Genomic DNA, 72,089 nt, shown 5'->3' on the forward strand with positions numbered 1-72,089 from the left:
AGCGCTTTCCGGTTCGCGAACCGGGTCGCGAAACGGGAATTCGCCATTTTGTGTTTCGTTTTATTTAAATTAAACTCCCACTTTCCCTTCGGAAAGCAAACAACCTCTTGGCTTTCAGGAAGGAGTTGAAGACTCTGCTCTTCACCAAGTAACCCGCGATTACTGTAGTGTGTCTGCCTTGGTTTTCTCTGTTTTTAGGGGCCTCTTTGCTAAAGCGCCGGGACACCCTTTGGGGTAGCCGTGCGCTCTAAAAGTGTGGCTTACATTAACATTAACATTAAATTACAAGATGGAGGAAAAACTATGTGTGAAATGGGTATAAGGGGGTACGGGAGACGTATCCTGACCCCCTATGTTTTTGAGGGTGGCTGAGGAGGCTCATATATGTTGATACTTGTCTTCCAGCGGCTGCGTGTGAGCGTTTATTTTATTTTTTTTGCTGCGTGACGTCTGTTAACGTTCGATTAGAAGGAAATCAGGAAGTGTTGACCGCCATTTTGACACTGCGAGTAAATATATTGTTAAAAATAATTGTTATAAATTAATCCGTATTGATAAACATTGTCTGGGCCATCTTGCTTTTTTTCCAATGCCACACTTTTGTCGTGCACGGCAGCCATTTTAGATGCCTTGACCAGACCCACTCTCTGCACGCCGCCGATCGTGATGTCTGTTAACGTTCGATTCGAAGGAAATCAGGAAGTGTTGACCGCCATTTTGTCACTGCGAGTAAATATATTGTTAAAAATAATTGTTATAAATTAATTCGTATTGATAAACATTGTCTGCGCCATCTTGCTTTTTTTCCAATGTCACACTTTTGTCGTGCACGGCAGCCATTTTAGATGCCTTGACCAGACCCACTCTCTGCACGCTGCCGATCGTGATGTCTGTTAACGTTCGATTCGAAGGAAATCAGGAAGTGTTGACCGCCATTTTGTCACTGCGAGTAAATATATTGTTAAAAATAATTGTTATAAATTAATTCGTATTGATAAACATTGTCTGCGCCATCTTGCTTTTTTTCCAATTTCACACTTTTGTCGTGCACGGCAGCCATTTTAGATGCCTTGACCAGACCCACTCTCTGCACGCTGCCGATCCTCAGCATGGCTCCCCACCCTCGCAAGCATCTCCCCCACGCACTGGTCACCCCCGCTCTCTGTCTTATGCATGGGCCATAAACCTTCCCCCATCTGCACTGCTCTTCCCTGAGAATCACACCCTGTGCCCGCCCGACACCACCCTTTCACCCTATTCACTACCGCACCCTCTGACATTCCTCTTCCTTTGTGTCTGATTGTCCAGGCCGGTCCCAGGCTATCACGTAGCCCTGCGGATGTAGTTTATGGCCTCAACTGTAAAGAATCACCCCTCTTCAAAGGAGTTACAGTAGATCAAGGCCCCCACCCGATGAGATCCGTCACACCACACGCGTTCCTACTATCTGATAACCATTCTGTATTGTGATTGGGGAGGGGGATTCTCACTGTGAGGGTGTGTGGGACCGAGCCTGAAGCGGAAGATTCCAGGGATGCCTTTTTGTACATCAAAGTCTTCACAATTATGTGTCACATTAAAAATATATAGCACTCCAACAAAGTAGTAGGATTATAACACTTTAATAACTTATAAATATATACATCGCAACAAAAACAGTAAACACCTTAATATCCTGGGCGGGTGATGGAACTGGGATTGTTAATGGAAAAACATCTACAGAGAAAACTATTGGTGAATTATACTTCTCCGGAAATTTAAAACTCACAAATGTTTCATTTGTGTAATCGTTTCATAAACATGTACATTAAAAAACTAAATACGCTCCACTGTTTTAGAAAATCTTTACAGCTTGCTAGATCACCCTTTAAAGTTACAACTACGAAAACCTACTTACTTAAGCTGTTGAATTCGGCTTCAAATGTAAAGCATAAGTTCAAGCTAGCATATCATATGTTTAAAAGGTTAAACATAATTGATATGCAAATTTAAATACTACCCTTTCTTAATGGTGACACCTTATCTCTCCTATATCCCACAATTTCCATGAGCAAAGCAAAAGAAATTCTGAGGCCCTGAAGAAATAAGGCTTACTGTGGGGTTCAACTCAATCTGGTGTTTGGGCGCTTCCATGTTTTGGCGTGATATTCTGTGACAGGGTGCAGGCACCAGAAGAATTTTAGCCTAGTTCATCACATTGGAGAATGAGGGTCTGGGTAAATATCTAATCTGGTGAAGAACCATCCCTTCTTTAAACCACATGGTGACCAACTATAGTTTATTCTCTATTTCGTTCCCTTGCCATAACAAAATAAAAGTCTTGGGTTATTTATGGAAGGGAAGACTTTTTGTTTCTTCCAAATTTTTTTTAAAAACAAAGGTTTAAGGAAAGGCAACCCTTAATGTGCATGTTTTCCACAGAAATTTGCCTTTGAAAACTAGAGGCAATAAATAAGGCCGAAATCTGTATTTTGTTTTTGGATACACATGTTACTTGTGTCTGTGTATTCATTTTTATGCATGACTTTATATGGAATGGTTAAAATAACTTATGATGCAACTTAACAGGAAAGATCACAAACATTCCAATGAGTGCTATGTCCCAGGTTTTACATAAAGTAGTGTTCACCTAGAGTGGTGCTGTGTAGGACACTCTGAATGGAAATTAACCAGAACTATAACCATCTACTTCCAATAATATAACTTTTATGCCCAAATTACGCAAAGATTTAGCTAATCTGCTAAAGGGGGGAGTCGCCATTTCTTTTGATAATGTATTCACCCATCCGTAGCCTCTCTAATCTCCATTACAATGTGTTTGTTGCTGTCGCTAGCTGATGAAAAAACTAAAGTGACAACTTCCTCATCCTTAATTTGTCTTTCTTTGTTCCTTTAGATGTCATCTGTGTCAACCTCTTCCGAGAATGCAGATGCGTTAGGGATTTCCTTGTGTTTCTTAATAGCATTGGTGTCTGCACACTTCTTTGTCAATTTGTCAACGCAGGTCCAGAATATAGTCAAAATGTCTCCAGCAACCAGCGGTCGGAATACAACCCCTTTCAGCAGTCCAAAAAGTTCTGTTAAATGACAAGAGAAGGGACAGGCAACAAGAACCTTCAGTCAAAGAGGGGAGGGCAAGTTCTTCTCTACCGGGTCACGTTGGGGCTCCACCGGAACTGATCGAATTGGTAGTCTACAGTGTTTCTGGATGTTTCAGATTGAAGCTGGCGTCAGCATGAGAGCACCCAATTCTAAAACAGTAAATGCTTGGATAACAATCAATCAAATGTAGAGGGAAGCAGGCACGACGGGTTACAACGGGGGCAAAGGCTTACGTTACCTACCCTTCACTATCTGCAAAGAGAGAATACTCCTAAATGAAAAGATTAGGGGGGGGGGGGCAGCGTTCAAAGCACATCAGCGTGTATAAATGCGAAAATGTTTTTACCTACCACGTACTTGACATTTTACAGCTTTTCATATTTGCTATTAAAAACCATTGAAATTCACTGAAAAAACCATAGGTTATAGACCATATATAGTTAGGAATTAGCATTTACAAAACCTTAATTTACTCGCACAAAACCATTGAAATTCGCATACATAGTTAGTTGCACTAACTATATATCGCGCACCCGCAAACCACTGCTGATGATGTCGCATATTACATCATTCATGACATGGTCAGTGACATCACTGATGACATCACTGATGACATCTCAAATGACATCACTGATGACATTACTGATGACATCATCCAGTGACTGTGTTTCTGTAAAGTTTAAATATGTTTTAAATATTGAAGAATGAGTGGATGTATAAGTGTCTGGATGAAGGATTTAGTAGGTGCGTGACTGACTGTATGAGTGAGTGATTAAATGCATCTTACTGAATGCATGGGTTAGTGACTAAACTCTCTGTATGTTGGCATCATTATGTCTGTTGTTGTGCAAGCTGCTGCATGTGTTGATTATTAGCTATATGAGTGGCTATATGGGTTATTGATTTGTTGCCCAAGTATTTGTATGGGAGACTGAGTGTGTGTGTAAGTGCTTGAAAGTTGAGAGACTCTCAGATCAACGTGTACTTGTATCAGTGATTGTATAAGAGAGTAAGTATGTGTTAGTATATGTTTGAATAAGTAAGGTGTTGTGTGTATAACTGTATAGTTGAAGAAATGGAAGTGTGATTAATTCTTTGCATATCTGACTAGATGTGTGAGTAACTCCATGGATGAGTGGCAGAGTGTGAGTGTCTGTATAGGTGTATGAGTGCATATGATAGTGTTGTATTGATGAGTGACTGTATGTATGAGTGATTCTATGGGTGAATGAGTGACTGAGTGTGTAGACCTAGGAATTAGTGTGTGCGTATGTAGTAACTGGTATTGGTGTGTCAATGGTTTCAAGAATGGTAGTCTGTATTTAACACTGGGTGTTTCTTAGGTTATATTAGAGTGTAAAGACGTGCATCGTATTATCACATGAATGATATCGTCAGTGATGTGATCAGTGATGTCAATTGAGATGTCATCAGTGATGTCATCAGTGATGTCATTTGAGATGTCATCAATGATGTCATCAGTGATGTCACTGACCATGTCATGAATGATGTAATATGTGACATCATCAGCAGTGGATTGCGGGTGCACGATATATAGTTAGTGCAACTAACTATATATGCGAATTTCAATGGTTTTGTGTGAGTAAAATAAGGTTTTGTAAATGCTAATTTCTAACTATATATGGTCTATAACCTATGGTTTTTTCAGTGAATTTTCAAGGTTTTGTGAATGCTAATTCCTAACTATATATGGTCTATAACCTATGGTTTTTTCAGTGAATTTCAATGTTTTTTTAATAGCAAATATCAAAAGCTGTAAAATGTATTCTTCTTTTAAAGGAAAAATATATTTTATTTGTTTTTAATATACTTTTTTTATGTATATAATTTTTTTTATTTATTTTTTTTGTTTCGCTACCGGTCCGCGCACCGGGTAGCTTCCCATTAGCTCAATTTGGTTCCGCGACCCGGTCCGCACACCGGGAAACGTTCCGTTAGCGCAACTGCCGCGTTCAAAAACAACATCGTGACGCGTCGCGTAAGCGCGACGTATCGCGTTGCTGCGTAATGCGTCTTATGACGCGCCGCGTTAGCGCACCCGGAAGTGCTCCGGAGCCCGAACCGAGGCGCGAAGCGCAGCACCCCGGAAGCGCTCCGGGTGCGTAGCGGGACGCGTAACGTAAGCGTAAAAGGTCATGTGACCTGAAAATAACACTTTTCATTGGTTTAGAACATTTTTTTCCCAAATGATGAAAGCCCCCACCTTTTTTCTCACTCTGACTTTCAACTTTGTGAGAGGAAGACCTGTTTCTCATTATTCAGTGATGGCTTCAGTAGTAGCTGCAGCTGGTGGACCCCCACCACCACCACAACCTCCTAGGAAGGAAGGACCACCTACACAGTTCCTTCCCAACCCTGAGGAAGAGGAGGAAGAAGAGGAAGAGGAGGTACAGCAGAGACAATTCCTGCCTGGACAGCCCCGGAAATCCCACCACAAAGACAATTTTATTTGGCAATTTTTTTCTTTCCCTCAAGGCCAAAAAAAGGTCAATGCCCGACATGTGACATGCCTCATTTGCAAAGGAGTTCTGTCCCGAGGCACAGATAAAAAGTATAGTTTCGGAAACTATACTGTGCACCGCCACATGCAGAGATGGCATCCAATTAATTACAGCGTGGCTGAGGTGCGTCACCTCCAAGAAAATCCACCAACTCAAAACGCCCCAAAAAGTAAATGTTTTTTTTTTGCTCCTGTTGAGCCTTTTCTAATGCCTGTTTTTCATTGTTCCCCCTCAAAAAAAACAATTTTTTTAAATTGTTCAAAAAATACAAAAAAAAATGTTCAGAAAAATAATAAAAAAAATATAAAACAACAAAAATAATAAAAAAAAGTTATTTTAAGAACTACCTCCCATTTATAAAAAATTGCTAAAATGTTTAGCACTCTGGCAATCTCTTTTACAGACCTCTCATGTTTACAAGTTCACACAACAATGTTTCAACTGAACTCTGAACTCTCAGTACACCTGCTTATCCAGTGCAATGTTTCTTAAAATGATTTTTTCTTAACCATTCGAATTACATCTTTCAAATAACACACCCATGCACCCTAACTTTCTGTTTTCAGCAATCAATATATATATATATATCAGAATCAGACATGGCATGCGATCCCAAAAGCAAAGAAAGAATATGGGCTCCATTGTTAAGGTGGAGAGAGAATGAAACGTGAGTCCTATGATTATGCCGCCTATACTGTCGGCTACGGTAAATCCTATCCTTGGGTAATCTCGATCGTTAAGGAGATGGGAGTGGAAACAGTAATACTTTTGCGGGTCAATACCTGTCCCATTTCTGAAAAGTCAACGGTCTGGCTCCCCTCTTGTGTAAGACCTAGAGGGTGCAGAGGTTAACCAGGCAAGAATTATGGCTAAATGAGGACAAAAAAAAGGTCAAAGTTAGAAATATAAATGAGGCAGGCCAGCTTAAAAATCTTGTCTTTAAGACCTGCAATATTCCAGCTCAGAAGAGTAAAGGGACAAGATGTATTTTTACACAAGGGTCCCATCTTTGTGGTCGCATTTTCCAAAGTGCCGTCAGCAAAAATGGCAATGGCTGCCTCAACCAAAAGTCAGTCTAGGCTGGAGAGGGCTTCATACCGAATTGCCGAAGGAAATAGGACTTGATCTCCTTGTTTGAAGTGAGAGCTAGAGGACCTGGGGGTCTGCCCTGTCATTAACGGAACTAGGTGTAAAGAAAGTGTCTGGGTTGTCAGTTCCTCATTTTGCTGTTTGACCTGACTACTGAGGAATCGAAGAGGTGAACATTAGTCTGCAGCTAAAATGCAGTGGGTTTATGTTCAATGCCATACTTGCTTTTATGAAAAAAGAAGTACCTACAAACACAAAATGCAACACAGCACACCACAAACACATTCTAGGCCCGATTCACAAACATACTTGTAGTAAAATTACGAGTGAACAGTTTCAACTCTTGTGGCAGAATCTTCACTCAGCACACTGCAGACAGTGCGGCATGTGGAGATTCTGCTACGAGTGCAGAAATTTCACCCTGAGTGCAGAGATTCTGCCCTGAGTGCAGAAAATCTGAACTTGTATCTTTATTACATGAAAGTATATTTGTGAATCGGGCCCACAGTCTTCCTAAGCCATTACAAACTAATGGGGTAACCCAGAAAAGGCCAAAGGACCTGGGTACAATCTAATACATGCAACAAATTGCCCTATTGGCAAAGGACAAAAGCACAGTGTTCAATACCGTATTTACATCAACATTAATTGATACATAGGGAAAAAGGAGAGAGAGAGAGAAAGACAATAATTCCAATGTTCATGAAATCAATTCAAAAATTCCTTTATATATTTACTGTACAAAGGGAAAACATACACTCAATAATTATTTTTCGGTTGCTCCATAGAGTGTATAAGAAAAGTGCTCATAAGTGTGCGCAAGAGTAGAATTCATAGGAAAAGGACAGAAAAAATAAGCATTTGCAAAGCAATCGGTCTCGCCTTTGGTACCTTGGATGTATTTAGCTATGCAGCACAATAGCCTGGGTGCTGAAACATCTACTGTTCTTTAACATGGAGGAAAAGTAAGCGTCAAACTGCGTGACACACCAGGTATGGGAACACATGGAGAGAAATATTGCATTTCAGCAGGAAATGGTATAGTCCAAATCTCTGTTTTTAATTTAAAAGCAGGGCCTTTGGTGGTCATATCACTGAAAATACAAGATTTGAAAAAAGTATTATTGTCTACGGGTGCTTGTGGAAGACAATGTCTATGGACAGGAATCTATAGAATACTAAAGTGATTCTGGTATTTTACTGACCTCTGCTGGTCGTTTTCTATCAAGACAGTTAAATAGAGGCAGTTGAACAGAAAAAAAGTGCCTAAGTGGAAGCAGGCAATTCCTAGGGCTGTTCTTCAGAGCACACAAAGTAGATACACAGATAAGTATATACTAAAGTAAATATACTAAAGTATATACAAGAGGTCTCGAATGCTAGACCTATTGAATCCAAACTTTACAGAATACCACTAAAGACAGAGGCGAAGAATGGGTTACTGCGATAAGTCTGTCAGAAAAATCATCTCTCAAGAAATCATGGTACATCCATATAAAGACAGGTGGCTGATGAACCGAAACACATCTGTCATTAGGATAATCAGAAACGAATCCAGGCTTTTTTATATTCCTCGCCATTTTGACCCATAAGATGACTATGGCAACTTTTGACCTAAAAGGTGGGTCTTAATCAGACGTGCATTATAAAGAAAAAGGGGGCAACTTAAAACAGAAAAATTGTATCTACATTTAAGAACAAGAATGCGATAATTGAAAAGAATCGCTCTATAGTTGATGGAAAACACCAACCTCATGTTGTGTCGTGGGATTCTGCACTAGGATGGATGAAAAACAGGGAGCAAAAGGCTTCTTGATCAAACATAAAGGTAGAAGGGCAATGTAGTCACAATTTGGAAGGTCCTTGTGAAATAAAAGAAAACTAGGTCACTTTTATGTATAAAACCTCAGATACTTATCTCTAGATACTCATGGAAAAAACAAAAACAAGACTCACCCTGAACACTGCAAATTGGTACCAAGAATTGGTGAGTAGGGGCCCTGAATCAAAAGTATGAGTCACTGAAATGTAAAAAATGAGGGTACAATTAGAAACCTTCAGAGCTAAGAAAAAATCAAGAAACCAAGGAGCATTTCACAAGCCCCTATCGCCACCACAACGTCACTTTTTCCGACGTTGTGGTGACGATAGGGGTTTAGCCTTATTTACAAGGCAGCGTTAAGAAACATAACATGTCTTAACACTGCCCTGTAAATAAGGCCCCCTTTCACGCTATGGTTAGTGTGAAAGGGGTGGGCAGTGGGTTTTTCTGTGGGTTCTCGAACGCAACACCCTTTGATTTTGATGATGCCCCCTATGTACAAGGGCAGTGTACTTAGGAGGCAGCGTCAAAATTAAAACCAGGGAAATCCTTGTCTTAAATTGGCGAAACAAGAAGAAATGCATATTTCTCCTTGTTTTTACTTTTTAAATGTGTGCTGCCTTGTGTAGCACACATGGATTCCGCTTTCTGCTTGGCAGCTTCAAGTTTCTTCCTGGGGCCACTTGGCCTGTCTTGGCCAGGTTCACACTACAACCCCGTTATCAAACAGTCACAATAGCTGAGTTTAGATTACTTCATGCCTCCATTGTTGGGGTACATAGAGCTTTAGTGCAATATGTTTCCCGCAGCATTCAGGTAGAGGCACCTGGTGCTGCGGCGCAACCAGTTGGACCGGCCGGGATGAAATCAGCCCCATCATGGTTAATTCGGTTATGGGCAAGCGCCCCCAGGATAAGGGCAAAAAGCCTTTTTGGTTTGACCAACTGGAAGCAGTATTTCCTAATACGACTCCAGTGGAGAAACACAGGATTCTAACCATTAGTTTGCAGAAAGACTTGGTGCCTGAGGCAACCGATTGTGAGACCTGGGGTAGAGTATTTGCGGCGGTCTATGCGAAGTACTTTGGCACGCCGTCTATGACTATCCTGACCTCCGTGATCAAGCGTGTTAAGGATCAACACGGTCCGGAGGTGGCTGTCGAGTTGGGAATGAGACTTGTCGGAGTGTTTGACTTAGTTTCCGATCTCACCCTTGCTAATGTTAAGGGAGATGCGGTTAACTTCCAGGTGTCTAATGCTTTGCGGGCTGTCCCCGATGCGATAAAACCCAGCAGTTGCCAAAAAATATTTGTGGAGGCGTATAAGACCATTGGCAGCGATAGTTTGGTGTTAAGCCTTTTGCTAAACTAGCAGCTCAACCGCAAACTCAGATGGTAAAGTCTGATAAAGACGACCGTTCCAATTTTCCAAAGCAGAGTTGGAAAAATAAGAAACAGGGTAAGCAGCAACAGAAACAAGGGTCACGTCCAGTTTCACCAATACCGCGCGAGAATTACGTTTCCTGATAGATTTCAGGTGCCTGATCAACGTACTCCTCGTTCTTGGCAGGAAACATCGGTCTCAAAAACTGGTGGAGGAGAAAGCGGCAGAGGCCGGGGTACCCCACAAGGATGTGAGCAGCCCCGCTCGGCTGACGGTAAAGGCAAGCAGGACGACTTTCAACGTCAACGCCCTCAGTTTCAGAAAAAGAAGGTTACTGCTTTAACAGCAAGCTAAGCCACGGATAGTGAGAACACAGCTTTAGAACCTGACATGGGCGTTAACGCTGCTAGATAGCGCAGCGGATGTTACAGTAGTGGGCCAAGAACTGCAACTGTATCTGAAGGTGACAGCGACTGAAACGTTCATCACCGTAGAGGCAGCTGACACTAGAGTGCTTCCCCTGACAGACTATATGAAATAGTCCTTTTAATTGAAGGTGACATACAACGTAAAATAAAAAGGATTTTTGGGAAAATCTGACCTCTACATATGACATTTTGTTAACTGAGGTAGACTGGGCCCCACTTTTCATTTTGGCCGCTCCGCGCGGGGAGGAGGCAATCCTCCCTAGTTTTGCACACACTGTGGCGAAGAAGCAGGTGCAAACTTTTGAAGAAGATTGGGCTCAGGTGCTTGCACCAGCTTTGTACCGTACTCATTGTGAATGGGACAAACTTTCACCCAGACATGAGATTCCATTGCGGTCTATGCCACAGCCTCAACCCCAGTATCCCATGTGCCATGAAGTGAAAGCTTCTGTTGCAGACATCCTTGAACAAATGGAATATCATGATGTAATTGAGACATGTGTCACCCATGAATAATCCTCTTTTTACTGTAACCAAACCTGATGGGTCGTACCCCCTAGTTTTGGATTATCGGCATTTGAACTCTCATTGTCGGACATGGGCGGTACAATCAATCAATCAATCAATCAAAGCATTTATATAGCGCACTACTAACCCGGAGGGTCTCAAGGCGCTAGGGGAGGGGGGGGTGGGTCCGCTACTGCTCGAACAGCCAGGTCTTGAGCTGCTTCCTGAAGGCAAGGTGGTCCTGGGTCAGGTGGAGGTGGGTCGGGAGGGAGTTCCAAGTCTTGGCGGCCAGGTAGGAGAAGGACCTTCCTCCTGTGGTGGCTCTTCGGATGCGGGGGACGGCGGCGAGGGCGTGGCCGGTCGATCGAAGCTGGCGTGTGGGAGCGTAGAAGTTGAGGCGGCTGTTGAGGTATCCTGGTCCTTGGTTGTGTAGGGCTTTGTGTGCGTGGGTGAGGAGACGGAAGGTGATTCTCTTGTTGGCCGGGAGCCAGTGCAGATGTCTCAGGTGTCCGGAGGGTGAACAGACAAAATATCGACTCCAAAATATCGACTGGACATTATATCGAGTTTTAAATATAGACTGGACAAAATATCGACTGGACATAATATCGACTACAAAAATATCGTTTTTCAGGTAAGTGAAGTAATATCGACTGTTTAAAATATAGATAGCAAAAATATCGAATTTTTAATAATATATAATATTTTATAGTGTATTTTTATGTAATAATATGTGTGAAAAGTGTGTATTAATGTTATAAAATATTTTATTAAATGGAATTTGTTTTTTTAATAATTGCGTTATGTAATTCTGTAGCGGGTTGTGGGTTTATAGGGGAATAGGGTGGGAAGTAATTTAATAATAATTAATTAATTAATATATGTTTGTACATATTTATAATTAATAATTAATTGATAATTAATAATAATTAGTTAATTAATTAATATAATTTTGTACATATTTTGAATTAGTAATTAATTGGTAATTGATTAATTGTAATTAGTTAATTACATTAATTAGAGTACATTTTAATATATATAATTTTGTGTTATTCTTAAGTAATTAATTGGGAAAAAATAATATTAATTATTAAAATAATTACAGCTAATGTGCTAATATATTTACTTTATTGTTATTGTTAATTAATAATTAATTGGTAATTAAATAATATTGATAAATTTTGGGTAAAGGAGTATTTTTAGGGTTCAGGGTCAGTTTTCAGTTTTTGGGTAAAGGGGTATTTTTAGGGTTCAGGGTCAGTTTTCAGTTTTTGGGTAAAGGGGCATTTTTAGGGTTCAGGGTCAGTTTTCAGTTTTTGGGTAAAGGGGTATTTTTAGGGTTCAGGGTCAGTTTTCAGTTTTTGGGTAAAGGGGCATTTTTAGGGTTCAGGGTCAGTTTTCAGTTTTATGGGTAAAGGGGCATTTTTAGGGTTCAGGGTCAGTTTTCAGTTTTTGGGTAAAGGGGCATTTTTAGGGTTCAGGGTCAGTTTTCAGTTTTTGGGTAAAGGGGCATTTTTAGGGTTCAGGGTCAGTTTTTAGTTTTTGGGTAAAGGGGTATTTTTAGGGTTCAGGGTCAGTTTTGGGTTTTTGGGTAAAGGGGTATATTTTAGGGTTCAGGGTCAACAAATAAGATTGTAATTTTTTTTTTATTATTTTCATTTATTATTTAATTATTATAATTTAATTTAAGTATTTTTAAGTATATTTTAGTCATTTAAATTTAATATTAATTTAATTTAACACTGTTTTTAATAAAGTCGATATTTTTTACATCTATATTATTGTTAACGATATTTTGTACTCGATATTTTTGTACTTACCTGTTTGTAGATAGAAAGTCGATATTTTGTCTGTCGATATTTTGGCAACGATATTTTTGCAGGTCGATATTTTGGCAGTCTATATTATTTCAGTGATCCGTCCGGAGATGTGGCTGCGATGGGGGATGTCCAGGATGAGTCGTGCTGAGGCGTTCTGAATTCGCTGGAGTCTCTTCTGGAGTTTGGCTGTGGTCCCGGTGTAGAGGGAGTTGCCGTAGTCCAGACGGCTGGTGACGAGGGCCTGGGTGACCGTCTTCCTGGTCTCGGTGGGGATCCACCGGAAGATCTTACGTAGCATGCGCAGGATATTGAAGCACGATGAGGAGACGGCGTTGACTTGTCTGGTCATGGAGAGGGAGGAGTCCAGGATGAAGCCCAGGTTGCGTGCGTGGTCTGTTGGTTTGGGTGCGCTGCCCAGGGCGGGGGGCCACCAGGAGTCATCCCAGGCGGAGGGTGAAGATCCCAGGATGAGGACATCCGTTTTGTCCGAGTTCAGAATACTCACAGTTCTGCCCTGGTTGATAGTCTCATGAGAAAAAGGTTTAAGACCACACTTGACATTTCCAATGACTTTTTCAGTCATAACCTGTCCTCTATTAGTAGTCAATGGACACCTTTTACTTCTGGCGGCAAACAAAAACAGTTCAAAAGATTAGCCATGGGCTACAAAAACAGCCCCGGTGTCTTTCCCGTACGTGTTGTCTCCCTGTTGGAGAGCATCGACCCTGATGCGTACTCGTATGTTGATGATATTTATCTTACGGATGACATATTATGGCTGCATCTGTGTTGCGTTGACCACTTCATTGTTATGTTTGCAGACTTCGAACATAAATTTAACTTTGCAAAATCGCGTATTGCAGAGTACACAGTGTTGTTCCTGGACTATGAGTTCAACAATGAAGGTCAAGGTTTAGCACCTCACTTTCTAGAGAAATGCGCACAGTTGCGCGCACCTACAACTCTGAAAAAATTACAATCTTTACTGTTTTTTAAAAAAAATTTCAGGCAAACTTACATTCCCGATTATGGCCAGCGTATGCCTTGATACAACCTACTTTTACCAAATCTTGCTGGCTGCCAGAACATTCTGCAATACTGCAATCTTTGCAGTCTGATCTTCTTGAATCTAATATTTACTGAAACATGACAACCACACAAACCTGGTAATAATAATTGTGCCAGGATCAGTGGGTTTCACGTACTTGATGTTTCATGAAGGAGACACAGTTCCTATTGCTTCCAAGTCACAGTTGCACACTTCAGCTGGAATGCGCTTTTCTACTGTCGAAAAAGTTTTGAATGCAGTGCAGATGGCGATTCTAAAAGAGAGAGCGCTGTCACAGGGGAAAAGCATGTTGGTTGTTACACCGTACCCTGCCCTTGAGGCGGTGACGAGAGCCAATGTACCAAATTCTAAAGCGTTGCATCCACGTTGGATACAATGGGCCATGTCCTTGACTTCTCCGGATGTCACGTTTATTTTTGACTCCTCATTGCAAACTCAGGAGTACTTACAGTATGAATTTGTTCATCCTGCTCCTTTGTCCTTGCACCCGTTTGAGGATTACCATTGTATCATTTACACTGACGGTTCGGCGCATCCGGCAACAGTATCTAAGCATGCTTATTCTGCACAATAGTGGTGGGTACCATGGTGAATGGCAAATTCAAGTCTGATGTTCTGCACACGCAGACATTAGGGGACTTTACCGCCCAGTTGGCAGAGCTATGTGCTCGTGGTGCTTGCATGGGAGTTTGCTGATCCTCGTGTAACTACTCTAATTGTAAGTGACTCTTACTACTGTGTTCAGTCTTTCAATGTCAATTTATTCTTTTGGACTCAGAATGAGTATCATGATTCCAAAGGAAGCACAAACAAACACAAAATGCTTTGGGTTCGAGTCACAGAACTAAAAGAACGTCTGCCTCTCGTGAATGTAATTTATACTCTTGGTCACCAGCATGTAGGAGTACATACTGTTGGTAATAGTCTTGCTGATGAAGCAGCGAAGACAGCAGTGGCAACTTATGTAGTAGCAGCAGTTACACGTTTCAAAAGTAATATTGATGATGACATCTTGGCAGCCATTGCTGCAACAGAGAAGGGGGGAATTACCCTAGAGGATTCCTTTCTAAATAAGTGACAGATTGATTCCCAGCGCGGACTGCAGGCAAACCTTGATAACAGCTGCTCACGAGGGCATGGCCTCGGCTCATGCCGGCATTTCAGTGACTGTTTCTTTCTTACAGCAACGTTACTGGTGGCGCGGTTTGTACAAACAGACTTGTGAATATGTCCTTACTTGTGACATTTGCCAACAGATTAAACCTTCAACTGCTTTGCGTCCACCACAAACACAGCTGTACATATCTGAAAAACCACTTGGGTGTGTTTATTTCGTTCACTGTGGTCCTTTCTCTGCTGATACTGCGTATAAGTTTACCTTACTTGCAGTGGATTCATGCACGCACTTTTTATGGGTCTGGCCACAATGCAGCACTGATGCTCGAACTGTCATTAGGGATTTGCATGTCTTTGTGGGTATTTTTGCATGTGGTACCCTCCATTCGGACCAGGGTCCGGGTTTCTCCTCTAAGGCGTACAAGGAAGCCATGAGGTCTTTGGGGGTGCAGGTCAAATTTTCGTCTCCATACAGGCCTGAGGCCAATTTGGTTGTGGAGCGAATGAACCATGACTTAAAGCAATCCTTGCCAGCTAGGGTTTTAGGTACTGCCAGAAACTGGTTGGCCCATCTGTATAGCATTTAACGCACACTTAATATTCTCCCTTGAAGGTCTCTGGGTGGCTGGACCCCATACGAAATGCTTTTTGGCATTAAAATATTTGTCCCGGACCTTGATGGTCTAGATATGGTGGCGTCGGCCGCACCCTTTAACATAGATGATCATTCTGCTGTATTACAGAACCTACAAGAGACTCGAGACAGTCTTGCAAAGGAACATTTGCCCTCCACAACTGATGCTACGCTTCAGATTCTGGTAGTTGGCTGGCTACCCCGGGTCGGTGACCTGGTCTGTGAGAAGGTGGAGAACAAGAAGGAGTTCGGCTCCTCATATCATGCACAAGTTCCTGTGCTTGGAGTGCAAGGTACAGGAACAGTCATTTTACCTCCACTTCCTGGTTGCAAGGATAACGGGTACATCTCCATTGACAGTGTCAAATTACAGTGAGTGACCTTTATGAATTGCGGTCCCTAATTACAATTTCCTCCTTTAATATTTCCAGATTGGATCGCAAAGGTTGGTTATTATGGCAGAAAAGTTCAGATTGATGCCAACATCGTTTTCTGGGTCTTGTCCCTGGCTATACACAGGTTAGGATGGATCCCCGTTTTGAAAATGCCCTTTCTGTTACTACCTATTCAGTAGGCAAATTATGTCAGAACTGGCTTAAACATTCCACTTTAGCGTGAGTTAAACTTCTTTTGTCCTGATTGACTGCCAACGAAGTCTGGAAATTGTCCCAAATTGAAGCTGCTTCTAGATTAAGAGAAATTGATCAAGCTAATTTAGAAAAAGTGCTTGCTATCGTCGACAATAGCATTCATACACTGTCTTCCAGGATTTATACTTTAGATAACATTGTTTCATCTGTTGTGGAAATTGTGCAGGATGAAATGTCTGCTTTGTTCCATGGTCAAAATCAATTGCATTCCATAATGCAGTTTGCTTGGACTTTACAAACTTTAAAATCTGGGAAAGTGCATTGGGGCTACAAGAATACCTCTTCTCTATTTTTACCATTTAATTTAACTGAAAAATAACAGTTCATGTCCATGAAGGATGCTGCAAATTCGCTTTTCCATATTGAAAAATTGGAACCTTTACCATTTTCTGCTGCTGAATCTAATTCAGGTGTATGGCTCATTCATGGGTTAATAACATTGCCCTTCCCCTTTTTTAAATTCAGTTTGTGTATGAAACACTATGCCATAGGCAGATATGAACCATTGGTAAGTGCCTATCTCCATGAAGTCTGGTCTCTGCCATTCACATATAGGTGTCTGAGAGAAGGTAAAGAAGTTTATTTAAAGGGAGAGGAATGCTCTTCCACACCTGATCACTCACTGGTTCGTAAGAATGTACAATTGCACGTCTCATGTAAAATGCAAGCTCCAAATTTAGCCTGCATTTTAAAAGGAAATCTAGTGCCAGCAATAACACCTACTTTCACGTTGCTAGCTAACGGTAGCTAATTACATTTAAATAATGAAGATCGCTGCGGTATGCTGGCAGGGATTCCATACATTGTGACCGTCTCCCAACATGTAGTTTGCTTTTCCCTCCTCCGCATGGGACACTCGATGTGTCCATCTGGCCTTCCCTTCCGACCTTGAAAACAGAGTACAATCAGATGAGTATAATAAGGGCTTTATTGTCCAGAACGAAGTCACCCTTACTTCTTCCCATGACACATTTGTCCTTCACTTGGCTAACACCCTCACCGAGGTGCATGCACTTTTAAATACTGATCTCCCACTTCATATCAGCGCTTTGATTCATACAATATTTAATGCCTCGTCAACAACTGGCTTGGCACATTTTTTTAAAGTAGTAAGCTCTGGCCTTGTGACTTCATTCTAAAGCATATTTGGTGTGATACCGGCATTTTTCATTCTATTTTTTCCAGCATCTTCAGCGGGTTGCCATTAATTCTCACCTTGGCTGCTGGTGTGCTACTGTTGATTTGCTCGCTCAGAAATGGCTGCACAATCTGTGTCACAAGATGGCCTGCCCCGGCTGCTCCAGCTTTGCAACCAGACATTTGATTACTACGGGACACTATCCCTGGCCACATTGAGTGTGGCATATGGATTGTCCTTCCGGTTTTCCTACTTTACATGCGTGCAACCTGTTTTCCACTGCCTGGATTGCTGTTTTGAATGGGCTCTGGAGAGTGTCTCTGCAATACGGTGTCTCCTGACCCGAGTTTTGATCGACTGATGAGTCCCTTAGTAGCTCATGAGTTGGACTGTTCTGGTATCGGGATTATGGCCTGTGCGGCAGCGCATGGAGTCCTAAGAAATTGGAATATATGTGCAGCTGCACATGACTTCCTGGTACGCAGTTATCTCGAAGAACACACAAGTTGTCCTCTGATGGTGCTAGTGGCTCCACTTGTCGAAGAACATGTATGTTCCTTCACTTTAATAAATTGGATGGCTGAATTGTTTTCTGATGATAACAACGACTTCCTTTTAGAGGCTGTTGCGACATACTGTGCCTATACACTAATGGATTGAATTGACATTTGTCCATCTTCAAAGCGTACAGTACTCAATTAAATTTTACTGTTTTTTATTCCATCTCCATTAAGGGCGTATACCGCCCTTTCGTGGTTTTGTACTTTTTTCTTACTGCTTCAAACTTAACACTCCAAATTATACAGTTTGGCACAATTTTAACTTGGTTCTGTCTCACTCGAACTTGAAATCTGCGTTCCTAAAATTGCTTACCTTCTTGTACATGGTCCAATCAGGGGGGTGTAGTGAAGACAGGGCCCTGCCTGCACACATTATTATGTTAGCATAGGCTTATTAGAAGATTAAACGCCATTTTGCCACTTTGCTGATTTTGCACACAACACTACATGTAACTCTTGTTGTAAGTTAGACTGTTTGGGTTCCTCGCATGAGAATGGTTTGTTTTTCACATCCCTAGACTTACATCATGAACTCAGTCGATACACTATGTGCAGAAGCCTTCATTGTCACCATAACAATGTAAGCTGTTTTTCAGGTTGATGGGCCCTCGCTCTAGCTGCCTAGTGCCTTTGATATTGCACTGCATGCATGATTTGGACACTTGGAGAAAAACATTTTCCAGGGACAGAGAGCTTTGCTGATCTTGAGATGTGATTCACCTTTGTTGATCTTGGAGGTATGGTGTTCCCCATTCAAGCCCAAGATATCTTCTATTATCATAGAACTTGGTTCCTAGCAGGGGAGGGTGGTTCACAAGGCACTATATGACCTGTTTCCACTATCATTATAAGATGATTTCTCCCTTTGTGTTTTATGGAATTGTAACAATGCTGATTGTTTTATTTCTAATCACATGCCTGCTTATGTTAGCCAAAATACTGCATCCTAGAGGCACGTCGTTAGAAATAAACATTTTAAACTGTTCCGTGTCTCTGATTACTAATGTTGTGCACTGGTATGAGAATAAAAACGAAAGCGTGTTCTTGATTCCCAACCTTCCTGAGAGTACCCTAGGTCGAATGTTCTGGGTTGTCTAATCATTGGTAGCTTCGCTGTAGGACGGAGAGCTAATGAGACACTGATGCAAGTCAGATAGGGGTTCTGGGTAATGAGGTGAGTTTCTGGTACACCACAAGTCTCTGAGGTCTTGGTTTCCTGCGTACAGTTCTGTGCCCACACAGAATCCCCGCAACAATATAGGCGACCAGAATAGCTTAAGGAACGATGCCCTGAATTCAAAATATACAAAAGCGTGATTTGAATTTATAACCAAAACGAACTAGGTACAGATGAACAATGGGCTCCCTGTATATTTGATAGATTAAGTACATAAAGAAACAATATGAGACATGATATTAAATCAATTTTAGGAAAATGGGTTTTCTTCTTCATACAAGTGAAAATCACAGGGACACACACATTGCAGGTAAAGTCACAAATGCTTAAGCATATAAAGATTAACCATTATTGAGAATGGACGACTGAGTTGATAATACTTCATATTTATTCAGCTCCCTGGCCACTGTGTCTATGTTGTGTATCAATTTACACTCATACAAACTTAAAGCATTTGCAAAATTCCCACCTCTAGCGTTGGTTGTCACTTTTTCAATGACCAGCCACCTCAGGCTGTCTGGTGAATGTTCAAAAGTTTGTAAATGTTCCACCAGGGGTGCCACTGGACCTTGCACCATATTCTGCTACAGTGTTGCAAGATACATGCCTTCAGCCTTTGTCATGTTTGACCTACGTATGCAAAATGATATGGGCAAATGTTCAAATATATGACTTCCATGCTATTGCAATTAGGATGCTCTTTTAGCGTATATGAATGGCTTTCATGCTCAAAGGTTTTTGTCTCTATGGTAAGTGCGCAAGCTTTGCAGCTGCCTCATTTGAAATGGCCTGTGATCTAGGACATATTCCACGGTATTAACAGGTTTGTTTTTTGTGGTCTCTCTAGAAGGGAACTCACCACATACAGCCAGATTCATGAAGCTTAATTGCGCTGGCAAAGGGCCAGATTCTGAGAATCTGGCCCTTTGCGAGCACAATTTTTGCATTTGGGATTCCTCATCCCAAATGCAAAAATCGGTAAATGCGATTTCGCTAAATTGCGAGTAATTACATTTAAGGAATCTCTATTTGAGATTCCTTAAATGCAATTCATTAACCATTTATAAATTGCGAATTCGCAATTTCTGGCCGCTATTTACCGCGAGGTCAAACCTCGTGGTAATTAGCGAAAACTTAGAAAAATGCTTTTAAATGCATTTTTCTAAGTTGCATGTTGCACACACACATGTCCTTTGGACATGTGTGTGCGCAACACCAATGTAGATTACATTTCAGGGGTGTTACAGGGTGTCCTTTGGACACCCCTAGCACCCTTGAAATCGCATCCTTATTTGCGATTAGCAAATTGCTAATCGCAAATAAGGAATAACTCCCCGTTCATTCCTACGGGCCTTTAGGCCCATAGGAGTGAATGGGGAGTATTCCTTATTTGCGATTAGCAATTTGCTAATTGCAAATAAGGAATGTGTAGGAATCGCATTTTATTTTGTGATTCCTACATGAATCCCGTTTTGCGAGTCTGTAATAGCGATTCCTTATGAATCGCTATTAAAGACTTGCAAAACGGGTCTTTGATGAATTTGGCAGATAGTCTTTAATGCTTTTCGGTTTCTTGAATGCATGCATGGGCAAGGACGTGCTCTCAACTCCATCCGTGACCAAAGACCAGTGCTTGTTTATAATCTTTCTGATCTCAGCACTACGTGTGCAGAAAGTGGTGACGCAAATCATCCTGTCATGTGGACTGCTCCCCCGTTGTTTTTGTTCCAGTAGATCCTCCCTGGGGCAGAACCATGCTCTCTTATGAGTTTTTTTTGTTAGACTTTTTGGATAACCTCTGTCTGGAAGACATGAATTCAGGGCATCCGATTCCAGAAAGTAATCAGGGTTTTTTTTTAGCAGTTTCTGCTTAGTCTCATATATTCTACATAGGGAAAATTATCCCCAAAATTCCTGGGATGGTGGCTGAAGTATCGCAAGAGCATTCCTCTCACTGCTCTTCCTGTACAATGCAGAATAGAGGTGCCCTTCACTTGCCTTAATCCTAATGTGCACAAGTTTATGACCGTGTTATTAAATTCAAGTGAGAATCTAATGTCCGGAGACCTCTCATTCAGCCAATCATGAACAGCATGATAATCATGTTCATTGACTGTCCATATCATAAGAATATCATCTATTTAATGTTTCTGAAAACTGATGTTCCCACAATATGGATCTTCTCAGTAAATACATGAAGCTGTTCATATTTTTCCATGTATAGGATGGCTAGGTTCGGAGGGGAACCCTGCTCCCATGGACACCCCTTTCATTTGGATATAGTAGTTGCCTTCAAAGAGAAATTAATTCTTAGTCATAGCAATCTCCAAAAGACCAAGGGTGAACTGAGCCCGGACCTGTGTGGGTTGTGCTCTCTTCTCCAGGACTTGTCTCATAACATCTAAAGCTGATATCTGAGGGATGTTGGTATAAAGTGTGGTAATGCTCATGGTGACAAGTAACTGTTTCTCAGAGATGAAAGTCAAATTATCGAATAATTTAATGGTTTCCATAGTCTCCTTCAAATATGAGGTGGTAGATATCACACTAGGCTTCAAAAATAAGTCTATATATGTACAAAGGGGTTCTAAAATGGACCCACAACCTGAAACTATGGGTCTACCAGGTGGTTTCTCCATGGTATTAATTATTTTATGAAAAGTGTAGATAGTGGGCAAATATGGTTGCTTTTTATTTAAAAAGTCATGTTCTAAATCACTGGAAAACTACCCTTCAACCCACCATTTGTCACTCTATTTACCATCTCAGATACCTCTTTTGTAGGGTCACTTTTCAATTTCTTGTAATTAGCCTCATCCCCCAACTGTGAAAGGATTTTATTCTTGTAATCAGCTGTGTTCTGTACTACAATAGCTACAATAGCTCCACCCGCGGCCCGTGCAGGTAAGAGCGGTGGGGCATAAGGACCAGTATTTTGACAGATGACCACAAGGGAAAATTAATTATTTATTTAATTTTCCCTCGTGGTCGTTTGTCGAAAATCCCCTCCACCAGGCCCTATCACCCCACCGCTCTTACGGGTCGTGGCTGAATAGCTTCTCCCTTATCAGCCGATGTTATCACTATGTCTTTGTTTCGTTTAAGTGATTCAAGTGCCTCACGTTCCAACTTTGTGATGTTGCATTTAGAATATTTTTTTTAGATAGAACCTTCATCACATTCCTCATAACTACCTGTTCAAAAGCTAGAATCTCGTGAGACATAAGATGAGACGGTTTTTGTCCTTTGCCACTAGGACCATTTGTTGCTTGTAACACAGTCTTTCTATGGTAGGTACACTGGCATTATCCGGATCAGCTCTTAAGCCTTACTTTCCATTTAAAGATTGTGGTTATTCCCCATTCACTTTCAGGGTAGACCCCATTAGGGAGTTCAAATCCTAGAAGTTGTACGATGGGTTTACAAAAAAATCAAAAAAATCAAAGTGTTCCTGCGCTAGTGCACGTTAGTCAGAGCGGGTTCCCCCACGGCTCCGTTTTCTGGTAACCAGCCTCACCCCGGGTATGTGTCTCTGGCCAGCAAGGATCAGTGGAGGGGATGCTGCTGTCACAGTGACAGATGTCAAAGGCGTTCCTAGGATAATGTGCTAAATCTTTCTGTGTGTCTGGCGGCAGGTCTCGGGTGCTCCCGGACTTGGTGAGTTGACTTATTGCTTTTTCCTTCATGGTTCATGACCTACTTTTCTTTTATGGCTGCAAGCTGTATGGCCCTTACACTTCACCACATCACAGGCTGACAACTTCTTCCAGGCTACAGTGCTACCTAGGGTGAAAGCTCTTCTCGAACAAGCGCTGCAACAGGGTGATGGCCCTCATTCTTCACTACAGCCCCCACCTGGTATGTGCATGGCAGCGACCCTTGTCTCAAAGCAGCATGACACCAAGGGCAATGACCCTTGTTCTTCACCATGGCCCACACCTGGAAAAGGAGGGGGGTGCACAAATTCTGCCCACAGATAGATAAGCCAATCGATCCGATGGTCATGATGGACCCGAATCTCACACTCCGCTTATGGGATCTTCTTGCCAAGATCCCCACTTGACTTCGCTCTCTCCAAGCGATTTCCTTCTCGTCACAGGGTTCTCTGGTCTTGGGTCAGGCAGAAGCTGGTGTTTCAGGCAGGTGTTCTTGTTTCTTCCTGGGTGATGTTCCCTTACCCTGGTTGGGAGACTTGCAGACCTTCAGTCTACTGTCCTGGTCACATGGGGCAGGAGCTCTTCCATACTGATATACAGCTTCAGTTTGATACTTTTGGTGTCTTACTCTCCCATTATAATATTCTATTTCCAGACACAAATTTAATTTATCTCTGTCTTTAAAATTTGTGTTCTGGATGCTGCTCATTTTTAAATGGCCACTCCTCTGTGGGGCTCTTGTTCCAGAGAACAGTCAATCATAACAGTATTGTCTCTACCCTTGATCATAGGCCTGGGCAGAATTTATGGCAGAATGTTCTTACTTTGCAAATCATATCTTCCAGTAATAATAAGTTCAGGGCTTACCTCCATGTTTACATCAAGCACCTTTGACAAGCTTTTACTTACATCCTCCCAAAAGTTTCTGTTATTTGGACATTGGACAAACATGTGTAGATCGTCTACGTTGATATTTCTGCATTTAGGGCATTCCACCATACCTCCAGCCTTGAACTTCGAAAGCCTTCGAGGAGTCCAGTAAGCTCTGTGAATAGTGAACAAAAGATTTCTCCTTAAATTCGCAGATTTGACTATTTTATACAACATAGCCATCGTTACTTGCTATTGTTCTTCTGTAGCGATGTCTGGCAAGCAGTCTCCCCACAGAGCCTCTGGAATCTGGAACACACCGTCTTCAGTTTCCAACATTGCCCAATACCATAAAGCAACTTCTTTCTTGTATGCTTGACTGGAGAAAAGTTTATCTTCCAAATCATTTTGCCGGCCAATATCAACTTCCAGTTTACTTGCCCAGCTTTGTATCTGGAGGTACTTGAATTTTGAAAATCCCTTCCCCCATGTAGCCTCGCCCTGGCCCCATTCAATCAATTTTCCGCCCGGAAATAGATCTCCCCAACAGACTAGCCCTGCTGCTCTAAGTGGTGTAGCCAAGGCATCCTGAGACCAGAGTGGAGAGCCTGGGGCTTCCCATATTGATGCCCTATGTCCATAATAGGAGATCCTCATAGTTCTCCTGACCTTATACCACAATTCCGCTGCTTCCCGCAAAATTTTCAACCTTACTTTCTTAAAGAATTTGGGGTCAGAAAATTTACACATTAAGCCCTCCTTGTTATAGTTACTTTTTTCAAGCATAACATAAAACATGATTCCAACATCTGTATCCTTTGGAACTCCTAGTAAGATCCTAAAGTTCTTTAACTGAAAATCCACCTTTACATAGTCTCCTCTTGAGTTTTTTTCCAGGATAAGCGAGACCCTTTCATTGCCCAAATAAATGAACAAACCTCACTTTGGAGCCTCTTGATCCAGACCGTGTTAAATAGCAAAGGTATTGTCTGAAACAAGAAGGTCATCTTTGGAAGAATCATCATCTTTACGAAATTGGTACATCCGTATATAGTAAGTGGCAGATGACCCCAGCTACGCAAAGTGGAGCTTATTTCTTTTTGTATCTTCTTAAAGCTGTTTTTAGTCAGATCTGCTATGTCGTGAGTGATCCTTACCCCCAAGTAGCGCTTGTCTTTTTTTACTATTATGTCTTCTGTGTCCAGATTCCAAGACATAATTTCATTCTTATCCTGATTAAGTTCATATCCAGACACCTGACCAAACTCTTTAGTAATTCTGTATAAGCTCGGCAGTGAATAATGCAGGTTGGGGGTATAAATAATAATGTCGTCTGCATACAGACCTTTTTTTTTCTCCCAGCCTCCTACTACAAATGGTGATATGCTGTCTGAATTCCTAATCCTAGAAGCAAGAGGCTCGATATAAAATTAAATAGTAGTGGGGATAGGGGACACCCTTGCCGTGTACCACGCTGTACCTTAATAGATTTTGTTAAGGTACCATTTACCAGAACCCTAGATGTGGGGGAACAGTAAAAAGATAATATAGTGTTAGTAAAACTTGTGCCTAAATCAAGGTGCCCCAAAAGAATGTTCAAAAAAGACCAGTTAACACGATCAAAGGCTTTGGCAGCATCAAGAGCAATTACTGCCAATGGGAGCCTATAGGTTGTTGCAATATCTATAGGACCAATCAATTGAAATGTGAGATCTTTTAAAAATCTACCCCTGATAAAGCCCTTCTGGTCCTCATGAACTATCTGTGTTATGACTAAACTTAGCCTATCCGCCAGTATTTTAGCAAAGAGTTTATAATCACAGTTGAGCAGTGATATTGGTCTTTATGATTCTAAATTTTTAGGAGATTTACCAGGTTTAGGAATCAAGACTATAACCGCCTCATTCCAAGAATCTGGCATTGTTGTTTTTCCTTGAAAAATATTGTTAAATAGCTGATGCAATATTGGAGCAATTAACCTTGTCAATGATTTATATACTTCCGATGGAAGGCCGTCAGGGCCAGGCGCTTTCCCTTACTTACAGAGCCTTAAAGATCTCTCAACCTCCGTCAAAGATATCTCAGAATTCAAAATCTCTTTACAATGGGGTGGAAGTGGGTCTACCAGTTGCACCCACTCTCTGGCAACCCGGAGGTCCGGTTCTAGATCTTCTTGATAGACCTTTGAAAAATACTCAAAAAAAGCTTCTGTAATCCTTGTACCAACTGAAATTGTAGTATCTAAATCACCTTTTTCAATTTCCTTAATAAAGTTGCGGACTAGATTCTTTTTTGCCTTCCAAGACAGTAATTTGCTGCATCCCTCCCCATAACTAAAGTGTGCCAAGTTACTAGCATCCCATTTCTCTTTGATTCTATGTGCCAGCACAGCCACCAAGTCAGATTTCAAAACAGCCAATTCCTGTACCTCCTGCTCTCTTTTCATTAAATCTCTCTCCTCCAGGACCTTCCCTTCTATTTGCTGAATCTTCTCTTCCAAGTCTGCCACCTTATTGTAGTATTGTCTACGTTTTCCTGCACCCAGGGCACCTAACTTACCCTTTAAAAAGGCCTTACAGGCTTCCCAAACTATCTCAGGCTTAGCCGATCCCTTCTTTGCTTCCAAAAAGACTTCTAATTCCTCCATTATAACCTTCAAATACCCCTCATCTAGAAGAAGAGTTCGGTCAAGCCTCCAGACTGTGTCCACCCTGTCTTTTTTAAATCCCAAAGTTAATGTTATAGCCGAATGGTCCGAAATATGAACTCCTACGTGGTTGATGTTTATTAACTGATCAATTAATCTCAGGTCCAAGAGAAAGTAATCTATTCGAGATTTATGTTTATATTTTTGATTGTAATATGTATAACCAAGCTGTTGACCAAATTTTTTGCGCCAAATATCACACAAACCAAACTGGGACTGGGATTAACCCTATTTGACATCTTCACATTACCCTGTCCTCTCTTCCCAGAACGGTCCAAATTACCACCCATTACTGTATTGAAATCCCCTGCTATAATAACCTTCCCTGAAAAATTTAATAATTCGCAAGCCAGGGTATCCAAAGGTCCGACATCATCCTGGTTTGGTCCATAGTATCCAATAATAGTCAAATTTTCTCCTGCCAGTTTAGCCTGCAGAATCAACCACCTTCCTCTGGAATCAGCAACCATGGATTCAAAACAAAAATGTACACCTTGCCTTACCAAAATCGCCACTCCCTTAGTTACAATTGATTGGGATGTATAGAAAGAGTATGCAACCCAACGTTGTTTTCCAAATAAGTCTTTAGACTCGGTGGCAGTTAAATGTGTCTCCTGTAAGATAAGTATATGGGCCAGTGAATCTTCTAAATATTTCAAAATTAACTGTCTCCTGGACTTTACACGCAATCCATTGATGTTCCATGACAAGACTTTTATTTCCAATATACTAGCCCCACTCATTGGTTAGCTCACCAAATACAAAAATCAGACAGGCGACTATTTGGCTTTTGAGGATCATTTTCAATTTCTCCACCCTCCCCTCCCTCCCCCAACCCAACCCATTCCCACCACCCCCTTTCCCATTGTGCCCCCCCAACCCTCCCTTGGAAAACCCCACCATCCTACCCATGGCCTAGGCCCTTCGAGTGCGGTTGGCGATGGTGCCCACCTTTCTTATCATCAGATTATTTACATACTTTTATTCAGGTCTATTTGCTAGCCTAGATTAAGTTTGGAGCTAGGGTTTAAACAGCTGCCTCTCTCGATAACTCTCGACATTGCTCAATAAATATGTCAGCCTCTTCAACAGTGCGAATAGAGTACATTTTATTTCTCCACATTATTTTCAGAAATGCCGGAAATTTAAGTTGGACTGTTGCTCCCAGTTCTCTAAGTGGGTCTATCCGCTTCCCTAGCTCCCACTGCCTATTAGCTGTTACGGGGGACACGTCAGACCTGACTTCAACTTTTATTACGTCAACAGTTATGCTTTTCTTCCATAAAGCAGCTGACAGGATTTTCTCCTTTAAATTATATGTAAGAAAATTAATTAATATTTTCCTAGGCTTAGTTCTGTTTACATTTAACCTGAAGGGATCCCGATGCACCCGCTGAATATCTATGAAGATCTGCTCCTCCTCCTCTTCCAGTTCTAACCCTGTCTTCAATAGATGAGCCACATATTTTTTGATATCAGCACCTTCATTACCTTCGGGCAATTTCAAAATTTTTATGTTATTCCGTCTCTGCATATTTTCCAATCTCTCCACTCTATCTTCCTGGAGCCTCTCTCTGAATTTAATTTCCTCAATCTCTTTACGATTTTCTGTTACCGTCTCTCTAAGCTGTTTTGTCTCGTTTTCTAAGACTTCTGTGCGAGAGCTTAGCTCACTAAACTTAGCCTCTAACATGTTACAAGAAGCGCGAAGAATTTGTGGAGTTCTACTGTGCGGAACTCTGCGAAGTGCCAGAAAACTCTACCACACTCCGAGTCTGTTAAGTCATGCTGCTCACATTGATTTTTAGCGCAGGGTGTTTGTCCCGTGCTGTGCAATCAACACAAACTGCACAACCTCTCACACCAGAGGGCGCTGCTGATTTCTGCCTCTCAAGTAGACAGTCTGCTCGAGCGGCAGCATCTTCAATGCCAGCAGCAGCTTTCTGAATGGGAATGGTTGCGACCTGCCGTGACTGCCAAAGTTCAGAGATATCACTGGGTGGAGGCCTAATGTGTGCGCTCGGGAGAAAATACTCCGCTTCGTGTCACTTCGCAGAGTTTTGCGGGGGCAAAACTCTGAGAACTCTGCCAGCGGAGTGGAATTATGTGCTCATCCCTACTTGGTAGCCCCCAAAACAGGCCCTGGGAATAACTGAAGGATCACATCTGAATGTCAGCCTGAATGATAAGTGCATCAAAAGGCTACAAAGGCCCCAGCGTAACTCTTTATGATTTCTGTGTCAGCCCATCTCCTTCCTGAGATGTGTCAAGGCCCCTTTGACCAGAGACCTCTCCTTGCTTCAGAATCAAAGAAGTACTCAAAGAGTACTCCTGGTCCCTCTCTGCCCTCCTTTGGATAGCCCCCTCCAGGCAGCAGTAAGATATTTCTTCTGAGACTGATTTATGTCCCACCACCCCAATCATTTCCTCTTTCTTTCCCCTCTACTTCACTGATTTTAAACAAGTGTAGTTCAATTAAACTAGGTGGGTAATTTCTGGATTGGGAAGTTTCTATTAGTAAACAATGATCCTAAAACATCTTTGGAAGTCCCCCAACCTTCCCAAGACTCGTCCTCTTCAGTGCCCCTTTCTACATTAATTTCCAAGTGTTCAAACAATTTCAAGGATTCTTGAGTCTTCTGTCAAACAAAATTTGGTATGAGAGGGTTATATGTTAGGTCCATGAACTCACTTCCAAGGGCCCAGTACTGGATTAGCACCACTGGACAGTCACCAGTAAGATATTTCTTCGGAAACTGAGTGATGCCCCACCACCCCAATCATTTCCTCTTTCTTTTCCCTCTACTTCACTGATTTTAAATTGTAGTCCAATTAAACTAGGTGGGTCATTTCTGGGTTGGTAAGTTTCCATTAGTAAACAATGATCCTAAAACATCTTTGGCTGTCCCGCAACCTTCCCAGTACTCGTCCTCTTCAGTGTCCCTTGCTAGGTTCATTTCCAAGTGTTCATACAATTTCTAGGATCCTGCGGTCTTTCTGTCAGACAAAATCAGGGATGAGAGGGATATATTTTGGGTCCATGAGTGATGCGCTGGCTCCGAGGTGCAGCTGTTCTGGAGATGATGCAGCGGTCCCAAGGGTGATGCGTTGATCTGGTTCCCACAATTGCAGTGATGCTTTGGTTCTGATCGGCACAAAGAGGTTGATACATGACAGCTACAGACCTTTGAGCTCACTTCCAAGGGCCCAGGACTGGATTGGCACCACTTGACAGAACAGGACTCACAGCAGACAAAATCCAGGTACTGCTTGCAGGTTACACAGAGAAGTCCTTGATATCCCTGAGACTTCTGAAACAGGAGGAAGGCTAAAAGCCCTTAGAGATACTTTGGTTCTGGTATTCAGAGATGCAGGTCCAGTCCTTCTCACTTCCAGGCCAGAAGCAGTAGACAGCAGGCCAACAAAGCAAAGCAATTCAGCAAAGTGGCAGTCCCTCCAGCAGCACAACAGTGCTTCTTCCTGATTGTTCCAGAAGTGTTCTGAGTTCATGGTGTCAGAGGTCCAGTACTTATGCCCAGTTAGACTTTGAAGTGGGAGCAACTTCAAGAGATGCTGTGAAGTGCACAGAGTCCCTTTTTCCTGCTCTGACTCCAGACACATTACAGAGGCTATGCAACACTTTGTGTTGGGATAGGACACAGCTCTTTCAGGGGTAAGTGTCAGCTCCTCCCTCCCATCCTGCTCAGGATGGCCCAATAGCATGCAGATAGCTACTCAGTCACACCTACCCTTCCTTTGCGTGTGGCTGTAGAGGGTCTGCAGGAAGCCATCTGTCACCGACCCCAGATATGTATTCTAGAGACAGGCAGAGGGGATCAAACGGTTACAGTAAGAAAAGGCCAGCTTACTAATAGTGTAATTTTCAGAATTGGATCCCAGGTCTAATAGTGTGTGTGTGTATATATACTATACTATAGAACTACTATAGATCTCCTTACTGAAATGCACTATTTTTCCCAGCAGGCAATACAAGTTTACTCACCACTTAAGGAGAACTTTATGCAGGGAAATATGCCTTTCAGCACACTGCGAACATCGTGGCAGCCTGTGAACAAGAAGCCATGCTCTGAAACGCGTCAGGCCAGATGAAACATCCATGAATAAAAAGCTGGCTGATCTGAACTAATCTGCTGTGGAGTGCGTTTTCAAAATGAGGGCGTTTTGGTTGAATATAAAATTAGCGGCAGCACAGCTGTGAGAACTGCACCACCCCGAGATGCTGAATGGTGGCCACAAGATCCTGACAATCCAGAACTTAATTGTGGAACAGCAGAGTAGATTAATTACTGCTTTTTACTAGTTGGATGCCCCCTAAGGGTAATGTACTATTGCTTATTGCACGATGTTGCGCAGACTCTTCTATAGAACTACTTATTGAAATGCACTATTTTTCCCAGAAGGCAACATAAGTTTACTCACCTTGAACCTACTTAAGGATAACTTTATGCAGGGGCATATGCCTTTCAGCACACTGTGAACATTGTGGCAGCCCGTTCTCTTTCTCGTTAGCTGGCCTGGCCGGAGTTTGTGCTGGAGCTTGTGCCTGAGCCTGGGCCTGAGCCCCCTCCACCGCGGAAGCAACCCGGCGTTCTTGGGACCGGGAGTTGCTGGCGGCGTGCAGTGTGCAACGAGTGGTGTGCGGCTGAGTCTCCGGGAGGACTCGTGGAGCAGCGCTTGAGCCCCCTCCCCGCCACGGAGAGCAGCCTGGGACCAGGAGCAGCGGAGTGCGGCTCGCGGAGAGTTCGTGGAGCAGAGTTCGGACCCACAGAACCTGGAGGCGGTTCGGAGCATTCAGGGCAGTTGGTGTCCCATGGCGGCTACCTTCACCCTTTCCAGCCTTGCTGCCTGCTTGTAGCCTGCAGTTTTTACGGTGGGACCCAACTCCTCTTTGCACCTTTGTGTTTGTTGCACCGGGAACTTCTAAGTGGCAGGTGCCGTGAAAAACAAAACATAATTGCAAGGAGGGCATTGCATCTACCCTGCCATATCGCCGCTGATTAAGTGTCAAGTCTGCTGTAAGGCTACACAGTCTCGTAACCCCCCCGCAACCCCCGCAAGCCTTCTTGTGACACTTGAGCACCCAGCCCAAGGAAAGTGGTGAGTGGCAACAAAGCGGGCGGGTTATTGCTACGCTCCCCTATTCTGCAGCTTACAGTGCTAGCTTCTTATCTGTGGTCCCTGCGGTGCCTACTTTGTGTGCTCAAGTAAATGGGGGTCTAACAGGAGAAGAGCTGAATCTGAACTGTGCTGAGGAGCCAGGGAGACGACGAACTGCAGCTGTGATAAATGATTGTGTAACCCACTCCTGTGTTGGAGATAGCTGAGTGCTGAGAGAAGCGGACCCAAGGACGGAGTAGCTGAGTGCCCCAGCCCCTGTCCTTCCCCTCGCCGTTACTACCGGTTCACCGGAATTGCCTCAGCCACCATAGTCCCGGCTGCTAGACGGGGGTCGGGGTGCGGTTCTCGCCTGAATTGCTGCTGATTCGCCCAGGCCCGGGTGAGGTGGCGTGAGGGGCAAAGTGGATGTGAACTGTCATACTACAAGGCGGTGGCATTGACGGAGGTCCGAGCAGATCCAACTAGGCTCTTTCCCTCGCACGCCATGTACATCCAGTGCCTGACTGAGTCATCTTTTCTGTGACAATAGTGTGGTTAGCTTAGGAGAAGAAGGGTGGTTTTTGGTCCTGGGCTGCCTCCTATGCCAGTGACGAAAGAGTTCCTATCTTAAATGGATGCTGTGTTGTGATTTGGAGCCCTGGAACCTGAGACTTGAAGTAATCCAACTTATTTTTCCCTTTATTTAGCCCTCTATGGTTGCTATATGAACTGTGTGAGTTTTATATTTATATTATCGCATTATATACTTTTTCTTTATTTTACTTTTGTACATTCTTTATGACCATTGGACCATTGGATTGTTTGTTTAATTTTATTGCATTCACGCTTGCCCTAGTATTTGGTGTTTCTCTTTATATAATCCCTAAATATAATGACAGCGAAAAAACTAAGGTCTGGGCGGCTACTGGTAGGTAGGTCTTGCTCAAAGACTAAATCAAATCCTCTATGAAAAAATGATGTTTCAGGTATGCTGTTAAAAGGAAAATGTCAACTATTTAGTTTATGGGAAAGGGGAAAGGATAGAATTCCCCAAGCTGGATCAAATATCGGAGACAGTAATGGAGATGGAGGAGTAATTGTGAGTGGGAACAGCAATTATGTTGAATTAGCTGAATTGGTAAATACGGCCGAGGCTGCGGAACCACATACTGTCAAAGAGGGAGGGTCCTGAGGACCCTGGAACCCCGGAGGCATTCGGCATGAACTCCTGGGGATCAAAATAGTTCTCCAACTTTCAAGGGATCCTCTAGACCTACTTTTAAAACAGTGGAGGTGGTTCTGCACAGACCTCTACCTGCCCCTGGTGGAAAAATAGAAGAACCTCTCGGTCCCTCTTTGGTTGAGGAAGCTCGAAGTAATGATTTCACTCTTTCGGATCTAGATCCAGAGCTCTGCAGGAGATATATTGCCTGTGATACTAGCAAGATTATAGAATTAGCAAATACCCCAGTCAAAATAGCTCCTATAGGACTTCAATTATTCAGTAGTACTCCATCTAATAAATCCAATTACCCTCTATTGCAGTCACACACCTCTACGAGCCCCGACCTAAAAATTACTGATATCCAACCCAGTCAAACCACTAGGAAGGACATACTAGTCTCGGACTCTTTATTACCTTTAGAACATCTACTATCCTCCATTCTAATGTTACTTGAAAAATTCATAGGAGGTTCAGACTGTGTGTTGGAAACTGTAACTCATATAAAAAGGTATTATTAAACAATAAACAGGAGAAGGAACTTAGTTTAAAAACTGACTCTAAACAAGTAGAAATGGAAGTAAAGAAAGAAAAGGTGGTGGAGAACATATTTGAGAATGCTAACTGTGATCTAATTCATATTGACCATGATGGTAATTCACAAACTATTAAGCAATTGAATACAGTGGCGACGATAGAGAAGATCCTCAAATCTCCATCAAAAGTTATAGCAGTTGATTGTGATCATGAGTCAGCCCAAGAAGTAAAAAACCCGGTGGACTCATAAAAAAGGATAGATAAGGAGCTATTTTCTATTTTTAAGACCCAGTTAAATGATGAGAAAGAGGATGTTCTGGATTCATCGTATTTGGATAAAAAGGAAAAAAATTGCAAAAAAAAGGACAGAGGGAAAAAGATGAAACCAATACGAAGATTTGCAAAAAAGAGGCAAATGAAAATTCGTTTTACAGAAAACTTAGAGACCTCTGTTGGAAAGGATTCTTCACAGGGGTCAATGCACAATGTATCACAAGATATGAATCAGTATGACGAAGCTGATCAGGTGAATCTAGAGCCCAAAGATCTAGCGATAGGGCCACTGATGACTTGCAATGTCCCCCCCCAAATACTGCACATCCCCTGCCAGCTCCCTATAATACTGTAATCGAGGGGTTCCCATGTGTTAAAAATGGGGTGCAGCAGGGGCCCGCTAGCCTATTTTCGTCAGCACTCAATCCCTTGGCTATGCCGTTCCCTGAAATCGTACAAAGTAAAGGAGAATCCGAGTTGCCGGATGATGACCGTGTAAGGGAAAGTGTAGACACACTCCACTTAGATTTCATACCTCTGTTAGGTATGGATCTAATATTAAATAGGTCTTCTGTCCTCAAATGTCTTTTGGAGATTGAAAGTTTGAAACTTATTCAAAGCAGTGACATAAGTTTAGTCCCCATCTTTAAAACAGAAATTGGCTATAAAACGAGGGTAAGGTTTAATTCCAAAATTATTGCAAACCTTATTCTAGAATGGTCAGAAGGCCTACAAAGTAGGGGGATTGATGTCATCCCTTTTTTAGAGAAACCACGAAATAGAGTCCTTGATAACAAGCCCCCGTTAATTCAGGCAGATTCAGGCAGTAGAGATCGCCCACATGAGACTGAGGATTTAAAAATCTGTATTACAAAAAATGGTAAATAAGTGAAACTTAAAGACCCTTTCCTTCTCTCCTCTCAATGGAACTCCAAAGAGGAGAGTCTACAATGGAACTGGCTACCTGGTGTCCTGTTGAGCAGATCTAATATTAATCTCCCCCAGCAACCAATCTATTAGCAATGAATTAAAAATAATATTGTGGAATGCAGCAGGAATAAAGAATAGTAGGGAAAAGTTGCAATTTCTACATACACTAGATGCAAACGTGATCTGTCTCCGAGGGACTTGGTGCACAGAGAAATTATTATTAGGTAAGGATTATTTCACGCTAGATGATATAGCATTTCCATCCAGGAGAGGACATGCAAGGGGAGGGGTGGCATGTCTGTTGTCAAATAAGATAAAATGGAATTATGAATATTACATAGATTCTAGCAACCTTTTTCAGGCAATACCATTGTTCAACCTGGACAAAATTGAAAAATGTAAACCACTGATCCTGATAAATGCTTAGATTCCACCAGACGCTTCCCACGATGCACTCTTGAAGAAAGTCTTTTTATACATAAAGAAAGCCATTGAAGCAGAACCCACCCCTCATATAGTTTTGTTAGGGGATCTTAATGGTAAAATCTCCAATCTTAATCTAGATATATTCAGAAATAAGGAAAAAGAAGAATCCTTGCAGATCCCTCAAGCGCTCTTTCCACGAAACATTAGGACGAATAAAAGAGGGAAATTGCTCCTTGATGAATTGATAAAAGTTGATGGCATCATAGCAAATGGAAGACTACCCTCAGATACACCAGCGAACTTTACCTGTAAATCGAATCGCAGTGAATCCATTCTAGACTATGTAATAGTGGGAAGCACCTCCTTCTTCCTTTTGAAAGATCTTAAGGTTTCCAATACTCTCCACAGTGACCATAAAGTACTAACTCTCACTGTAAATTTAAATCCAATTCTGACCGATCCATGGTCACTAAACAGTGAATCTGTTGGTTTTGGTAAGAAATCAGGGAGATGCCACTGGGATATCAGGGCAATTAGGGGCTTGGAAAGTATTTTAGAGGCTGCCGTGGAAAATTTGGTTAACTGGAAACGATCCGAAATAGCATGTTTTGATGACTTTATGAATACGGTGATTGCTATTGCAAGGAAGTCGAACCAAAAAAGTAATACTAAAGTAATTCCCAGATCTCTACGTCTGTTTATGATTGAAATAAATAAATTAGAGAACAGTACCTGACCTACTCCTCCAATAGATATCGTAGAATTTTACTATTAAAGAGGAGGAGGACTAGGGTGAAGGTTAAGTTGAGAAAAGAAAGGGAAAATAGCATTTGGGTCAAACTGTGGGAAGCAGTATTAAAAGGTCAAGTAAGAACGTTCTGGTCTCTCATCGGGGAGGGATGTGGAGTTAGATCAAGACCACTTCCAGTTGCTATTGAGGAGCATATATGGGTTGGTTATATTCAGAACCTATATGCAAGTAATGAAACTGTAATTGATTGTAGTGGAGCAAATGAAGTCCACTCACCGTATGGATCGCTATCCGAAAAAGATATTGAATTGGCCATCAAGGGGATACGTTCCTCTGGGGCGAAGGGCCCGGATAAGCTGCCAATTTCAGTTTTGAAACAAAATAGTACAATGTGGAGTAAAATCCTTTTCCCGGTGTTTAGATTCTGCTATGCAAATAAAACGGTTCTCCCGTCTTGGAAAGGGAGTATATTAGTCCCCCTCTTCAAGAAGGGAGACCGAGATGTTCCACATAACTACCGACAAATTGCACTTCTAGATGCCGTGGGTAAAGTCTTTGCCAAATGCCTCTTGATGCAAATTAATGACTGGGTGGACACCGGTAAAATCTTACCTTTTGAACAAACCGGATTTAGGTTAAAGCATGGAACCATGGATAATCTAACGGCATTACAGGTAATAAATGAAAAATATGTTAAAGTCCGAGGAGGAAAAGTATACACAGCATTCATAGACTTCTCCACAGCATTCGACAAAGTAGATCGTCTTTTGCTGTTGAGAAAACTGTCGGACCTCGGCATGCCAGTTATCCTCCTGGAGTTAGTCCGTGCTCTCCATACTGATACTTGGTGTAGAGTCTTGATGGGAGGGGAAAGAGGTCTCTCCCAAGTTATCCCTACAATAAACAGCTTAAAACAAGGTTGTTTATTGGCCCCTCTACTATTCTCCTTATATATATCTGACCTCCCCTATGCCCTGTCTTTAAGTGAAGGTATCGCCCCATTACTGGGGGGAAAATCGATTGTCTGTTTACTTTATGCCGCGACATACTAATATTGGATCTAACACCGAGGGGATTAAATAGTCGTCTGCAGGTATACATGAATATGCAGAGGCCCATTACTCAAAGATAAATGTGTCTAAAAGTAAAGTAATGTGCATGCATGGAAGGAAAAAGTTGAAGTATGGGAATTATGCTTGGTCTGTAGGTGGACAAAAATTGGAATTGGTAAAATCATATGTCTTCCTAGGAAAAACGGTGTGCGGAAACTTAAGTGACAAGGCTCATATAGAAAACAATATCCGTAAAGCATTTATACAAGGGAGAAGTTAACCTCCCTCCATAGATCCACAGGAAGAAGACACTTTGCACTCCTACTAGAGGTATTTCGTGCTAAAATTCCCGCTTCATTTTTGTATGGTACTGAACTACTCAACTCAGGAAAATGGGGCTTTTTAAATACAACAGACGGTAAAATCTTACTGCACCTAGCCTCAGTTAACTCTGCTTGTCCTGTCGCCGCACTCAGGTTGAAATTCGGTCTGCGAAGTAGTTGGGTACAGGGTCTTGCAGGGATAGTGCGATGGGTTACAAGCCATGTAAAGGGTGATCCCCTGGTACATTAAGATCTTTTATTCAGAAAGAATTAATAGGAACCTTAAATGAGCAATGATTAATTGTAAAAAGAACTTTAGAATTGCGGTTGACTTGCTTCAATTGGACAAATCTGTACTTTTTACTCTATCATCATATCAGCTGAATGCCATTTTGAAACAGGCCACCTGGAAATTAAGTTTCACTATGGACAGGGAAGCCCATATTCTAAAGAGAGGCATTCATCCAGCTGTTGACTCCTGTCTGATAAATAAAGTACAATCTTATGTTACTAGGACCCTCCCCCATGGAGTGCACCGTTTTTGGCTTTTATTGAGCCAGGGTTCTCGTCCACTAAAAAATGTATTATTCAAATGGTACGGTTCCTCCCCAGTCTGTAATTTGTGTAATGATTCTATCCAGGATGTTACCCATGTGCTCTTTATTTGTCCTGCTCTTTTATTATATCGACGTAAGTGGATGAGGCCAATCTGTCTACAACTATCCATTTTGTCTGCCTCCGCATTTATAGACGCCATCTATAATCCACCAAATGAAATGTTTTGTTACAGGATTTTTAACTTTTTAAAATGTTTTTTACATATGTATTAAAACTTTATATGGATGTTATGATTATTAATATCGATCTTATCGGATGTTTTATAATATTTTGTGTATTTGTAAATCATATTTTACTGTCTGAGAATGTATGTTTTATATTTTGTTCTTCTTTTTATGTGGATCTCTTTTGAGTTCCAAAATCATAAATAAATTGAACTTGAACTTGAACTGTGAACAAGGAGCCATGCATATAGACAACCTCATCTACATATCCAGACATAAATAATTTGACATGTTAGAATATATATGTGGTGTTTTTTTTTCTTTATACCTAAATGTATTGGAATAACTTTATAGAAAGATTGAAACCCAATGTGCAAAGGTTTAGGCACCTGCCCTATAGTTATATTTACATAGTCTTACATAAATAAATATATATATATCTCCACTCCACTTTTGCCGGTAGAGAGGTATCGGGCTGTCGCGGGCGGTCCGAGTTCAAATACCGGCACTTTGCAAATTCTTTCAACAAGTCCCTGTCGCTTACAGGAACCACTCGGACACTCCAATATGCTGCAATATTTATTTTGCAAGTGAAAGACGACGCATTTCGGTATTACACCTTGATCATGCTCATAAATTCATATAAACACCATGTTTAAATACACTTCAGAAAATAATGCGATTAAACAACGGACTCACCCCCCATGTGATTAGTGAGCAACTATCACTGCCATTTTTGAATGTGCAAAATATCACAGTACGGTCATTATAAGTCCAAAAACATCTATGTACATGTAATATGTTTCACAGTTCATTTTTAAATTAAACATATACTGTATATTCCAGTCAAATATATAAATACCACTCCATAAATGTCACATACATTGCTGTGTTATACCACATTATAACTAACACAGATATATTTTTGCATTTAAGACCATGTGCAATGTTAAATTTGGCGCATGACATGTCCCACAAAATACGCATGGCACTGATTATATGCAAATCAGTATGGCCATCATCCTCGCGCCTTCTTAAATCGCATGCGACTAGGGCGGGAGTGTATAAGGTGTCAGGACCTGTCATAGAGTCTCAAGCAATAAAGTGAATAACTTCATCGAGACAGACCCAAGTATAAACAATCAAGCCCAAGTGGGCACAATACTCCGGAATGCGATACTCTTAAGTGTCTTTAGTTCAACAATACTGCCCAAGTGGGCGAAATTAACACAATACAATTCATCATTCCGGGACTCCTCAAGACACTATTAAACCATCTCAGTTATGTGTCCACCTTTGTCCCACTGATGACCTCTCATGCACCAAGTATATTACAATACACCATACTTTTTATTCTAATTGGACAATTACTGATCAAATAGTCCATTTGTCCATGCGAAGAATAGTCCTTACGTTAAGTGTTCTTTGCTCATTTGATCAATATTCCGACAGTTGCATAGAAGTGCCCAAATCCGGAATAAAAACATGATTTAAAATATAGAAATCAACCAACTGAATACAGACATGAATACTCTATTCATGCAGGTGAATTGCCAATTCTTCACTTACGTTCAATCCTTTCGGTACTAAGCTTTCCAAATCTAGGATGTAGCGTGACTCCATTTTCCGCAATGATAGCTCACAGTTCCCACCCCTCACACCAAGATTAACAGTGTCAATGACCACCATGCGTACCAAGGTCTCATCCTGTAAGTGTTTGTCAGCACAGTGTTGGGCTATGGTATACTGTTTGTTGTTTTTTTTTATGGCACGCAAATGTTCTAGCGCCCGTTTCTTGGCTTCATGTTTGGTACTGCCCACGTACCACTTGTCACATGGGCAGATCAAAACATAGACGCTATGGGCCAGATGTAGGTAAGTTCCATTTACCAATTCTAAAATACAGAATACTGCTGATTCGGTATTTTAGAATCGGTAAATGGTATGTAGGTAAGTATTCATGAAGCTTACCTAGTCGGTAATTGCCAATTCAGTAAATACCGAATCGGTAATTCCCATTCATTCCTATGGGTCTGGAGGCCCATAGGAATGAATGGGAATTACCGAATCGGTACTTTCCGATTCGGTAATGGGGGAACACATTCAAGGGTGCAGGGTGTCACATTGACACCCTGTTGCACCCCTGAATAGTGCATGGGTGCACATGTGGCACACATACATGCCCGAAGGGCATGTATGTGTGCCATATGACACTTTTGAAAAAGGAACAAATTTGCTTATTCAAAGGTTTTCGATATTTACCACCATTTTTATTTGGTGGTAAATACCGAATCCTTAACAATGCAATGCACTCATTTGAGTGCTCCCTACATTTCAGATTCGGTAATTTACCGATTCGGTATTTTAAGGAATCAGTAATTTACCAATTCCTTAAATTACGTACCTCCTTCGCCTGTCCCGAGAATGTAGTAATGAGCCTAATACATTCATCCCCATCCTCCTTTCTCTTAGGGTACAGTAATTCATTTCTAGTTTTTAGTTCTACTCTTGACACTGCTTCCTTGATGGTCCTTTGCTGTAGCCCCTTTCTTTGAACCTTTGACACATAATGATCTTTTCATGTTCATAAGTTGTCTTAGTGCTACAGTTTCTTTTGGCGCGTAACAGTTCCCCGTAGAGGATGCTGTGCACTAGATTTGCTGGATGGCTACTGTTAGCCTTCAAGATGCTGTTTCCTGCAGTGGTCTTGCAGAACAACATCGTTGTTAACTTATCATCCTTGACTTCTAAGAGGTCATCGAGAAATTCAATAGTCTGACTGCTAATGTGACCAGTAAACTGTAAGTTTAAATTGTTCATGTTTAAGTTCTCAACAAAGGCTCTAGCTGAGTCCTCGTCCCCACACCAAACAAAAAAGAAATCATCAATATAGTGCAGCCACAGGACAGCGTGGGCAAAATCTGCCATCTCTGCAACAACCTGCTCCTCCCACCAGCCCATAAATAAATTTGCGTAGCTGGGGGCGAAACAGGTTCCCATGGCTGTGCCCTTTGACTGCCTATAAATGGTGTTGTCAAAGAAAAAAAGTTATTGGTAAGACAAATTTGAATCATCCTAATGATCATTTGTGAATGATGAAATAGTGTGACAGATCTGGTCTTAAAGAAATGTTAAATGGCCTGTAGACCTAGATCGTGCCGAATACACGTATAATGGCTACTAACATCAAAGGAAACCAAGATATAATCTCTTTCCAAATTGGATTCCGTCAATTGCCTCAAAAAATGTATTGTATCCCTGAGATTAGATGGTAAAGCTACTACATATAGCCTCAGATGCTAATCAATAAATTGAGAAGTGTTCTCCAATAATGATCCAATTGAAGATGCTATAGGTCTACCAGGTGGGTCACAGATGTCTTTGTGCAATTTAGGGAATAAATAAAGAATGGGAATTCTAGGGTGAGCACAATACAAATATTTGTACTCCTCCCATTCCATCAACCCTTTATCTTGCCAGTTTGTCAGTAACTCTCTGTACTCTGTCTTAGATTTTAAAACTTAGGCCATGTTTGATTTGCAATAACAATTAATATCACTCAGTTGTTTCAGCCTCTCCGCCAGGCATTTTTGTTTATCAAGGACAACAACATTCCCACCTTTATCTGATTGTCGGATGACAATGCTTTGATCAGCTTTTAGGTTGTCCAGGGAGGTGATCTGATCTACTGTTAAATTTTTCTTACTGCAGAGAATTTTATTGTATCTGATTTTATGTAAATACCTCAAAACTCCCTTTTCAAAAACATCAATGGCCTCACATTGTACATTCGGGAGAAACACAGACTTGGGTTAAAACTTACTCCCTGGATTCCCACCCAGGTCATCAACCCAGCCTTCCCACTCAGGAGTTACATTGCCCGCATTACTCACATCATCCGTCATAGTATGCAATTCATTTAGCAACCCAATATCCACCATATCAAGATTACTAACAACATTTGAATGACTTATAGTCAATTGTCTCTGTGATGTGATATTGAACCATTTTTCAATTTCAATTTTCTTGCAAACAGGAAGAGGTCAATTCTAGTTTGGGCATAGTTTATATTGGACGAGGGACAAAATGATAAGCCGAATGCAAGAGTCTCTATTTCCTCTTTGGAAAGAGACCTCTGGGAACGGTTCACCACCGTCATACTTTCTGTTTTCTGCCCCATGTTACCATTCCCACTGGAGCTTTGTCTGCATTTGTTCCTCCTCTTTTTGGCCTGCTGTTTCCTTCTGTTCTTCCTCGGTTTCCTCGTCCTCTTTGTGCCCCCCCTCCTGTTGAAATTCTGTCTGATTCTGGCTCATCATTTGAAATTGTAATAAAAAATGATTTGTTTTCTTTTGCGGATCCTGTGTTATTTCTTGATTTAAGGCGGACGTTGAGGCATCTGATAAATTTCCATCCAAAACATCACTTTCGCTGATCTATCTTGCTGACCCAACAGTACCAGTTGGTGCATTCACAATTCCTCTTTCCTCAAATAGATGATCATATTTTCATTAGAATGTTAATGTCCGCCCTGAATGATAACCTTTATAGTCACGCAGAAACTACCTTTGTTTCTTCGCAGTGATTTCCTCCTCCCATTTGTCCATCTTGGCCATTAAGCTTTTCAAGTGTTCTTCAAGTCCTTCCTTTGAAATAAGTTGCCCAATTTCTAGCATGATTTTATCTATTTCCAAGAGCAATTTTGCACGATGTTTTAAAGCGTATTTCACCAGAATACACATCATGGTCATTGAACAGGATGAGGAGTAGTTGGGCCATTCTTCCAACATATCAGCATCTGGAACTTCATAAGAAGGGATAGGGGAAAATCCGAAGGCCTCTTGGTACACATTTGACCTTAATATACCGTTTCAGAGATTCAGCTTCCCACCATTTAGATAGCTCTTTCTTGTGGAGCTTTTCTAAGGCATTGAACAGGGCTTGTAGATTAATTTAATCTGTAATAGTTGGTGTGGGTTGCAACACACTGCTACTGGGTCCAGTTTGCGCAAAGAACAGCTTGTCTGCAGTTAGTTTACGACGAGCTTCCAATCCACTTGCCATCATGTAAAATAAATATCTTTGCAAGCAATTGGTGTGTAGACTCAGACCCTATTATAGGAGTACTGCGCTAGGCTCCCAAGCCCCTAGGCATTCACGCGTCCCACCAGGGGTGCTCCGCTTAGGCTCCGAATGCTCAGGAAACGGAGTATCAGAGCACCACTTCCACACCTCCTGTGCGCACTCCTTACCTCCGATCTTCGCAGCCTCTGCCTTCGCTCACACACCGACTATCAGTGTGTTTTTTTTTCTGGATGCACCGGTCTCAATAGCGGGTATTATATTCCAGCGCTGTTCACCACAATCCTCCGGACAGTAAATGCACAGTCCTCCTACCGGTGTCAGCCCAACCTCCAAACAAAACTCCACTCCACTTTTGCCAGTAGAGAAGTATCGGACAAAGCTCCAGTGGGGATGGAAACCTGGGGCAGAAAACAGAAAGTATGACAGTGGTGAACCTTTCCCAGCGGTCTCTTTCAAAAGAGGAAATAGAGACTCTTGCACTTGGCTTATCATTTTGTCCCTCGTCCAATATAAACTATGCCCAAACTGGAATTTACCTCTTCCTGTTTGCATGAAATTTGAAAGTGAAAAAATGCTTCAAGACTACATCACAGAGACAATTGACTGTAAGTCATTCAAATGTTGTTAGTAATCTTGATATGGTGGATATTGAGTTGCTAAATGAATTTCATACTATGACAAGGAGTAAGTTTTAACCCAAGTCTGTGTTTCTCCCGAATGTACAATGTTTGGCCATTGATGTTTTTGAAAAGAGAGTTTTGCGGGATATACATAAAATCAGATACAATAAAATTCCCTGCAGTAAGAAAAATGTAAATGTAAAAGTAGATCAGATCACCTCCCTGGACAACCTAACAGCTGATCAAAGCATTGTCATCCGACAATCAGATAAAGGTGACAATGTTGTTGTCCTTGATAAACTAAAATACCTGGCGGAGGGGCTGAAACAACCGAGTGATATTAACTGTTATTGCAAACCAAACATGGCCGAAGTTTTAAAATCTAACGCAGAGTACAGAGAGTTACTGACAGACTGGCGAGATAAAGGGTTGATGGAATGGGAGGACTACAATTATTTGTATTGTGCTCACCCTAGAATTCCCAGTCTTTACTTACTCCCTAAATTGCACAAAGACATCTGTGACATACCTGGTCGACCTATAGTTTCTTGAATGGGAACGTTATTGGAGAACACTTCTCGATTCATTGATTATCATCTGAGGCCATATGTAGTGGCTTGACCATCCTATCTCAGGGATACAACACATTTCTTTGACGGCAATTGATGGAATACATTGAGAAAGAGATTATATCTTGGTTTCCCTTAATCTTAGTAGCCTTTATACGTGTATTTGGCACGATCTAGGTCTACAGGCCATTCAACATTTCTTTAAGACCAGATCTATCACACTATTTCATCATTTCCAAATGATCATTAGGATGATTTAAATTTGTCTTACCAATAACATTTTTTTTTGACAAAAACATTTATAGGCACTTGCTGGGCACAGTCATGGGAACCGGCTTTGACCACAGCTACGCAAATTTATTCATGGGCTGGTGGAAGGAGCAGGTTGTCGCAGAGATGGCAGATTTTGCCAACGTTGCCCTGTGGCTGCGCTATATTGAGGATATCTTTTTTGTTTGGTGTGGGGATGAGGACTCAGCTAGAGCCTTTGTTGAGAAATTGAATGTGAACAATTTAAACATACAGTTTACTGGTCACATTAGTAGTCAGACCCTGGAATTTCTCGATGTCCTCTTAGAAGTCAAGGATGATAAGTTAACAACGAGGTTGTTCTGCAAGAGCACTGCAGGAAACAGCATCTTGAACACTAACAGTAGCCATCCAGCAAATCTGGTGCACAGCATCCCCTACGGGGAAATGTTACGCGCCAAAAGAAACTGTAGCACCGAGACAACTTATGAACATGAAAAGATCATTATGTGTCAAAGGTTCAAAGAAAGGGGCTATAGCAAGAGGACCATCAAGGAAGCAGTGTCGAAAGTAAAACTAAAAACTAGAAATTAATTACTGTACCCTAAGAGAAAGGAGGATGGGGATGAATGTATTAGGTTCATTACTACATTCTCAGGACAGGCGAAGGAGGTACGTAGTATATTTAAAAAACATTGGCATGCACTACTTACTGATGACCACCTGAGAAAGAACCTAGGGAGTAATCCACAGATTACTTTCAGAAAAGGGAAGTCGCTGAGAGATGAACTCAGCCATAATCATGTCATGTCATGGAGCACGCAATAGGAGAAACTTCTAGGCCACCCGGATTAAGATGTTGCAGAAAATGGAAAGCATGCAGGGGAAGTAGGGACTGTGATAGATTGCTGGTACCTAATTCCAATAGGGAGTTCCTGATTAGAAAGAATCTTACCTGCAACACCACATATAGCGTCTATGTTTTGATCTGCCCATGTGACAAGTGGTACGTGGGCAGTACCAAACATGAAGCCAAGAAACGGGTGCTTGAACATTTGCATGTCATAAAAAACAGCAACAAACAGTATCCCATAGCCCGACACTTTGCTGACAAACACTTACAGGATGAGACCTTGGTAAGCATGGTGGTCATTTACACTCTTAATCTTGGTGTGAGGGGTGGGAACTGTGAGCTATCATTGTGGAAAATGGAGTCACTGTACATCATAGATTTGGAAAGTTATTACCGAAAGGATTGAATGTAAGCAAAGAATTGGCAATTCACCTGTATGAGTAGAGTATTTATGTCTGTATTCAGTTAGTTGATTTCTATATTTTAAATCATGTTTTATTCCAGATTAGGGCACTTCTATGCAACTGTCGGAATATTGATCAAATGATGAAAGAACACTTAACGTAAGGACTATTTGCATGGACAATTTGATCTGAAATAGTCCAATTAGAATAAAAAGTATTGTAAATTGTAATATACATGGTGCATGAGAGGTCATCAGTGGGACAAAGGTGGACACATAACTGAGATGGTTTAATAGTGTCTTGAGGAGTCCCGGCATGATGAATTGTATTGTGTTAATTTCGCCCACTTGAGCAGTATTGTTCAACTACGGACCCTTAAGAGTATCGCATTCCGAAGTATTGTGCCCACTTGGGCTTGATTGTTTGTACTTGGGTCTGTCTCAATAAAGTTATTCACTTTATTGCTTGAGACTCTATGACAGGTCCTGACATCTTATACACTCCCGCCCTAGTCGCATGCAATTTAGCAGGCGCGAGGGTGATGGCCATACCGATTTGCATACAATCAGTGCCGTGCGTATTTTGTTGGACATGTCATGCTCCAAATTTAATATTGCACATGGTCTTAAATGCAAAAATATATCTGCATTAGTTATGTGCTATAACACAGCAATGTATGTCACATTTATGCAATAGTAATTATATATTTGACTGGAATATACAGTATATGTTTAATTTAAAAATGAACTGTGAACCATATTACATGTACATAGATGTTTTGGGACTAATAATGACCGTACTGTGATATTTTGCACATTCAAAAATGGCCGCAACAGTTGCTCACTAATCACATGGGGGGTGAGTCCATTATTTAATCACATTATTTTCTGAATTGTATTTAAACATGGCATTTATATGAATTTACGAGTGTGATCAAGGTGTAATAGCGAAACACGTCGTCTTTCACTTGCAAAATAAATTAATGCAGCAATTGGAGTATCCGAGTAGTATATATATATATATATATATATATGAATCCACAATCCCGAGGTGTCAGCAACCACGCACAGACACGAACCAGGTACAGACCACAAACGAGGATTTAAAAGTGAATAGAGTGCTTTATTCCATCGAAGGGGACGGCAACATGACGTGTTATATATATACGTATATATATATATATATATATATTTATATATTTATGTTTTTTATACAAAGCAGTATACAAACCATGCACATATATGCTATCTACATACTGACATTCATATATATGTAAATCATGAACCTACATTTATTGTCATTTTTAATATATTTAAAAGATTAAAAGATGCTTTGGTATATATGATTGCAATATCTTTATACAAAAATGCATAATCTCAGGGACATCACAACATCTACATGCACATAGTCATACGTACATAGTCACATAGAGGTATGTGTGCCCATCTAATGCACAAAGATGTATGGATTTTTCCAATCATAAAATGTGTGGTTTTTTAAAAAAAAGTGTTTATTCACACACACAAACACAACCCCCCACACACATACATATTGATTTTTTTTCTATATACACATATGAGCATTCAGTTAAATACACTGACTTACATGCAATCATTGAGCTGCTCCTCATCAGGCCGATGCGGCATTGCCCGACAGGACCCTCAGTGGGGGCCCTTTAGCGGAGATCTTTTGATCCTAGCCATATTGATGAATGCAAGTTAGGGGGTGTAAGTGTAGGTAGGTGTCTAGGTAATTAAAAATAGCCTAAAGAGTACTAAAGAGACTTTTTTTAAAGTGGTCCCCTTGATAAAGTAAAAACAAGGGAGCTGTCATGGCTCTTAAGACCTTGGCTCCGGTCATAGGCCTGCACTCTCCCCGATAGCTCCTGCTATTTGTCGATGCCTCTGCCGCTGAGCCCCGGGTGTTCGAGGCTGCTGCCTCTGTGTTTTGTGAATTTAGCTATTTGCTTTCAGCTCATCTGTGTTTTATTTTGTTAATGGTGTTTGTCTAGCCACATTGATTTTGTTTTTCCTTTCTGTCACCTGTACCAAATTATTTTCCACCTGCACTGTGCTTGTGCCCTCGCGCCTTCCCCCCACCCATTCCCACAACTGCTGTTCCGGGCTCCTCCCCTCTACCCGTTACCGTCTTCCCACCTCCCAGCTGAGCCTCCTTCCCCTCCCCTACTTAGTGCAGACCGATGCGTGGTCGCGCGGCGGAAGCACACAGAGGGCGCGCCGTCTGTGCCCGTCAGTGACCCGACCGCGACCAGCGCCAAGATCCCTGGCTCTCCGAGGCCTCACCGCACCCTCTCAGCAGGCTATCTTGCATCACAGGCTGCGCAGGGGCTGCATGTCTTCCGTTGAAAACAGTTCCGTTTTCTGCCGGACACTGTGCTCTCGTTGGCCGTCCTCTTCACTGCTGCTGGCCTCCGGGTGCCATTCATGAGGACCTTGACACGCGCAGCTCTTCCCCATGTATCTTACCCGCTCGCCGGCCGCATGTGCACACTCCTCTTACTGCGGGGCACTCAAGCAGTTAGGCATGTTCCGAGGACTCCGCTTCAATACGGTGAGTCGCTTTCATTTTTTAAACCTTCCTGCTCATCGCAATAGGCCTTTTCTCTTCCCTCAGAGGGTGTGCTGGTGCCGCTCGGCTCGGCTGTGGGCCTCACGCTCTCCCATTTAGTTTGCGCGCTGCACTGGGGCCAGAGTTGTTTCACACCGCGGGTGGGCTCTGCTTTCAGTAATCGGCGCCCCGCAGCTCTCCACACGCTGCAGGCGCTCTCCTCTTGAAGTTTATCCACCCGCCGCACTCCACCTACGCTGCAGGACGGGAGACGCTGCAGGCAGGCCGCGGGTGGGCTCCGCTGGCCCTGCTCATTTGTGGGCACAGTGTTCACTGATAACGGGTGGGCTCCGCTTGATAAGCAGTCATAAGGGGGGTCGCTTCTGGCATGCGCGACCCCCGAGGCCATTCACAGCACCCGGGCTTACCTACGGGCCTTCCTGCCTCGCGGGTGGGCACCACGTCAGTCTCCACGTGGTGGGGGCCACACACTTGCGGCCGGTGCAGGTGGGCTCTGGCCGGTCCGCTTCTTCGGTGGATGTCTCTGCAGGCACAAGAGGTGCGGGGTGGGCTCCCCGTCACTCTCTCATTGGCACCCAGGCCCAGGGCACGTCACACGCCCCGCGGGCCACACGGCGGCCGGCGATAATTCACGGAAGGGTGCCCTTGCTGCAGGCAACTCCCTCCCCCTTTTCTTTTGGCTGTTGCACGCCGGGGGCACAGCCACTCCTCGTCGCCATTGTTGTGTTGGGGCCCTAGGCCCGCATTAGGGTAATGAGGGTGACACGGACACAAGCATGGTTGGCTGGTTAATGGGCCAAGAGCACGTGCGCTCCGCCCTATTTATTAACTGTGTCACGTGACTCGTGACATCAGTGGTGGGTGGGTGTAAAGTGTAGGTTTACACATTTGAACAACTAGAATGTGTCCAGCAGGACACAACACACCACCACTCCGCCGAAGGTCGCCTCCACCCACCTACTAGAATACTACTTTACAGTGGTCGGGTGGGCGGGCAGCCTGGCAGTTCCCATTGCAGTGCCCTTTCAAAGGTAGCGGTGCAATGGGAACGGCTGCTCCCTGGTAGCTGCAGCAGTGCAATGGCGGTCCAACAGCCAAAGCTGCGATATGGCGGTCGGACCGCCAGACTTGTAATTAGACCTAAGTAGTTCCCTCAAGTGCCAGGGGCTACTATGGCGATGAGAGCTTTTTGAGACCAAAATACATGTTTAATCTTAGCCATTTTTTTCTTTTAGATTGAGTAGGGCCCTGCAGCTCTCCCAACAATAAAGTTTTACATAATTCATGACAAAATAAACAATAATAGAAAAAAACAAAAGGCAGAGGGCTAAAGCAAGACCTGTTCGCTTTGGAAATGCTTTTTGGTTACTGCCCAGCAGACCCGGCAGCAAGAAAGCCCCATGGTTCACCGACGAACTCAAGAGCTCCAAGAAGAACTGCCGAGCCCTCGAGAAAGTCTGGAGAAGGGAACCTACACCGGACAACAGGACCTCCTTCAAGCTTGCCACCCGGAAGCACCACCAGCTGATCCGCGCCGCCAAGAAAACAGCATTCAAGGAACGGCTGGACAACAACGCACACAACTGCAAGGAACTCTTCAACATCGTGAAAGAGCTTTTCAACCCCAGCGCAGGAAACAACGACATCACCCCATCGCAAGACCTCTGCAACTCACTCGCTTCATACTTCCACAACAAAATCGCGGACATACACAACAGCTTCAACAACCAACCAACGCACACCATGACCGAACAATCACCCCCCACCACCACCCTCCACGCCTGGACCCCGATCAGCACCGAAGACACCATCCGCACGATGAACTCCATCCACTCCGGATCACCGACCGACCCCTGCCCTCACCACGTCTTCAACAAGGCCGACGCTGTCATCGCTCCCCACCTGCGAGACATCATCAACACATCCTTCGACACCGCCACCTTCCCTGAGAGCTGGAAACACGCCGAACTCAGCGCTCTACTCAAGAAACCAACAGCGGACCCCACCGAACTCAAGAACTACCGCCCCATCTCGCTCCTCCCGTTTCCAGCCAAAGTCATCGAGAAGACCGTCAACAAGCAGATGGCCGCCTTCCTCGAGACGAACGGATCCCTCGACCCCTCACAGTCCGGCTTCCGAGCCAATCACAGCACCGAGACCGCCATCATCGCCGCCACCGATGACATCCGAGCCCTGATGGACAATGGAGAAACAGCGGCCCTCATCCTCCTAGACCTCTCCGCGGCATTCGACACGGTCTGCCACCGCACCCTAGTACAGCGCCTCAGCAACATCGGAATCCAGGACAAGGCGCTGGAATGGATCACCTCCTTCCTTGACGGAAGAACACAGAGAGTCCGCCTACCACCGTACAAGTCAGAGGCCTCCGAAGTCATCTGCGGCGTCCCTCAAGGATCATCTCTGAGCCCCACCCTCTTCAACGTCTACATGAGCCCCCTCGCGGCCATCGTACGCAAACACAACCTCAGCATAATCTCCTACGCCGACGACACCCAGCTGATCCTCTCCCTGACCAACGACCCCGCCTCCGCCAGAGCCAACCTGCACGAAGGGATGAAAGAGGTAGCCGAGTGGATGACGACCAGCCGCCTGAAACTGAACTCAGACAAGACGGAGGTCCTCATCCTGGGCTCTTCCCCCTCCGCCTGGGACGACTCCTGGTGGCCTCCCGCCCTGGGCACCGCACCCAAACCGACAGACCATGCACGCAACCTGGGCTTCATCCTGGACTCCTCCCTCTCCATGACCAGGCAAGTCAACAACGTCTCCTCGGCGTGCTTCAACATCCTACGCATGCTACGGAAGATCTTCCGGTGGATACCCACCGAGACCAGGAAGACCGTCACCCAGGCCCTCGTCACCAGCCGACTGGACTACGGCAACGCCCTCTACGCCGGTACCACCGCCAAGCTCCAGAAGAGACTCCAGCGGATCCAGAATGCCTCAGCCAGACTCATCCTCGACATCCCACGAACCAGCCACATCACCCGACATCTGAGAGACCTTCACTGGCTCCCCGTCAACAAAAGAATCACCTTCCGCCTCCTCACCCACGCACACAAAGCCCTACACGACCAAGGCCCGCGCTACCTCAACAGCCGGATCAACTTCTACGCTCCCAAACGCCACCTCCGATCAGCCAACCACGCCCTCGCCGCCGCCCCCCGCATCCGAAGAGCGACTACAGGAGGAAGGTCCTTCTCCCACCTGGCCGCCAAGACCTGGAACTCCCTCCCGACCGACCTGCGCCTGACCCAAGACCACCTCTCCTTCAGGAAGAAGCTGAAGACCTGGCTGTTCGAGCAGTAGCGGCACCGCCCCCCCCCCCCCAGCGCCTTGAGACCCTACGGGTATGTAGCGCGCTCTATAAATGTCATTGATTGATTGATTGACTGTTTTCACCCACAAAGCCCTGGTTCAAGTCTGTTCTATTCACCATTACTGTTTTTTCAACTCATTCTCTATTAAACCATGTTTACCTTCAGTAGGATATTTCTTTCATTGAGGTTAACCTCGCATTTCCATTTAAATGTTTTTCATTACCAAAGATGAATATTTACGAAAGAGCTCATGTACACAGAAAACACAGCGCAATGATTCTCTTCTTGCTGGTTACGTAAAAGATCATTTTTAAGCGCTCAAAAATCCATTGTAGTAACCGAGCCATACACTTCGGCCGTGGGCCATAGTCATTCTTAGACTGACATCTAGTGGCGAGCTCAAAAGCGGCACCTAGTTCATGTTAGCAGTATAAACACTATGGGACTAGTGCTTAAATTCAAGGTGCTGCTTTTAATATATGTTGTGCACTTAATAAATTCTCCTCTGGCTCACACTAACGTAGCATCGCTGAAGAGAGAACAACAAATAAAACTGTTATGCATTACCCTATGCGGCTGCCTTTTTTTCGATGCCATTTTACGTAAATGAAGACAGCGCGATGTATTTGCTACATGCATGAGGCCCAAAGATTTCAATTTGAAAGTGCGCTGGGTAGATTGTTTTTTAAGGTGATAGTGCCTGAGCGAAAATGTTCAGTGAACAGGAATCAGAGTGCACAGCTGCAGCAACCTGTGGAGAGCCTGCGTTCAAACTGATGAGCATGCAGAATAACAAAACACTAGCTTTTGCGTAATGGTGATGTAATATGCTGAAAATCGGCTAATTTATACATGAGGAGACACTTACAAACGTCATTGTAATTCCATAGCTCTGAAATATTTCAAGAAGCACTGAAATGCCCCGAAACCGGTCCCAGGATGGTTGTTTCCTGTCCAGGGAGGACCTGGCTTGGCAGTTCCGGATGAGGTGCAGGGTTAAGACTGATTTGCATACAGCTGGGTCCAAACCTGGGTGGGATGGTGAGCAAAAGAACGATGGACGTAACCCTAATCTCTCGACTGGTGGTGAATGTTTGATTTGCTCTGCATTCCGTTCCGTCCATCACCTGTGTGTCTTTTGCTCATAGTGAGAGCAGCATAGGGATTGGCAGCAGGGGAAGCTGGGAGCTTCAGCCTGTGCCAAGACAGGTAGCACGGCTAGTGGAAGACCAGCAGGTAAGTATTCTTTTCTTTTTTTCTGTTATTTTAGCCCCCCGTGTTCCCGCTCGTCCTTGCGCCCCCCCCCCCTTCCCCCCACCCCGCCCCATCACATTTATCTTACTTCAGCTGCTACTGACTGTGTTAATAGTTTAGCTCAGTCATCCCTAACTTGATGCGCTGGCAGGTAGATGATGTATAGCTTGTTCTCACACAGTTGAATTGCTTGACAAGTGGAGGAGTTTCACCTTAGTACATCACCATGATTACAGTACAGCATTGAGTGGCATTTATTAAAAGTGAATGTTTTTAAACACACACTTACTAGACACATTGAGCTTCCCCGCTGAAACAACGCCATTAGTGAGCTACAAGGCAAATCAGTTGTCATATGCACCCTATATGTGGTCTAGGTTCTTATTGCTTTTTTTAACAAATTCTTTGACAAAATTAGCTGAAAATCCGTTATATGCTCCTTTTTTCCTTCGAAGTGTTCTCAGGGGAGAAAGCCCCTGATCTTTCCTTACGCCAGTCGGACTCACTTGCTATGTCAAGCTCGCCCCTAACTTTAATACCACGCCACTTTGAAAAGTCACCAGCCACCACTGTAGTTGGGAATTGCCCAGTCCGGGATTTTACTATTTACAAGCAGGAAAATTGCCACCCTATCGTGCAATTACGAGTAAAAACCCATGAAATGAGATATTATCGCGCAAGGACAATTATTCTGGCCAAAAACCTAACAGAGTTGTTTATGCTAAGTGATTTTACCCTAAACATTTACCACCAGCTCGGAGCAGATCATATATTTATGCAGAGGCCGTTAATGAGGTGGGAGGTGAAGGGGGTTTGGGGGAATTCCACTTCCTGAGACCATGGCACTGGCTTTGTGACCTGTAGCCTCAGTGTTGCTAACATCAGTACCATGAAGATAAGGCTGGCTTCACCCTTCTTCTTTTCAGCTAATTTTAAATTACTCTAACGGTGAATAATTGTATAATGTTCACAATTTGTGCAATTAAAAACATGAGCATCAAGTAAGTCAAAATGTTTTTTCATTTATGTTGTGTGCGTGCTTGCAGGTGAGAGTGTGTGTAAGAGAGTGTTTATGTGTGAGCATGTGTGTGAGTGAAAGTGACAGTAAGTGATAGGAGTTGCAATCAATGAGATTAAATGTCAGTGAGTGATTTAGGGCGAGTGAGAATGATGTGTGAGAGTGAGAGTAAGAATGAGTGCAAGTCAGTGTGAGTGAGTTGGTGTGAGTTAATCAGTGTAAGAATGAGTGACAGTGTGTGAGTGAGTGTAAGATTGAGTGCAAGGGAATGAGAATGAATGAGTGCAATTGAGTGAGAATGATTGAGTAATAGCGAGTTGGCGCAAATGAGTGTGAGTTAGTGAATGACATGACATGAGTGAGAATGTGGTGTTATGCATGACAGTCTGATTTTTGCACCAGGTAAATACTGGTTTTTGGCATACTGGCAGACAGAGACCTGGCAGACTAGAATTAATACTTCATATATGGGACATCCATGGCAAATGGCTGGCGCAGGCATTCTGGAGGTAATTCTGATTATGTGACACCCATGACAACATGCTGGCAGTAGCACATTGGAGGACATTTTCTCACCCAGAAATGCTGACTCTGTTGTAGCCGAGCCACGCCTTGCCTCGCCACAGCCGCAGTCAGCCAGCCAGACCAGGAGAAACGAGCGCAGAGCGCAGAGCGGAGCACAGACTACGGAGCACTACGGGGGACTACGGAGCACGGCGCTGTATAGTGGGAGCACTGTGAAATACTCCGGAGTGAGACGCTGAGGACGCCGAGCGGGGCGCAGATCTCGGAGCACTACGGAGCAAGGCGCTGTGTAGTGTGAATGCTACGGAGCGAGACGCCGAGGTAGCCGAGGACGCCGAAGGAGGGTAGTATACACCAGCATACGATCGCGAGACCCCCAGAGAGTAGCTCCTGCCCTCCAGCCACACGGAAGCGCAGATTACGAAGCGCGGAGCGTGGGGCTGGGCAGGGCGACAGGACCATTAAAAAACACCGCAGAACACAGGTTACAAGCTCCCAAAGACATCACCCATCCGCCTCTAACCCACCCACCCCCGTGGAGGCAAGACAGAGGGGGTACCCGCACGGCGCTGCCTGTAAGCAGCAGAGGCACGACAACAGCGGGTCAATAGCAGGTGGGGGGCTGGCAGCATCTAGACTGATTAGTAGTAGTGGCCAAAGGACCATACAAACACCTGTGGCACCTGAAGGAGCAAGGAGCCAAGAACTGAAGGTGTGATACTAGAGTCCCGGCTGCAGAACCTATAAAGTATAAAGTATAAGGAGAGCAAGTATAGGGAAAAGCCGGGGAGTCGCCGTAAGAGTGGACAACAAGTGCGGCAAGGCAGGCTGGTGGTTAAAAGGCACAACAGAGGTAAGTGAAAGAAATTAAGTATTTTTTCTAAACAAAAAGTTAATATTAATTAAAAACTGAGAAACTAACAACAGCAGTACTACAGCCTAGGCAACATAACTAAAGAAATGGCACCGAAAAGAGGGCAAAAATTGCGCACTGATGATGGACCTGAAAAAAGTAAACAATTGGAGGGCTCATTATCACTGGAAGAGAGCCAGGAAAGCCAGGCCTCAATTATGGACAACAGCAAGGGGCGACGCAAGAAAAGAAAAGTTAAAAGAACAACTAAAAACGCCCAACAGGCTAAAAGGGGTTGTATTCCAACAACCTCCAAACAGAAAGATAACATGTCAGTGGCCAAATCTATAAAGGATTTTGTAGGGATACACTACAAACCTTTAGAGCCAGTAATAAATCTGTATCATGAGGGAGACGCGGAGGAAGATGGCGCGGAGGGTGGAGAAAAGACAGGGGTAGCAGTAACGAAACAGATAAGTAAAGTTACGGAAGAACACCCTGAAGAAGAAGCTCCTGATATAGAGGAAGGAAGGGAGGACCCCATATCGATAAACCTGACGCTCCTGAGCCAAAATCTCCACATTCAGCGCCTCGTCTCTCATCATCCCCAAAAATGTTCTCGCTACAATCATCAGGAAATGAAGAACTAAGGGGGGACAAAAGCCAGAACCAGAGCTACGTCTGGGGGGGGCGCGCCAGACCAACCTCTGCAGCCCCAAAATGCCCATAACACCCAATCACAGCAAGATATCATAAGAACCGGTCAGCATGTAAACCCAGAAAGAAACAACACACAGAATTCGGACCTCTCCGTAACGTCCACATCATCATTGGTGGACCTAATATTGATGTTACAGAAGATATTACAAGGAATCCTAGAAGTAACACTTTCAAATAATGGAGTGATGAAAGCTCAGAAATTGTACTTAAAAAAGATTGAAGAGGAATTGGGGGAGATAAAAACCCAAATGCCAAATATGTTAAGACCAGTAGTTACAACATCACCCACTGATGAAAGCGCAGAGAATGAACCGGCAGAAGCATTCGTGGTAAACCATGCAGGGACACCTCACCCCACAGAACAAAGCATAACAAACGAATCCGCTGAGGAATTAGATAATGTATATATCTCCAGACGCCCAATGCTGATAAAAAGGAGAGGGGTGTATGCAGTGGCTACCACCAGGAACAGGGTTGGAAAGAAGCGAGCAACTAATTCAACAGCAAAAATAAAAGGGAAGATAATAGTAGGGGAGGCACAGCCAGGTCTAAATCCTTCAGCCCCGATATACGTTCGGAATAGGCCCTTGCAATCGGAGCCTAAAACAACAAAGACCCCGACAGTACCAAGTAGAAATGGGAGAAGCAAGGAGGTAAAAGAGAAACCCTTAACATCCCGTACAGTGAAGCAGAAAGTAAGGGTAGCCTCAGAACAACCCAATAGTGGCCGTAGACTTGATAGCTCTCAGGTACAGGTTCCATCCGGTACGTGAAGCAAAGGGTGGGAGATAGGGAGAACAAAGGCTAGACAGCAGAAATTTGAAACCCCTAAGAAAGTACAAGTGTAAGATAACAACAAATGTTTATATTTGGACCAGGTATGGAAAAAGGGAAAGTCGGAAAGAAAAATGTACCCCCTAAATAGGGCACAGATTCTTTACGCCTTCGCCAAATGCAGTAGCCTGAGTGGGATCAGCACAAACAATCTCAGCAAATTGGTTTTGTTGAGAATAGGAATGGAAAGGAAATAACAAAAATGTCACTTCACTCAGACCTGGTAAAAAAGGCAATCTTGAAAGCCACAAGTGAGATAAATCAACAGGGATAAAGATAATTCCAGAGAGGGAAGTAATAGCCCCCATAGATAAAACATACCTAAAAAGTCATGCAGGTCTAGGGAGGAGGCAAGTGAAACTATATAGAGAAAAGGAAGGAAACCGTAGTGGCTTGAACATAGTAATAGATAATACAGGAAATGAAGCTTCCTGGGATAACTGGTCCCTAGGTACTAGTCCAGTGGGAGACGCTAACAAGAGCTATACGGAAGAAGAGGTAGAAGAGGGTGGCTTGAGCAAGGTAGAATAGGACAGGGGGTGCCGCAAAGTCTAGGTCTCATAACCTGGAATGTGAATGGGCTAGGCAATGAACAAAAGCGAGAATATATAAAGGAAATAGTAAATAATGTGGACATTGCCTGCCTACAAGAGACCTGGACATGCGACGAAACCCCAATCTTTGAGGGATATCTACAATTAAGTTGCCCGGCCATGAAAAAAAGCCTTGGCCGCCCTTCGGGGGTATTGATGACACTGGTTTCAACAAAAGTTCTGAGAGAAGTTACACTGCTGAAAATGAAATGTAAATCGGTCCAATCATGCAGAATAGAACTATTGACAGTGGAAATGAAATACAAAATGTTGACTGTGATAAATGTATACATGCAGTGGGATAAGAGAGCAGAGTATGAAATAGAGTTGAGGTATTTTAAGGAGGATGTGGATACTATATTAGAAAAATACACATCGGACATACTGATAATAATGGGGGATTTTAACCATAAATTAGATCCAAAGAAGGCTGACCTGTGGAATAGAGAACTGTTAGAGGTGTATGGAATAAACCCTGCTAGATTCCCAGTAGGGGAGATTTCAAAACAGGAAACAGAATTAGTACATGTCCTAGGAGGTAGGGGTTTCCAATGTGTGAATGGCAGATTGAAGACAGATTGCCCAGCAGGGAAGACCTTTAAAATAGGCTTACAGAACTGTCCAATAGACTATATGTATTTACAAGCCTGGAACTTCCCCCAAGTACGGGAATTTAAGATAGAACAAAAAGAGGTTAGCGACCATAACCTACTATCTAACATTATTTGGGGGAAGTAAAATGCCTAGAGACAAAGTGATCCCCCAGGAGGTTGAGTACCCTAAACGGGTGACGACACGATTGACGGAGGAATATCAGGAAAAACTGAAGGCCATGCAAATTAAAGTTGAGCCCGTAAATTTAGAGAATAAAAACTTGGAATGGTTCATAGAAAAGTCAGAAGAAGTAGTCCAGTGTCTAAGAATAGAACTAAAAAGGGACAAATATACTAGTGTAAAACCACCCAGCCGAGTAAAATGGTTTTCCGCTGAGTGCCAATCTAAAAAAAAGGGAGATACGGGCAGCACAAAGAAGGCAAAAAAAGAACTTCACACAGGAGAGACAGGTTCACATAAACAAGTTGAAAAGAGAATTCAAAAGAATGGCAGACAATGCAAAAAGGTCATATAAAGAGTAATGTTGGTTATACTTGTTAGAGGCAATTGAAGAAAAAAACCTTAGACAATTTTGGAAATTGATAAAGGCAGCAATTGGCCCAATAGATGGAGAACTAAAATGTGTAGTTAGTGAGGCAGCATGGGAGGAGTATATAAGGGAACTGTACGGGGTAAGAGCTCCTAGAGATCATGTAGATCCCAAAAAATGGCAAGAAATATCAGAAGATCTCAAATCTAAGTTTAAGGAAAAACATGTAGAGCGTACAATAAGAGAACTGAAGCTAACCCGTGCGGCAGGACCCGATAACCTTCCTGCAATAATATTGAAATCAGAAGTAAAGTGGTGGGCTAGATTTTTTACACAGATGTTCAATATAATACTTACTGAAGGCATAATGCCACCTAACTGGAAGGGCGCAATTATCAGGCCAATCCATAAGAAAGGGAGTATGGAGGCACCACAAAATTACCGACTGATTAACCTCCTCGACATAGGAGAGAAAGTTTTCTCAAAAATTGTATTGAACCAACTTAACACATGGGTAAACGAATTTCAAATTGTACCCATAGAACAGGGAGGATTTAGGGATCGATCACGGATTTGCATTATGGGCTATGGCTAGGAAGTCGACGGAACAAAATGGCAAGTTGTGCTGTTGTTTCGTCGACTTCCGAGCAGCCTTTGATTCAGTCAATCGGGTCTGTCTTTGGGAAACTCTAACGAAGGTAAATATTCCCAACGACCTATTGACCATAATAAAGGAATTACACAGAGGAAATTGGGCGCAAGTTATTAAGGATACCGAGGGATCATTGACGAAAAAAATACCCATTGACAATGGTCTAAGACAGGGTTGCGTCCTGGCCCCACAGCTATTCTCTATATTCCTGTCAGATCTCCCGGCCTATTTAGAGGTTGAGGGCAGCGCAAGTCCCAGAATGGATGGAAACAAGGTGCCCTGTCTACTCTATGCAGACGATCTGGTAATAGTTGACCAGACCGAGAGAGGCCTTCAAAGAAAGCTTAATGCGTTTAATGCATATTGTGCTAGAAAACTCCTAACAGTTAACCTAGATAAAACAAAAATATTATGCTTTGGGAAAAAGACAAGCAGGTTCAACTGGTACCTAGGGGAGCTCAAACTGGAGACGGTAAACGAGTACTGATACCTTGGTATATGGTTTGATAAGACATTGAACTGGTACACCCATTTGGAATCACAAAAAGCAAAAGCACATACTTCAATATGTGGATTAAAAATGTTTAATAGGGGTTACGGAGAAATGTCACATCGGCCAATGTTGAGAGCTTTTGAGGCAATGATCGCCCCCCAAGTCCTATATGGAGCAGAAATCCTTTATTTGAGCGGTAAGGGAGCCTGGGACTTGGTGTAGGGAAATGCATAAAAAGCCTGCTATCTCTCCCACAATCGTCTATGGTACAAGCTATAAGAACTGAAATAGGAACTAAGTCTTGGGAGATACAAACGCAAATGGCATTAATTAGACTTTGGAATCGATTTGAAGACTTAGGGCCCCATTATGATGTCGGGCGGTGGCGATCCGCCCGACATCATAATGGAGCCCTTAGATGGGCAAAAAGTAGCACAATGGTGCAGGAGAGAAATCCAAAAGAGTGACCTCAAATGGGCAAAAGCATGCAGGGAAAGATTGATGCAAATTTGTAAAAGGCTAAAGGTGGAGATGTCCCAGGAAACGCTTCAAGTATCATGTACCGAGAGTGAGCTGAAATTAAATGGGAAGGAAGTATCTAGAACCATTGATATGGGATACTTAGCGAAGAAGAATTCTGTAGCACACATGATGAATGCCTGGTCAAACGAGAATTAGTTTCCCTATCTAGACATCCTTCCCAACCGTGGCTACAGGCAGGAGATATTAAGGCTGCGGATTGGGATCAAACCATGGTTAATGAATAAAGATCTGAAAGCAAAAATGCTAGATCAGGAAGGGTGTTGCAGGTGTATGTTAGGATGCAAAGGAGACCTGGTACATATCCTACTTGATTCCCTGTCATTTTTGGAACAGCGGAAAATGTGGCTGCGGCCTGTGTTTGTAAAACACGATGTAAGAACAAGGGCGCAGGCGGCAAATTTATTACTCGAAATTCCAACTATTGACATTGCAATTGCCCTGGGAAAATATATAAAGGTGGCACTGAGCGCACTAAGAAACCAGGAATAATCTGTAGTACTGCATGACCTATTATATTAAGGAAAATATACTTGAACTAAAGGGAAAAATGTGTTTTAATGTAATAATAAGTTTGACCTCAGATGCAATTTTTATTGACGTTGGTAAACGTAAAAAGGTGTGTAAAGAATTTTAACCGATATTGGATTAATTTTTACATTGTTTTATGGCTTTTAGGTGAATATTTTAAATTTGTGATACTGTTTCTTGCTCTTGTTTAAGGACTATGGTCTTAATAAATTTAAATTTGACTTGACTTGGAGGTGATTCTTGGTATAAAGGAGGACAACTGCAGCATATAGGAGTGGGAGAAACATAACAAAATTCTGCCCCTATCATACTCAATGTACATTTTGAGATAGGGTTTACCCATGGTCACTCCATAACATTAATAGTAAATTCCAGGACTGGCATATTATATGTAATTGTTGGAATAAGGGGGACTCAGGGCATGTAGGAGGGACCCATGGCAAAACGCTGGCCCTAGCACAATAAGGGTTATTTTGGACATATTGGACATATTGGGGCACCCATAGCACATTTTGAAAAAAAGGGGGTCAATTCCTGTGGAACGCCTGGTTACACTGGCTTGGCACACCATGAAAGTGCTTCCATATTTAACAAGTGCTCCGTCATATCCCATGAGTTTTTAGCAGACTTAAATGAAAATCTAGCTTTAAAATAAACTATTCGACCAATTCTATTCAAAATGTTCTTGTGGGGAGAGCCCACTACCCACAAACCCATTAAAAAGAGCTCTGGTTCATTTGCTTTGCTCAGTACAATTTAAGGCAGGGATTGTATTACACCCCCACCACTTTCAAAGATTATGTCATCACTCTTAAATAGGTGTATCTAAAAGAGACATTTGTGCTATATTATTATATTACTAACACAGTTATTTTGTAATTTCAGTGATCAATTATTGTGATTTCATCTGGGTTAAGGCATAGCTGCTAATTTTTCCGATTGCCCATTTGGGATATTTTCATGTTTTCAGCGTGCTTGTGTGAGATATTTCGTGCTTCATGGGTGACACTTTGAATGACAATTTACCAAAGCTCAGGGGAAGAGCAGAATGACAGGGATTCTCTGAAACTGGCGTTGACATATACCTTTTAATTTTACAAAAATCGTATGCATGATATACTTAAAGAAGATTCAGCCACTTCCCTTTATCCTATGATATGTGGCTGTGTCTTTCACATTGTGCTTTCGCCCATTACATTATACAAAAGAACACTACTGGGTTTAGGCTTCCCAACAATAAGGCCAAGCCTTGAACAAGTAAAAAACCTACCAATACTGCTTCCTTATTTAAACTCTTTCTTCTGCGTAATCCTATTGAAAGTGCAACAACATGGACTACTGACTCCTTTTTCTGTCAGAAACAAATCTTATTTTTTATTTAATTTTTCAAAACATATCAAAATGTTCTCATTACTTCTTTCTTTTTACTCTATTTTAACATCACACTTCTGTCACTCATTCATAACACACCTGTTACTCTCATTCAACTTTTCACCATTTATTCATGTCCCATCTTTCCACACTCTTCTGTTCCATACATTTGCTGCACATAACCCATACACCCTATTTTTATAAAGTGAAACTTTTTAATCCCTTAATCTTTCTAAGCCATAGTTGTTGTTCAAGGCTTGGCCTTACTGTTGGGAAGGTTGTATGTCATGACCAGATATGAGGAGCGATTTATTTACCAGAATGATCCCTTTTCTGAATATATCGAAACATGGAGTCGTTACATCGACAATGTTATTAGGGTTTGGTCTGGAAATGAGGATGATCTGATACGCTTCCATGAAAGGTTGAATAATCGAACAAAGGACATTAAATTCACCATCTTTGGATGTTGAAGTATACCCGGCAGAAGGAGGCCTTGTGACAACTCTTTATAAGAAACAAACAGATCGGAATAAGGCAATGCATTTTCGAAGTAACCATCCTAGAAATCTTAAAGAAAATCTGCCGTATGGGCAGTACCTTCGAATAAGAAGGAACTGTCATTTCAAAGACGAGTATATGTTACATGTAATGAAACTGACCAAAAATTTGCAAGACAGAGAATACCCCAAGAAACTCCTAAAATGATCAGTGAAACAAGCGTGGTGGACGCCCAGAGAAGTACTCCTTGAAAAAAAGAAGAAGGATCAACCAGAAAGAGGGGTATGCTTGACCACTATTTGTCCAAACTCAATTTTTTTAAAAAAAAGTTGTCAATCAGAACTGGCACTTGGGCAAAAATTGTAATGAAAGTCTTAACAATCAACCCCTATTTGCCTTTAAAAAGGATCACAGTGTCACCAATCAGATCATGGGGGCAGCAATGCCCCCCAGAACCCAATCACAGTGAGATCTTTTGTAGGGCTACCACCAGTACAAGGACACCACAGACGTGGATTGTGTCTGTGCACAAACACAGAGGAAGGAGTTCTTTTTGAACATAATAAATACAATTTACTGTAGACATGAGGCATTCACAAACTGCAAGTCACGTAATGTGATATATGGAATTAGATGTTCCTGTAAGATGTTGTAAGATGTTGTACATTACACAACATAAATCCAGAATAAGGAGGAACATTCAAACAGCGCCACTAGTGAATCACTGGAAATTAAATAATCATACAGAGAATGACCTAGTCTGGACTGTGATTTCCAAAGTTGAACAGGATGCCAGGGGAGGAGACGTCGAAGAAAAACTATCAAGGAAAGAGGCAATGCTGATTGTCAAATACAATACTGCGGTAGATGGGCTCAATGAAATTTCAGAAATATATAAACTTGGATGATAATGCTTTCCATCATCCAGCCTACGGTTAAGAAAAAAGAAGATGGCAGTATATAGGAATCACCCTAGATGGAACAGCCACAGAGGTATGAGGCACACAAAACAACAGGAACAGGCATATTGAGAATCCATCATAGGTCGCCCAAATTAAACAATGGTAAAAAGATGGAGGAAACACAAAAAGCAAGGGGTAAGGTGATATAATTTTTTTTAACATCCATCTGTTGGTTCAGAAGCCGACTGCCCGCATTTCCAATCATGTTCGTGCAAACAAATACCAATAAAGTTCCTACAAAAATATCACAATGAATAAAATTTTGTTAAGTGCAGAATTGGTGATGTAAACATCAGAGTATGTTATAGACCCACAGAGGAGTGAGGCATACTTCAGGATAATATGCAAGCGCTTGGAAGTAGAACTTTTAACAACCGGGATATAGACTACAACTCTCAGGATGCCTTAATAAATAGGAACGTAGCACCGTCCCAAATACATTGCACCGCAATGAAAACATATGGGTAACAGCGTCCCGAGAGCATCCACGAAGGACTCGATCCAAATAATCAGGTAATTTTGGAAAGAATCGACATGCCATGCCTGTAGAGGTCAGGAGACCCACGAACTGAGATTTACAACCAATTTTTTCACTTACTACAGATTCGAGTGAAGTTTATCGACTCAGAAGTGAGCCTGCTGCTCACTTACAAACAACGCGGAAGGAGAGACGCGGCGGCGGTGGCTGTCTACATGTTTCCTTGAGTCACCGGCAAAAATAAAACATTACACAGCCAACAGGAGGTAATAACCCCCGCACTCCCCCATACCGCGGGAAGTATCTACCCCGAGACCAGTACCCCTGTTATCCCAATACACTTAGCCAACAAGGTCGTAATTGTTGTGGTGGTTGTTGGCCGCAGTTTTATTGGGATCATAAATCATATCTGGGTCATATACATGTCAACACCATATCTCATAAATCATATCTGGGTCATAAACATGTCATACATCATAGCTGGGTCATAAATCATACATGCCATCGTCCTAGTCATAAATCATATCTGGGTCATAAATCATACATGTCATCGCCATAGTCATAAATCATATCTGGGTCATAAATCATACATGTCATCATCATTGCCATAAATCGTATCTGGGTCATAAACATGTCAATTATCATATTGTGCAGATCATATCGTGGTACATTCAGTTCGTAGATGGCACGCCTACCAAACCAGTTCTTTTGTTAGTCCTTGGTAGTCCTCTTTGCCGTGTTACCTCTGGGACCACCATTTGGCTGGTCACCCACGCCCTTTGCGTGTAGGGAGGGGTAGCTTCTCCAAGGAGTTAGGCCCAACTCGCTACCTTTTTTGTGCCCTGCCGTCCGGCCGGGTCTGGGCCGCGAGCGCCGTCTCCGTTTGCTACTCCCCTCCTTGGCCCGGCCACCTCACCCTGCCGTGCGGCACCCCAAGATGAGTGGCCTACTTCTACACACCGCCCTGTTGGTGTGTCTCCTTAGCCATCCGTTGTAACACTTTCCGCCACGCCGCAGGGAGGCACACGTCTTCCTGCGGCTCCCCCCAGCTCTCGTGATTATTGTGGCTTACATGCGCAATTGCGGCACCGGAAGGCACTTCACTGACTCTCATCCTTCCTTCCGCCAGCTAGAGTCAGTCATGGCCGAATGGCTCTAAGCGACCAGGGAAAACCCAAGGTGAAAACCGCCATACATATTCTGAGCCGGCCTTGTGCACTTGTGCGCGGCTGTGCTTTTTCCTCTATCTGTGAGGCCGGCCCCCGTACCCCCACCGGGGAGGGCGCAGGATCTGCGCTCGGGGCCGCTCGCACCCAGCGCAACAGTCATTCCCTTTGTCCTGGGAGACTAAGTGATTTGCCCAGAATCACAGGATGTTTGAGCCTCCTTGTTGAGGCTGGACTGTGGTATATGGTATGCTCAACCTGCACACTGTCTGGGCTCCTTCCTGTGGCCTTATTAGGCCGCGCCATGTCGTATGCATTTCTATATATTTCTCTTTTTTTTTTTTTTTTGCCGTTGCACGATTGCCCTATGCTCTCGTGTACTCACCGTCTGCTTTTGTAATTTGCCCACTTGTAACTATTCCCCTCGCTGTTGCCGGTCGACCTAAAACATTCGCTTCATGGTGGGCCGGGCGCTGCGGGTTATTGGATAGTCATGATCCGCTCTCTGCACTGATGTGTGCCCCTGGGGCAAAGTGACCGCCCAGGTGGGGATGAGCACCCTGGTGCTGGCAAGCTTCCGTGCTTGGACCTAGTGGCCACGCGGATTCATGTGGCCATTGCTGTAATTTGAGTTTGGCTCCACTCTGGTAAATATTTTACCGTATCAATTTTTAGTGACAAGTACAAGAATAGCTCAATCAAATGAGAGGCAGAGTCCGTGGTATCTGAGTCATACGGGCTTTAATTCGATGGCCCGAGCCACGGGACAAGTCAACAGGGTGTCAGGAAAATGGCAAGACAATGTCAGGACAAGTCAACGTTATATTAACAGTGCTCAATATATATAGTAAAACGGTACATTAGCATTGCATATAGGAGGCGTAACAAGTGAAAAAGAGAAGATAAGAACACATGTGCGTAGCAGGGGGCGTGAAAGAAGGCGTGTAATAGGCGTACACGGAGGCGTATAATGTGGACGTAATGTGGACGTCACAGAAAGTGTCATAAGTGGGTGTATGCACAGAGGTAATCTGCAGAGTCAGCAGGAAGTGCGGATGCGCGCACAGCTAGCATGACGTGACATAGTCGTGTAACTGGGGAGAACTTTAGCACTAGTAGAGGAGACAGAAGTCTGGGATGTCAGAACGACCTGGACCTATAACATATCTGGTATCTTGTGTTTGGAGGATGTATTATCTGTAGTAAAAGGTCTCTCGAGCAGAGGCTATTCTATACTGAATGCTAGTGCGTGCATAGGTGTCTACGTGTCTACGTACTATGGCAACGGGAACTGTAAATTACTTGCATGGAAACAGGAAGGCCTGCTCTTTGCTCTGCAGCCGGGGATATGTTTACCTAAATCACTAGACAGGAATGTATTTTCGAGGAGGCTGAACAGATAACTTGAAGGCAAAATACTGTCTTGGCAGGCAGGCCAGGTTGAGCCAGGCACCGCTTCGCTTGGCAGGAAGTAAGGCAGAGGTCAGGGATACGTGTCCATGCTGCAGCTTTCAGAGGCAGAAAGCAGAAAGGGTTCAGAGACAGAAATCAGGGCCTAGCTCGGCAGAGCCAGAAAAACGAAAAAGTGTACCATGTAAAGACGCTGGCATGGCATGGTTAGGAACTGAATTATCGATCCATTCATGGTGGATCTGAAAGAGGACAGGTTAACGTTGGACGCAAATGTATTTACGTCTTCATATTCGGTCATGGAGGGAAATTACATGTACTTTAAGCACGTACATGGAGACGTTGGGGTACACGTTAGGGGACATACTTGACCATAAAAATTTCAATTACCTCACCACAGTCGCCCTTTCAAGTCCGAGTAGGCTAGCCCAGCCTTTCATCTTTGAGAGGTCGATAATGCCCTCCCTTTTTTCGGCAATCCGTGATGAGTTTCACCCCTATCTCCTCTGCTAGACACAAACCTCGGAGGCGGGATTTGGGAACAAAACCTCACCACATTGAATGTGGTCCTTGTATTGCATGAAGTTAGACGTGACTTATACCCGTAAGAAACCACAAAGTGCTGTGGCCACCACGGGAAAGCGACATGTGCCTGGCCACACGAGACACAGCACAGCTCAATGCACTTCGGGAGAGCGGCCTAAGACGCGTCACCCGCAACCGTTCTCTTGAAGATAGGCGTGTTCTCGTGGGTCACCTGGAAGGCAGCCCCGTTGCACCCGCCAGCTCCACGTGAAAGGGGGAAACCACGTGGGCGGGCTCTGGTCGGCAGAAGCGCCGTTCTGGGTTTCTTTGGTGTCGGCTTTGTGGATCTTGCAACAGCATCGCCGAAGCTGCACGCATGGAGGGGGTGTGACTACTTAAGTTTCAGTAACTTGCAATGGGTCGCTTGTCGCAACACCGGGCGGGGGTGAGGCTATTGGCTGCCTGCACAAACCTATCATCTACCACCTCTGGGTAAATGCCCCCCATGTGTGCTTGACATGACGATTGACCATATGAAGTCATTCGCGTGCCGTAAAGCATCGCTCCCGCATCCGGGACTACGCTGATTCCCTAATTCGCCTGCCACAGCTTTTCCAATGCTGCGCGCATTGAGGTAGTGTGAATATTTCAAATTTGGTAACTTGCAGTGAGCCGCCTGTCGTGGAACCGAGCGAGGCTGCGGACGCAATGAATTCAGCTGCAACCTTAGCATGGGTACCTTATTGTGTCCGTTAGCCTTGAACGATTTTTTCCCCATAGACACCACTGCTTCACTGGTTTGCATAAAAAGAGGAATGTAGAAATCTGCCCTAATAAAGTCACTTTTTCATAATAAATAGATTAGCTCTACCGTCGTGATCATTGGCTTGCCACCAATAACCGAGTTAGTTCCGCTGTACTGCATACAAACTTTCCCACAAGGCAAAAAGTACAATACAAGCATCTCTTTCAGTGGAAGCATAAAAGGTCTGCCCAAACAAATGACCTATTCAAGGCTACCACCGTGTGAGCGGAGTCTAAGCAAAACTCTTTTTTTTTTTTTTTTTGATGATCAAATGAGGTATGCCGACAGTTGCTCTGTAAAGCCAGTTCTAAATTTGCATAACTAAGTTAATCAAGGAATAAACATTAATTGTTCTGTTTATGCCCGAGTGTGGCCTGACCCTTTACTGAGAATATTGTATTTTTAAATGACCTAAGCAGTAACGAGTTGCAAACCACGAAAACATTGGTAAATGCAGGAAAAGTCAATGTCAAAAAGACAAATTCTTATTGTCCTGTCCTTTTGAGGTAAGCCCAATGAGCCATTTTTACTTCTGGCTTGACATTGCAGACGTCTGCAATCATACAGCTTACAATATACAAAGAGTGGGTGATGGTTTTAACCCTAACAAACATTGTTTTATTTTCACCCGTCAACTGCTGGCTTAAGGAATTGACATTTGCATTTTAGATCAGTTCTGGGAGAAATACTCTCTCACCGTCGTATATCCCTAAGGTTGATGTGTCATTGTGCATCCTCTGAAGTGCCTACAGTGGTGATGACGAGGGACTATTTCCTCATTTTTGGAAATGAGATAGTTGTTTTGTTACGCTGCATTCTGTGTGCGCGTGTCGGTGCTCCAGCCGCCTCCTCAGAAACCCTCCATCCCCCGAGAGGATGCTGACACCGCCCCTTTCACTGGCCCAGTGGCGAGCAGTTCAAAGCTCCTGCGGATTCCTCTGATCCGCTGTTCTTCCCCCTCAGCAGCACTTCGCGCTAACCTCACAGAAGTGTTGCCCCTGGGCCTCTCCCTTTTGTACGCAGATTCGTGTGGCAGCATTTTATATATTCATTTAAGCGCTGACTGTTTCAAAAGAACTTCCCTTAGTCACACAAGCTAAACTCATCTCATTGGTAGGCGCAGAGCTTAGCCTAGAGACCCGGGATTTTGCCGAGGCACGAAATCGGACACAAAGTCGGTGGCTCTGGCCCTTGCGCCACGTCCGCCCCATGCCGTTTGTAAGGCGGCAGTGCTCGCGCCGTTTACAGGTTGGATTTAGAAAAAACGTTCATTTACGCTGCACATGCTCCCCTATCAGCTGGCGCATACTCCTTTTTTTTTTTTTTTTTTTGCGTGTTGTCCGCTCACATGCTGCGTTCCCATTCAGTGCGCTCACATGGCTCCCTTGACCCAACTGAAACGGGTATCAGGGCGCATTACCTAGCACCACTTACGGTACATTAGACACGAGCAGCCGGGGTGCTTTGCCCCGAATCATTGGTTTAGCGACATTACCGATGCGGGAACCCGGTTCCCCAGGTCCCGGGTCGGGGACCCTTACCTTACGTGATGAATGCATCTCCCGCGCGCTAGCGGACCCCAGCTCTGCGCGTGTCTGTGCTATGTTTTGCCATGACTGTACCCCGGCTGGTAGACCAAGAGTTCCTGTAGCAATCTCGGCAATGTTACCTTAAACTGATGGGTTACAAACCTCGGAGACAGCGTCTCCAGCTCGCCTCCATGTCGCTGCCTGGGCTTCCGTGGGTGATCTCCGTGGGCAGCTGGGCACCCCTTCCTTCTCGGATCACAGGATTGTGGCACCTCAACTTCACTGGTTCCTGAGATGGCCACTCCGAGTTATGTTGCTGCCGCTGCTAACATCGGTCATTCGGCTTCCCTCTGTTCCTGGATGGCGAGGAGCGTTGTGCCCTTTACCTCAGGCCCTCCCTCGATGACGCTCCGTTGTTCCCAGGGCTCGGTTTGGTTCTTTCTCTTGTATCGGGCACTATTTCTCCCACCGTCTGTAGCAGCGCTCTCAGCTCTCCTGTCCCCCCGGTGGTGCCCCCATCCTACCTCCGCATGCTCTTGTGGGGAGGGAGGGGCGTGAGGCGGCGGCGGCGGGATGCTTGCTGCTCCGGTGGTGAAAGAAAGCGGGCTTTCTGCGCCGCTCACATAAGGAACTCCTGCAACCTCCTGCCCACAACCTGCCTTGCTGCGAGGTTCAGAGATCCGTTCAGTAGGCACGTGGTGAAACAGCGCCCAGACTCACCAGATGCTGAGCCGGAAACCTCCTGCAAAGGCAGTCAGCATCTTGAGGGTTCCAGCCGAAGAATTTTCAAGCGGGGGCTGTTAGCGGGCGCACCTCCCTTGTTTTCTTCGTGTTCTCAAACCCTTACAAGCCATGCGGGGCTTCGCCTCTTCATGCTTCTTTGGCAAGAGATTCGGGCTTTCATTCCGTCTCCCTTTGCAAAGCTTCGCCTCGTAGTAAGAAAAAAGGCATCGTCCTCCAAAAATTCAGGTGCGCCGCTTCCCCCGCTCCACGAAAAATTAGGAGCTATCTGGGGGGAGCGGTGGCTTATATCCCCCCCTTCTGCTCGTCTGCTCCGTGCAGCTGTCCCCCCATTGGGAGGTTCGTACCATGCTGTCCCCCCTATTGGCTGGGGGTTCCTTGGTGCCAACAGGATGTTCCCCTGCGAGGTGTTGAGCCTTCCTGCCGCTTCTGGGCGCCCAGAACCGGTTCTTCCACTGGGGCTCGGCGTGGATTATGGCGCCGGCCCTTGAGCCTCCCCCCCCTTTCGGGGGGGGGGTGCGGCGGCCTCTGCAAGAATCGCTCCAAGCGTGACAATAGTGAAGGGGAATATGCAATAAAAACGGGACCAACGAGTAATCCAACCATTTAATTTGTAGGTCGAAGTCACGACAAGAACTCACTATACAGAGACAAGGAATGGTTTTCACTCCCTCCGCGTGCGGCATCGGTGCAAGTAGGCATCCTTTTGCTAACCATTGTTGAACCAAAGTCCATCGCCACACGCACCTCTAACTGATCTCTATTGTATTTAGGATTTTTCAGACGCCTGACATTCACACTCCGCGAGGGCACAAGTCCTAAAAAAAGAAGTGGGGGGACGCTGTCCAAGAAGTGACGTCACAGTAGGACGTGACGTCACGAAAGGTGGCTTGTATCAACATCACATTAAAATGTGTAGTTATAAATTAGTAGAAAAGTTTGAAGCGTCTGTGTTGACGGTTCCTTCCCCCCAATCAGCTCATAAGGCATCAGCACAGTGGGTCCCTTATTACCGCCAGGCCGATCCAGTAAGCCAATAGTAACAAACATGCTCCGTTTTTCTTTTTCTCTAACAATGCGAACGATACAAAACACTGTCCAATATTATAGACTCTTGGCTTTAAATGACAAATGTGGTCTTAGAATGAATGCACAACTTTCACTGGTGGATGCATGTACTGCCTCAGGTTTAACTGTTCTTTCATTACCTGCATGCATGCTTTTTTACACTATCGTCCACAAGGTGGCAGCTCTGAGAGAAGTCCAGCTGTTCGGCAGGGGGACGGCGTCCACCCGTCAAAATAAGTGGGGGGACGCCGTCCATCCGCGTGGTACCCCGTCTCGAGCCCTGCACTCCGCTATCTTTCAGAGAAGCAGGCTGAAAGTCGGAACATTAATGAAAGTCTGGCTCTATTACCAAACGAGTTCTCTCTCCCCCATTAATACAAGGAAGGGCATCCATTAAGACTTATTTGATGATCCTATACAGGAGCAAGCACTGGCTTTTTGAAAATCTCTGACTGACCCAAGCAAGGTTAAGACAAGGTGAGAGTTTTCAGGCAATGAGTCACTCGTGACCTAAAGAGATGGTGGTTTTTAAGATATAATCTAAGGTTTATTTCGATTTTTGCTTTGTGTTTCAGCTGCGTGGTCCTGAAGAGAACTCTAGAAAGGGCAAGAGTTCGAAACACGTAGACTTTTTTGTGTATAAAACCATAAGATTTTTAAATAACGTTTGAATCATTGTAAATATCAGAATGTTTGTGTTTATAATGTCAACTATAGCTAGGTCTAGAGATAGGGATTAAAAAGTTTCACTTAAAAAAAATAGGGTGTATGGGTTATGTGCAGCGAATGTATGGAAGAGAAGAGTGTGGAAAGATGCTACATGAATAAATGGTGAAAAGTTGAATGAGAGTAACAGGTGTGTTATGAATGAGTGGTAGGAGTGTGATGTTAGAATAGAGTAAAAAGAAAGAAGTAATGAGAAAATGTTGATATGTTTTGAAAGATTAAATAAAAAAATAAGCTTTGTTTATGACAGAAAAAGGAGTTTGTAGTCCATGTTGTT

Source organism: Lissotriton vulgaris, chromosome 2_1, assembly GCF_964263255.1.
Source record: "Lissotriton vulgaris chromosome 2_1, aLisVul1.2, whole genome shotgun sequence".
NCBI lineage: Eukaryota > Metazoa > Chordata > Amphibia > Caudata > Salamandridae > Lissotriton > Lissotriton vulgaris.